General features: G+C 43.5%; 2 protein-coding genes across 4 annotated transcripts; both read left to right on the forward strand.

Moving 5' to 3' along the window:
* Positions 1-4,808: 4,808 nt before the first annotated feature.
* C4H5orf34 (chromosome 4 C5orf34 homolog) lies at positions 4,809-21,122 on the forward strand. Of its 2 annotated transcripts, none has more exons than XM_060236023.1 (12): positions 4,809-5,032; positions 5,594-5,683; positions 6,754-7,394; positions 8,463-8,564; positions 9,216-9,336; positions 10,958-11,049; positions 14,015-14,084; positions 15,111-15,281; positions 18,184-18,278; positions 18,759-18,851; positions 20,323-20,363; positions 20,848-21,122. In XM_060236023.1, the coding sequence occupies exons 1-12, from the start codon at positions 4,838-4,840 to the stop codon at positions 21,045-21,047; spliced, it is 1,911 nt and encodes a 636-aa protein (XP_060092006.1). In that variant the 5' UTR covers positions 4,809-4,837; the 3' UTR covers positions 21,048-21,122. The 2 variants fall into 2 exon arrangements, with proteins under 2 accessions (XP_060092006.1, XP_060092007.1); XM_060236024.1 differs by having other exon boundaries at positions 14,015-14,081.
* An 8,376-nt stretch (positions 21,123-29,498) lies between these two features.
* On the forward strand, positions 29,499-38,130 carry TMEM267 (transmembrane protein 267). Of its 2 annotated transcripts, none has more exons than XM_060236025.1 (3): positions 29,499-29,553; positions 31,967-32,354; positions 37,653-38,130. In XM_060236025.1, exons 2-3 carry the CDS (start codon positions 32,031-32,033, stop codon positions 37,986-37,988), a joined length of 660 nt encoding a protein of 219 aa, XP_060092008.1. In that variant the 5' UTR covers positions 29,499-29,553; positions 31,967-32,030; the 3' UTR covers positions 37,989-38,130. The 2 variants fall into 2 exon arrangements, with proteins under 2 accessions (XP_060092008.1, XP_060092009.1); XM_060236026.1 differs by lacking the exon at positions 29,499-29,553 and adding an exon at positions 29,743-29,801.
* Positions 38,131-71,625: the final 33,495 nt, after the last annotated feature.

Below are 71,625 nucleotides of genomic sequence, written 5' to 3' on the forward strand. Positions count from 1 at the left end.
ATAAATTATCATTAATTTTTAATCGGGATGATGGATTATGATATAGTAATTTAATCCATTTTATCAACGATTGAGGAAAATTCAAATGTGATAAAACCGAAAAAATAAAGTTCTTATGGATTGAATCGAACGCTTTTTCAGCATCCAAAGAGATTAGCGCTGAGTTTTCCATAGAATCTCTTTGCAGATCAATTATGTCTAATGCCAACCGGATATTGTCTTGCCCATTTCTGCCGTACATAAATCCTGTTTGGTCTTTGTGTATCAAAGATCCCGCTACTCTCTTAACCCGATTAGCCAAAATTATTGCTAAGATTTTTATATCAAGATTAATTAAAGAAATTGGTCTGTAACTAGTACATTCCAACCGATCTTTATTGGGTTTCGGGATCACGATTATCAAAGACTCATTCATTACTTCTGGTATAGAGTCATTTTGATACCAAGAGTTATATAACTGATGTAACTTAGGAATCAGCACATCCTGAAATTCAAGGTACCATTCAGATATAAAACCATCTGGGCCAGGGGCTGTACGGCGTTTTAAAGAATCAATTGCGACCTTAATCTCTAGACTAGTTATTTTTTGCGCAAGATCCACTTTTTGTTCACTATTTAATTTACTTAGTTCTACCCATTTCAGAAAGCTAGATATTTGTGACTCTTCTGCTATCTGTGGGATATTATATAATTGTTGATAGAACTCAAAGAAAGAGTTAACAATCTCCTGTGAATCTATGCAGATCTTATTCTGTCTATTTTTAATCGCAATGATTTTTTTATCAGCTTTTTCCCTTTTTAATTTATTTGATAATATTCTTCCTATTCTATCACCTGACTCCCAGTGCTGATGCCGAGATTTGTACATGATTTGCTCAAGTGTATGATATTTTAATAAATTAATTTGATAATTCAAATTTTGAATCAATTTATAGGATAGCACATTTGGGCTTTGATACATTATTGTCCAAGCCTGAGTTAACTCATTCTCCAGAGATACAAGCCGCTCTTCGCTTGTTCTTTTTTTATGTGCAGTATAGGCAATAACTTTCCCACGGATCACTGCTTTAAATGCTTCCCATTCTATAGATCTAGAAGATGACGAGCCTTCATTTATCTCAAAGAACTCATTGATTTCTCTTCGCATTTGTGATACAAATGTGTCATCCGCTAACAAAGTAGCATTAAAGCACCAAGCTGTTTTTGGTTTTTCTTGAAGAGCCAAGTGAATATCTAACAGGACCATATTGTGGTCAGAGATTGAGGTCGTGGGCACTCAATGAAATTAATGAGAAGTAGGCTTGGAACAGATTAAAGGAAGTACATCTTCATCCAAGGAGTAATTAACACGTGGAATTCACTGCCTCAGGAAGTGGTGGCAGCTACCATCATAGACAGCTTCAAGAGGGGATTGAATAAACATGGGGTGGAGGTCCATCAGTGGCTATTTGCCACAAGATATAGATGAAACACTATGTCTGGGGCAGTGGTGCCCTGTATTTTTTTGTGCTTGGGGGGGCCACAGTGGGATTCTTCTTGCTATGAGCACTTCCATATCAGAGGCTATCGCTTTTGATGCAACTGACTCTAACTGGAATTTGAACTGGGGGTGGATGCTTCATTGGTAGAAAAAAGGTGCTTTTTGCTCAAATGAGTAACAGTCTGGGCCTGTCTGTTATATCTGACTGTCTACCTGTGAATCCTGTCCTACTAAGACATGGTCTTGGATCTTGACGGTAACTTCTCCATTAAATGAATAAACTAAATATGATTTCACAACCATAGAGGTCATCATTGATGGAGATTGTGCAGTATTTGACATTCTGGAGTTCTGGCCCCACTGGTGGACCTCGTGATGGCACCTGGGTAACCTTTTCACCATTGTGTGACACAGCGTGTTGAACTGGAGGGCCACTGACCTGATCCAACATGGCTTCTTTTATGTTCTTATGCCAGTGAGTTCAGTTAAACAAACTAATTCATGCTTGCAACAACTTTCTGGGGAGCCAAGTACAACTTCTCCAGCATACCGAAGTGCTGGATTCTTCAAATACATTCCTTTTGCAAAAAGAAACAAATTGGATGTCACAATAACAATATATTTCCAATAATAAAACTAGTAATATTCAATTTACCTCCCCCCCCCAGCAATTAATACATAATTTTCAGTGATCTTATACAAGGTGATTACCCTGCTCCCCAGCTAGCAGACTTGGTTTTGCTGCTACCCTGGATTCATTGACTTGGTCCCTTCTGGAGAAAACCAAGTAACTCCTAGAAGTTACACTTGTGACTTGACCAAGTGCTCTTGCTCTTTAACTTGCAGGATTGCTGTGAAAATGATACACAGGAAAGGAATGATGTTCTGTGCTCCTTGTAGGAACAATATTTTTTTTCTAAAGTTACGGTCACTCCTAGCTTGCTTGATGTAGTGATGAATTCAAGAGGATCCTGAGTTCGCAAGCCAGATGAAACGGCACCCCCCAATCTTCCATGCCAATCTAAGTTCATCTTAATTCAGGTCTCATGTGAGTTTGGCTTCAATTTATTCACCTGCATTTGGTCTCCAGCCACAGGGAGACATGCCTTAAATACTGAGAATTGGCTCCAAAGACAGGAGCAGTTCTTTTCAACTGATCACGCTGTCCTGTATAATGTCACCTTGCTGCAGCGGTGTGTACTTTTCACACATCCCTGTGTTCCCTCCCTCCACCCCAGTTTCATAGCGAGACATGCAAGGAAGTGACAATTGCTATAAAACCCAAGAGCTCTCTGGATCTGAGTGAAGTGATGACAAGCAGTGGTCCCTTTGCTCAGTCCTCCTGTTCTATGTATGTGGAAAGATACCACATACATAGGGCACAATCACTGGGGAGAAACAATGCGTGGTTACCTCTTGCCATTACTTGTGGCTCTGCTGAGTCAAGGCTTGTGCTGGTGGAGAAAAGGCAGCGATTATGAAGCCGTATATGCAAAGTTTCTCTTAATGAGCAAACAAATGAGAGGGCGAATTGAGTTCTTAGGTGGCTATTCTAGCAGAACTGATTTGTTAACTGGGAGGGGTCAGAACTTAGCGGCACAGAACACATGCTTTATAAATTTACTTAATTTATACCCTTCCTTTCTCCCCAATCTTGACCCAAAGCAGCTTAAGCCAGTTTGGTGTAGTGGTTAAGTGTGCAGACTCTTATCTGGGAGAACCGGGTTTGATTCCCCACTCCTCCACTTGCACCTGCTAGCATGGCCTTGGTTCAGCCATAGCCCTGGCAGAGGTTGTCCTTGAAAGGGCAGCTGCTGTGAGAGTCCTCTCAGCCCCACCCACCTCACAGGGTGTCTGTTGTGGGGGAGGAAGGTAAAGGAGATTGTGAGCCGCTCTGAGACTCTTCGGAGTGGAGGGCGGGATATAAATCCAATATCATCTTCTTCTTCTTCTTAAATCACTCTCCTGTCTTCCATTTTATATGCACAGCAACCTTGTGACATAGGTTAGGCTGAAAGTATGTGAGTGGCCAAGGTCACCCAGCAAATTTCTTTGACAGAGTGAGGGGTTCAAACCTGGGTGTCCCAGATCCTGCTTCAGCTCTCTGACCATTACACCACACTGGCTTTGCATGCAGGTTCCATCTCTGGCATTTCCAGCTGAAAAATCTTGCTAGGCAATAGAATTCAGAGCACACTAAATGAAGTACTTCTTGCAAAGAATAATTAACATGTGGAATTCACTGGCATGCAGTGTAATGATGAACTTGGTTTGAGTTGGCTTCTAAAAGGGATTAGACAAACTGATGGAGGATAGATCCATCAGTGCCATCAGTGGCTGTTAGCCATGATGACTAAATGGAGCCTCCATGTTCAGCAGTAGTAATCCTCTGTATACCAGTGCTTTGAGAAACAAGAAGTAAACTTTGCCCCCTGGGCCATGCTTGTAGAAGAAGAAGAGATTGAATTTATATCCCATCATTCACTCAGAACAGCTTACAATCTCCTTCCCTTCCTCTCCCCACATCAGACATCCTGTGAGGTAGGTGGGGCTAAGAAAGGTCTGAGAGAACTGTGACTGACGCAGGGTCACCCAGCTGGCTTCATGTGGAGGAGGAGTGGGGAAGCAAACCTGGTTCTCCAGATTACAGTCCTCCGCTGTTAACCACTACACCAAACTGGCCTTCTGGGGGCATCTAGATGACTGCTGTGTGAAACAGGATGCTGGATTAGAAGGACCATTGGCCTGATGTAAGCTGTTATGTTCTTGTTTTGGGTAGCAGATGTTTAGACCTCTCCCTGGGCCCTGTAGAATTGCTGCCAATCAGAGTAGACAATACTGAGCTAAATGAGCCAATGATTTGAGTTGCTTCATATGTTTGCACAAGCAGCCTCTTTATCGAGCAGTCTCTTCAGTCTTCCCTCAAAACTTATTCCTTCTGCAAGCCTACACACATTTTTCTCTATTGTGTGTTTCCTACTCTCTATATGTTCAATTCATGCTTCACCTGTCCCTTTGCTATGCAGGCTTTTGTGATGGAGTGATATGAGTGCTGGTTTTCTATGTGTGGAGGGAAACAACTTTTAAGCCCTGTCTGGCTATGATGATTGCTTGGTGACCATAGGCCAGGGTCATTCCATTTCAGCCAAATCTTCCTCGTGGAGTTGTGAGGATCAGCTCTTTGGAGCAAAGATGCTGATCCTGCTAAGAAAAAAAGCACCTTGATAATTCCTTTGTGAATGATGCTAGTGATGCTAATTCAGGCATGGGTGGCTTGGTTATTTTGTCCAGAGAAACAAACACATTCTTCCTTTGTGGTTGTGTTCCAGGATCTCTTTGGATAGCTGTCTGTTGGCGATGGACACTGAAAGCCTGATGATCCTTTATGAGGACAATTCTGTGGAAGTGCACTATGTGGATGGATCCAGATTGCTCCTTTCTCCTTGCGGTTCTGAGTTTTTATTTGAGAAGGCCATCCCTCCTTCTGCTCATCCAATGCAGCCAGCTGAGAGAATTCACCAGCGGACACAGTTTGCCATTAGTCTCTACCGGGTACATGAGAACATCTTTTTAATATTAAAAATAAATAAATGGCATGGGGGAGGGGTAAAGAGATGATGAATTTTCACCAGCACAGCAAGAATATTCTATACATGTTTCTTTTGGAAGGTAACCCCACATACTAAATAAAATTATTTGGGTTAGCAGTTCTCAAGAACTCTATGGCTGTTTGCTTGGGTCATTTTGAACAATGTGTTTAGCAGGCGCTGATAGAGCTGAGGTACCTGTTCTCTGTTTATGGCATTCTGTTCTTGGTTTTGTGGCTCCTAGGTGGAAATGTACTACAGATGATGATGTTTTGTGATAACAGGATTTGACCAGTCCAGGGGATTGCAAAGTTTCTTCTTGCTGTAACCTGGTTATTTCAAGGGCCCCAACATACATTTGTGACACCTTAAAACCAAATATATAAAACAGTTTACAATAAATATAATTATAGTTAACAGAATTAATGGTAGGGTTTTAATTGCTATTCTTGTAAGAAAAGGGGGTGGAGTATTTAAATGCATATGCAAATCTGCACTTAATTTGGTTGGGTTTTTTTTTCTTTAGAAACAGCTTCTACGAGCAGTAGATTTCAGGAATCAATATTCTGATCGTCCTTATGTACCTTCAAATCTTCTACCTCCTGAAAGGAAAAATGTAAGCTTCTTGCAAAGATAAGAGCATTCTGACTAAAGTTCTGATTAACAATAGTGTTTTGTCTTGTCTATCAAATAAAAACATGTAAATTGAATTGGATCTGATTAAAGATTAAACTTTGCAGTATATCAAGTGTGTGCATATGGACAAAAAAAGAAATGTGCTGAAGTTTACCTAGCCAGGAATATTAATTTTTTTTAGGATACTGCAGCATAGAACAAATTGAAACGTGATAATCTTGTAGTAGTTTGACACCTTCATTCATTCAGAAGAGGAATAAGATGACATTGGATTTATATCCCGCCCTCCATTCTGAATCTCAGTGCGGCTAACAGTCTCCTTTATCTTCCTCCCCCACAACAGACACCCTGTGAGGTGGGTGGGGCTGAAAGGGCTCTCACAGCAGCTGCCCTTTCAAGGACAACCTCTGCCAGAGCTACGGCTGACCCAAGGCCATTCCAGCAGGTGCAAGTGGAGGAGTGGGGAATCAAACCCAGTTCTCCCAGATAAGAGTCCACACACTTAACCACTACACCAAACTGGACATGTGAAAACTCATGATAGCAAGCCAAGTTCTGATGGATGCTTGAGTTTCAAAGCCTTAGACTTGAAAGAAGCAAGACTGTCCAGTGGCAGCCAGGAATGTATCTACTCTTGCAAAATTGCTGTCTGTATTTACTATTAATTCTGTACTGGTAAACTTAAATTGAAAATATAAAGTCCAGGCTTAATATTGTCTACTCAAACTGGCAGCAGCTCCCCAGGGTCTCAGGCAGAGATCTTTCACATCACCTACTGCCAGATCTCTGTAGTGGAAATGCCGGGGATCCAACCTGGGACTTTGCATGTCAAGTAGATGCTGTACCATTGAACTTACTAAGCCCCCTATCAATGCATAGTGCAATGAGGATAATCTTGTGCTTGAGACTGACTCTCCTTGTTAGTCTATTTTGGTTTTAAATTATTTGTAATTTGTTTTGTATTTACTGTCTTGTTTTATCTTGAGCGTTCGACCATTGGTCAAAGAAGGTAACAAATAAAAGGACTCTCTGTACTTTCACATTTTACAGATTGTTTTTACGGATGTCTGTGAAGCCAAGTGGCCTCATCCTGATGCTGCTAGTGGGTTGATTTGTAGACACAATGGTGGAGTGAAAGTTTCTTCTTCTGATGGTCACGCGTGCCTCTTCTTGTCAGAGCTCCAGCAAGAATTTTCAGTGGAGTTCCTATGCAGAGTCAGCCAGCAGTTGTCAACACCATTGCCTCTGTTGGAGAACAGCTGTGAAACATCAACAAAGGACTGCTGTGCAAGATCCAGCCCAAATTCTGTCTCCCAGCAGTTACAAACGGAAGAGAAGGCCCACGAACGCTGCAGGAATGCTAAAAATCATACTCAAGGGAACAAAACGGAGAGTTGCTCAAGTACCACCCATGAAAAAGATGAGATTGATAAGCCTTTCCAGCACTGCTTGTATGAATATTGTAGGGTTACCCAACACTTGTCTGTGTCCTCCTACCCAAAAGAATGGAAATACCCTTTGTCACTGGCCTTTATGTTTTATCGTACATGCGCTAGTAATGAGCCTGATAAGGGAAGCAGAGACCACAGATTTGGAGGGTCTGAAGTTTCCCTGGAATGTGAAAACTCTAGGGCCATCATTTGCCTGCCTTTGGCATTACCGCTGAGCTGTGCAGCACCATACTTGCACAGGTAATAGAAGAATTTGAATGCTTTTAGGGCATCTACGGTATAAGAGTTTCTCAGATACAAACGTTGGCTTGGTGAGTAGTTTAGCATTTAAAAATACTTTTCCCAATTTGCCTTCATGTTTTGCAGGGTGAAGGGCCTTAGTGGATAATATTTTCCCCATGTGTATGATTCCCATGGTGATAGAGAGCCTGCTTTCCCACATGGAGGTGCTGAGCAGGAAACAGGTGCTGGGCATCCATTTCTCTTTGGTCAGCTGTCTGCTGTGTGTGCTTCATTTCTGGAGACCACCTCCACCACCCCAAACCCCCGAGGCTGTGTAATTTCCCACTCAGCTGCTCTGTGACTGAGTCCTTTCTGAAGTTTCCTCTGTTCCACAGTGGCTGCTGTGTTGAGCTGCCTTGCAAATAGCATGGGAGCACAAAGATGTCATAGCTAGTAGTTCTTTATTTCTTAGGAAATGGTTTTCATATTCCATGCCTTCTCCCCTGTCATTTCCCAACCTCATAGGCTGACTATAATGAATATACACACATTTCAAAGTGCTCCCTTGTAACTCAGGGACTTCCTTCCCCTAGAAAATGGGCAAAGCTCAGCAGTGAGAACAATGCAGTAGGTTTCTAGGACTTCTGTGTTTGATCTGGGTGACCTTGGGCCAGTCACAGTTCTCAGAACTCTATCACCTTCAACTACCTGACAAGGTGACTGTTGGTGGGATTAGGAAAGGAAGGCAATTGTAGTAAGCTGCTTTGAGAAAAGGGTATAAAAATCAACTTTTCTTTTTAATATACATCTGGATAAAGAGTTACAGCCTTCTAGGGCTATTGACTTTGGTGGAGTTAGAAGTGTTTAACTGCTTAAGATAGCATAGAAAGGCTTCCCATCCAACCTGGGAGTAAGTAGTTGACCTCATTAGGACTTATTTTTGACAAAATATGTATAAAGCTGGGCTGCTCTGTTTAACAGCAGTATCTGCATGTAGTGTGGCTCCTGGGTTTTTGCTTCAGCGTACAGTAAAGATTCCAGTTAGATGTTGACTGGTGAATTTTTCCTTTTGTTTTCTTCCAACAGCTGGAATTTCAGTCACTTATTCACTCGAAGGAAGGAAGATATTGGACGTTATTTACATTCCCAACCAATAAAAGTTGTTTGGAGCAAGGGTGTCCTTTACAAGTAAATATGCATGTGGTGTTCTGCTGAAAAATATTTCGTGGAAAGCATGCATTAAGTTTTGGTTGTGGAGCTATGTTAGCTAAGAGAACAATGGAAAATGTGATTGTGTCATTATACCTAAATTAACAAAAACGTAGGAATTGGTTCACAGAAAACAAATTCAGTTTTTTTATCAAGGAGATTTATGCATATATAACAGTTGAGATGTATGTTTAAAAAATCAAAAGCAGTACTCATAGTTCTGGAGCAAATTCCATCCACATTAATCCCATTGAGTATAATGGATATCAAGCAGGTGGAACCATGTATTGGACTGCAGCCAGCAGGTTAAATCCTAAGAATCACTAAACAGATCTTACTGGCTCTCCATTTTCCATAGTACCCCCCTTGCCCCACACTATCCAAGAATCTGCTCTGGAGGGTTAGGACCTTGGGAACCGTTTTAGATGAAGCATGAGGTTCGCAATCTGTGGAAATCGCTGCATCCCCTCCTCCCAGTGGAGTGTGCTCAGTCAGCTCCTGTGAGGGCACCTCTGGCTCCAACTTAATGTACTTCCATCAACACCAGTATTTTATCTGTAATGATTTCATGTTATCTTACCTAAGTTTGCAAAACACTGAATGACCCTAATGATGATTTCTTTCTTTTAGGTTTTTCCTTGGTTTTAAAAGTATAGAAATCTTCCCTGGGGATGGCTCAGTTTTCAAATCTGAAGGTTCGTTTTTGGGGAAATACTTCACTCGTTATTCTGTTCAGGGAGGAACAAAACAAGTAAGTGACATGCAGTGTCAGCATGAGAACATCTTCCTGGGAATAAACCCCATTGACTCGGCCTGAGTAGAACCATAGGCAACTGTTTTACATAATTATATTTCACTCTACTTCCTGCATTTCGTGATCCTTTAACCCTGCTGTTCTTTTTTTTCTTTTAAACCTATATAAAATGCAAAGTGAGGTCTTAAAGGTGCTTTATTTGTATTTCTCCCATGGAACTGAGGCAGCCAAGCAAAGCAATCTCTGACTCTTTCCCTCTTCCCCCTTCCTCTTCTCAAAGGGAGGAGGAGCCTTAGCTGATGGAGGAACTTGGCTCTGTAGCTCTGCTATGTGATTGAGAGAGCCTTGCACCCCCAGGCTGTTGCAATCGCACAGCAGAGCTACAGAGCCATGCTCCTCCATTGGCTGAGGCTCCTCCTCCCTCCTTGGGGAGGAGGGAGAGGGAAGAGTGAGAAACTGCTAGGCTGCATTGCACAGGAGAAATACAAAAAGCAATGGGACAGAGGAAGAAGGAAGCCGATGACAGCCACTTGCTCGCAGGCCACATACAAGCCCTGGGGGCCAAATCAGGACCGTGGGCTGCACATTTGACACCCCTGCTATAATGTGCTTAATGATAATACATTATTAAAGAGTGCAGAATTTTCAGTGCTATAACGTTTATCTTAATATACCAGCATACTGGCAGTTCTACCTAGTATAACTGAGTGTCCAATTGCTACGGTTTTGTTTAGTACCGAATCTGTTTCCTACCTTCAACTTTTTTTTCCGTCCTGCCTCTCAGGTGGCAAAAATTAAGGTAGATGTGCTATGGTAGCATAGTTTGCAGCTCTTTCTCAAGCGTTAAGTATATTTGCAATTTTTCTTATAGAAAATGCATTTATACTTTTATATTCCATAAATATGACAAATAGTACAATATTTTATATACTAAGTCATAATTGAAGCATTTTAATGTTGGTCTATCAAGAATAGAAGTTTAAGTTTGATAGAAAAGTCAGTATTGCATATATTCTATCCCCCCCCCCCCAAAAAATGTCCATGCATGGGGGAGAAACGGGTTTTTTTTTTCCTTTGACTTCAAATTATCTGGAAAAGTTACATCTCTAGTTATTCTTCAGTATGCCACAAAACTGTAAATGTTCACTACAGAGTACAGTTGTTCCTTCAGACAGATTTTTATGTGCACTATTCAGATCCATCTTGCTGTTCTTGTTCACCAGCTGGGGAAGTTATTAAATGCAAAGATTATGTCTTTCCCTTTATCTCCATTTTGGGATTCCCACCACTTCCAATAGCACCATCTATCTATCATGCAGTGCTTTTCAGAACGGCTGAGGCGTGTATGTGAGAGTCCCAGGTCTGCAATTGGTTTCCTCCCTTTGCAGATCAAGTCATTGGAGGAACTTCTTTCTTAATCAACAATTTGCTTAAATAAGCTTTTGCAATTTGGGAGTGGCATTTTTATCTCTCTACCCCCACCTTCTTTTTGAGAGTAAACTAAACAGTGAGAACTGTGTCACATAATTCCAGAAATTTACATGCAGTGGCTTAATCACTAAATTGGGACTCTTCACTGAACAGTCCTGCAAACAGATTTATTTCTTGTCTGTTCAAGAGAGAAGAAAAGATGTATTCTGTAAACAGTCTGCCACCTGATGTGCCAGGGAGTCTCTACTCAGTGTGTGGAATTATTAGTCAAGCAATAAGGTAAAATGTTTAGGGATTCTCTGTTATTTTATTTAGCTGTACTTCGCAGAAAGTACATACTAAGCATTACAGGGCACACATGAAGGGGGCGCAAGGGTGGGTGGAAAAGAGAGGTCTGGGCATTCTTGAACATCTGTCTAGAACCTAGATTAATACATCAGTATGAATGCAGCATTTTCTACCTTTGATTAGGAACTTTTTACAATGAGAACTGATGAACTGTTGCACTCATGAGTTTCTTGCCAACATTCCATTGAATGTGTATTGGTGTGTGACCTACATGCATGTTCATGAATTCTGGATAGGTTTGTTTGCATGTGACTTTGGTCTGCCAAAGCTCTCCAAAAACTCCATGCCCTTTGGTACCTTAATCATATACGAACACATGAAGCTGTTTTATAGTGAATCAGACCCTTGGTCCATCAAAGTCAGCATTGCCTACTCAGACCAGCAACCACTCACCAGGGTTTCAGGCAGTGGTCTTTCTCATCACTTCCTACTTGGTTGTTTTAGCTGGAGGTGCTGGGGATTGAACCTGGCATCTTCTGCATACAAAACAGATGTTCTACCACTGAGCCGCAGACTCTCTGCGGTCCTGAGCCCCAGTTTAAACTGGCATGTTTTACAACACTTCCCAGCTAGGAATATGATGAGTCCACAGCTGGAGGAAATCCCATAAATGAAAGGCAGCTGCCAAGAACACCTGTCCTTGTGCCCTTGCATGAGGCTGATTTGATTAGACTGTCTTATTTACAGTGTCTCCAGATTGATTATGTTAAGGCACAATCAGCATGTATTGTAACTGAAGCTTTTAAGCACCTTGAATTGTGCCCAGTCAAGGATTAAGAGCTTTAGAGCGCTGGTGTAATATGTAATACACTGTTGCTTGCTCTACAATTATTAACATCATGAATCATCCCAGCAATTTATCAGTATACATATGTTGGGTAACGGTGGCTTGCCTAAAGGCACCCAGCATATTTCACTCCTGAGCAGGAGCTGGAACCCAGATCTGAGCATTCTGTCCAGTGGGCCCTTCCTGGTTGCAGAAGAAGAGATCACTCCAATCCTGACCTCTGCGAAAGTGGTTTTCGTTCCAATGATGTGCAGTGAACAAGCAGCAACATTGCTTTGTTCTTCCTGTTGCTTCAAACTGTCTCCACGTGGGAGACGCTCAGACCATTTCTGCATCAGAAGCTTGCATATTTCCACCCTGACCTTGATAGGAGCAAGCCCAATCTCATCAGATCTCAGAAGCTAAGCAGGGCTGACTTTGACAAGTACTTGGAAGAGAGACCTCCCAGGAATACCAGGACACAGAGGCAGGCAGTGCAAGCCATCTCTCTGAAAAACATCCTAGCCCTACTAGAAGTCACCATAACTTCCAGGCACACAAGCAGAAACATACGCTCAGAAAATACTTTTTAAAAAAGGCTTGCATATTTCCTAGCCGAGGAGACATACACATTTAAGTAAGATTTCAAATTATTCTGTTGCTGTAATTCCCACTTTATGTACTGTGTCAATCTTTTGGTGTACTGTGAGAAATTATTCATTGACGCCTCCCTTGAGCCAAAACTATATACACACACAAAGAAGGCTGCTTGCTGTGTCTCTGCATGATTTACTACTATTACCAGGGTAGTGTAGTGGTTAAGAGCAGTGGACTCTGAACTGGAGACCCAGGTTGGATTCCTTGTCCATATGAAGCCTGCTGGGTGACCTTGGGCCAGTCATAGTTGTCTCTGAACTCTAAGCCCCACCTGCCTCACAAGGACCTGTTCTGGGGAGAGAAAGGAAAGGAGATTGTAAGCTGCTTTAAAACTCCTTTCAGCAGAGAGAAGTGGGGTATAAAAACCAACGTCTTCCTCTTTCCAGTAAGCTTCTCTGAGATGAGAAATTCTGTCCCATCTCAGCTTAGGATGTGATTTACTTCTCATTTAAAAAGAAATTAGAAGAATTACTTGTGCTGGAGGATGTTACCTGATGGATCTCTGTGTGAGTCACTTCTCTGGTTTTGATCACTTTGATTCAGGAGGCGCGTGAAGAACTCACACAGAAGCACAGAGGGCATGTTCCTTTGATGGTAGCCAGTGCTCACTCTCCTGGTATAAAAGTAAACCCTTGGGAGCTAAGGAAAACAAGCTGCTTCCAACTTTAATCCATTCAATAATCTGTCTTGGCTGTCAGTATTTTAAATGCTAGATTTGAGTCTATAGTCGCACCTTAAAGGCCAGTAAGATTTTCCAGGTATAAGCTTCTGAGAGTCCCATCCTCAAATCTGTATCTGACCAAGCAAGCTTAGACTTTTGAAAGCTTATACCCGTGAAAGTCTTGTTAGTCTCTAAGGGACTCAAATCTAGCTCTTTTATTGTAGGCCAACATGACTACACTCTTAAGGAAATTTAAGGAACACAGTCTTATTTCTTAATAATATCAACACTGCAGGCCATGCCCTGGGTGTTCTAGATCTTCAGGTTTAGTGGACTGTGTCAGCAACAGGGTTGCCTTTGCCATGAATGCCCTCCTTATCCATGTTCAACTTCCACCCTCCTAAATTTCTTTTAGATGTATTGCATTATGGTCTCAATTCCATCATTGCAACTGGGGCATATACGATCTGCAAAGGGTTTTTTGTTAAATCTCCCCTCTGTAACTGCTGAAGGGAGAGTATCTTATAAGGGTAAACGTTCTCCTTAAATCGTGATTTCCTAACCGAAAAATATAGATGTATTGGGTGAAAACTGTTCTTACTTACTCCAGGACTTTGGTGGCTTTTAATTTATGGATGCCTTTGGTTTGATTTGTGACAATGATTTTTTAAAATTACTATTGCAGTTTTTGTTTAAAGTTATGTTTTATACTGAGTTTTAAATTTTATATGCAACCTTGGATATTTAATAGAAAGAGGAAGATAGAGCTCTATTAAAAAACAACTAAACACTGCTTTTCTTTTTCTGCCTAGAGTTCTTCAACATGATCTTGAGACCCTGCTTTCTTTAACCCCCAGTAACAGCTTCTGCTGTTGGAAGGTAGTGCATAAATGTCAATGTGTATTGAAAGTCTGACAACTAAAATATTTTGCAAGTTTTTTTGCTGATGTGGATACATTTCACTTTCCAGAAAGTAAGAAACAGGCATGTTTATTTATGTCAACCTGGAGATTTGTGGCCGGTACCAGTATTTTAAAGATAAAGATCAGTGAAAATGAGATGAAACCTCAACATAGCTTGATTTACAAGAAGGATGCATAAGTCATCTACTGACCTAAGAAGGATATAACTTTGCTTACAATTGCAGTTAGTTGGAGCCCTTAACAGCTACCAGTTCCAAAGTATGCATCCCTGTTTGTAAATTTTTTAAAAAGTATACCACTAGACTCTAGTATAAACTGAACAGAAGAAAAATATAATTGATACACAAGACTAATATTTGCACACTTTGGGCATTTAGATTTTTTGTTGAGATATCCAAAGAGTTTTCCCTCCTGAATCTCTTCAAGAAAGGCAAACTATAAATAATTCCATGGCAGTGGGAAAGACTAGTGCAATCTGATGGAGAAGTGATGGACTAGAACTTGTAAACACTAAAAATATAGGCTTGAATCTGAAGAAGGGGCTGAGCACACTGGGAGCAAGCCATGTCCTTAACAGGTGCTTACTAAGTTGTTATTTTTACACAGCATTTCTGACCACTGACATGGCAGGTCAGCTCTGAACTCAGCAGCAGCTACCTTTCAGCAGTCAAAACTGCTGCAGGAAAAACAGCAAACAGAATTTCTGATTGTATATGCTGTTCTCTTTGACATGCATATGTCCCTATGTTTCCCTTAGGTCCAGAAATTAGCTTTTTCACAAGACCCTTAAGAATTTTGTGCAAGGCAATTGCCTGTTACATTTAGGAGATGCTTTTCTGAAGTCTTTAGCACAATCCAGGCTGTAGATTTCCCAAGAGCTTGATCGTAGGGAGGGAGGAAATTCCTTATGGTTCTCCAAGCACTACTAGTATGAAGATGTATAGCTCAACTAAATTTAATTTTGTTCCACTCTGTTTTGTAACAGTCCCTAGACACAGGTGGAAGAGAAATGCTACCAGTCCTTCTGGCTGAAAACATTATTCCTAACATTGGAAGATTCCTTGCATATTCAGATAATAAAGTACATGCTGTTTTTTATGATGGAATAGTCCTGAATACAGTTTGGGATTTCAGTTCTTACTATGGAAAATCCCAGGTGAGCACTAAGTCATTTGTTTCTAAGTCTGTGTTGGGGGAAACTTCTTTCTCATGTCTCGTACATACAAAATGTATGGTTGAAATGCTACATCCTGACTACTGCCCATTTTGCTTCAGTTTTCTCATGCAGGGATGGGTTCATAAGACCACTTTGTCGCATGACAACTGAAGAGACAAATGACTTTGTGGCAACTCTTCCTTCTTTATTTGTGGCTAATGTGTCACACAAGGAAAAACTAAAGAAGGGAAAGAAACCTAACCCAAAAACTGGAGTAAGAAACCTGAAAGGTTAATATGCAATTAAAGGGACAAACATTAAAAACAAAGTGTAAAATAAATCATAAACCAACATACATGTATTTATTGTAGAAAGCTAAAACCATTTAAGGGCCCATCATAAGCCTCTATCCTTTGTACAATCATGAAACCACAATGGGAACCCACTCAACTTGACCTGACGCGTTTTGACCTAGACTTGTCCTCTTTAGAGGTCAGAAAGGTAAGTACACATATTGGCTCATAATACAGAATAGATTAAAACACACAACTCTTGGCACATAGGCTCTGACCTTACACCTGTCTTGATCAATTCTGGCCCATGCGGAAACAATAAGACACTGGATGCAGTATGTATGTCCTTGAGAATAAGAGGTCTCAAGAATATTTCTAAGCTTTTGTCACTTCATTAAATTTCCTTGTGGTCCAGCATTGTTCTATTGTTTTATTCTATTCTGTATTATGAGCCAATATGTGTACTTACCTTTCTGACCTCTGAAGAGGACAAGTCTAGGTCGAAACGCGTCAGGTCAAGTTGAGTGGGTTCCCATTGTGGTTTCATGATTGTACAAAGGATAGAGGCTTATGATGGGCCCTTAAATGGTTTTAGCTTTCTACAATAAATACATGTATGTTGGTTTATGATTTATTTTACTTTGTTTATAATGTTTGTCCCTTTAATTGCATATTAACCTTTAATGTGTCACACAGCCATTTTGGAGCTGTTAGGCTCTAACAAGTATAGATAACTTTTTAATACAAAAGTAATAGAGAAAATTAAGGAGCATTGTTATTGTCTTTATAAAAATTGCTGAAAACAAGAAAAGTTGAATCGTCCACCTGGCTCAAAGTCTACCTCCCCCCCACCCCCACTCAAGTTTTGGCAAAATCTCAGTGTGCATTGTCTGTGCTAAGCCACTCATAGGCTTTTTGGTGCGACAGTTCTACCACCAGAACTTGTGCAGAAGACCTTTAGTAAATCCAGATGACACTTGTTCACCTAAGGAAAAAAGCTACAGCCAAAGGGGCAGGGAAAAAATGAAAGAAACACAAAAGGCAGATTGCCAGAGGCAGACTGTTACACCCTGGAAACAGTACCTACATAAAAGGCGGGCTCTCCCAGATTTTTTCCCCCTCTTGACATACTGGCTCCAGTGCAGAATAATCAACACTATATTTATTTAAGCTCTGTTTAGGACAGGAGATCATTTGTCTGTTGGTGAGTCTTGCTGCTAGAGTTTCCTTCAGAGAGGTAATCCTCCAAAGCAGTACTGAACCACTGTGTTTCTGAGCTTAAGGAATATCCAGTGATGCCCATGGCTTCTAACTAAAGGCAAGCACCAGTCGTTTCAGACTCTAGGGTGACTTTGCTTTCACAATGTTTTCATGGAAGACTTTTTACGGGGTGGTTTGCCATTTCCTTCCCCAGTCATTTACGCTTTACCCCCAGCAAGCTGGGTACTCATTTTACCGACTCAGAAGGTTGGAAGGCTGAGTTAACCATGAACCGGCTTACCTGAACCCAACTTCCGCCAGCATTGAATGCAGGTCGGGAGCAGAACGGACTGTAGTACGTAGCTTACTACTCTGCGCCACAAATTTCCAGAAATCTTGAAGGCATAGAAAAGAACCAGAGAGGATGGAAATTTGGGGGGAAATTGAAATATATGCACCACTTACTGCTATCAAACCTAAGCTAATTTTACTACTTTAACAAGATAAAATGCATCATTTATAACTTACTTAGCAGATAAAATTGCAATAGTTGACATACTTATGGAATTTAAAGATTATAAATGCCTTAGTTTTCTATAAGCAAAATTGCTTGGAAAAACTACATTCTGATACACCCTATGCTACCTTGCAACATTAAGCTATATGTTACCCTGTCTATGGGTATATTTGTCACAGTGAGGGAGAGGTGAAAAGATCAACCACAAGGGAACAGTCAGGTCAAAAGGACAACAGAAGGCACACAAAAATTGAGAAGCAATGAAAGCCCTGCATACCCCTCTCATGAACATTAGGTATCCTTCTAGGTACAGAAATGGATAGTGGATTTAGCAGGGGTGGCCAAACATGTTTAATGTAGGAGCCACATAGACTAAACGTCAGATGTTTGAGAGCCGCAAGACATGAACATCAGATGTTTGAGAGCTGGGAGAGAGGGAGAGGAGGAAAGAATCAACTTTAACTTTAAATGACTTCTGGACAGGGTCGTCGGGGTTTTGACGGCCACGCAATATGTGTGAAAGAGCCACATGTGACTCCCGAGCTGCAGTTTAGCCATCCCAGGTCTGCAGCATGCCCACAATGTCTTTAAAAGTTTTTAACTGATTCTAGAATATAAAATATTTCATAGGAGGGTTTTTTTTAAGAAGTACTCAAAATCTCCAATTTTTCCATCAGAAAAATCTAGGGGGAAGGGGTTTCTGAGTTTTCCCATTTTTTCCCCTCAGGCCTTCACATCTCTGCTTCTAAGCAGAAAGAGGAAACTAGAAGACCAGTCGCTAGCTAAATCCTATTATAGTGAGGGCAGATATTCATTAGTGGAGTGATAAAGAAGGGAACTTGTTTAAAAAATATATATATACATATATATATATATATTAATGTCTTCTAAGGGTCGTGAGGATGTTAACTCGGGGTGGTTTAAAGTGACTCTTCCTGAGGGAACACAGCAGCTTCTCCAGATAGATAATCCTGGGTTCTGCGAAAGGTAAATTATTTTGTACATTGAGAAGATTTCATACGTATGTAATGTGCATGTTTCAGATAAAATAAAGATAATTTAATTGATGTAAATCCTTTTCTAGCACTGTGAGTTTCTGTAAAGCCAACAATTGATTATCTGCCTTCTAATATTCTCAGCCCAGAAATGCGTGATTTGTCAGTCCACAAAGACCCCACTGTTGTTGAGACAGCTGACTTGCTTGGCTACCACAGAGTATGTCAGGGAATCCTTCAGTAAATGCTGGTTGGCTTTCCCCAGGATGTTCCCCATACTCCAAATTGCATTCTGCGCTGCCCAAGCAGATACAGGAGAATCTGTCCTCTGGATGTATGACAAGAATCATCTGCCACAGATGGTTATATATTTTTCTTTTGCCAGGGGCAGGGTGCTGACATTGCTTTGAGACCTGTGAGGGTGCCAACTGATCCCAGGACATATAACAAAACCTTCCTGTCTCTTACACAGGTACATCAGAACAGTGGTGGAATGGTGCAGAAGCCTGAACAAGGACAGAGCAGTCTGTACTGCTTCCCCACAGCCCCTTCTCAAAGAGCACTGGTACTTATCTCTGATAATTTGCTAGCTCTGATGGCATTTTTTGGGAGTTGGAAGGGATTTCGAGAGGAATGGATGGGGGAAAAAATCACTGTTCCTTGCAGGACAGTTGTATGCAAGCCTGTGAGAATTGCTGGATGCAGTAGGCAGTTTTCTGTAGTTTGTAGATCATCATTCTCTTCTCCCACCAGAATTTAAATGATAGGGCCAAAGATATCAGTGCTGTTTACAAAAATTACCTTTCACCGTAATTATTTATTCCAAAAACACAAGAATAGGACATGGCCAGTTGGTGGAGGAATTATAGAGGAGGAGGAAAAACTCAAGTCCTCTCACTTGCACTGGGGTTACATGAGCCTCAGACTTTCTGTCTTCTATGCTATTTAAGTTGTAAAATAGCTGACTGCTGTTCCTTGGTTCAGTTATCTCATAAGTCTTTGCTTTCTTTCTGGCAACCTAAGTGTAACAGTTAAGCATAAAAGTACCTTCTGCCTGAATTCCTAGTTTCATGGCCTTCATGTACCAGACTATACCCTAAACATCTCCAATAAGTACCTGAGGCATAATACTTTCTGTAGAACCTAGAGAGAGAAATTATCTAGGTAAAAAGGTCATTGCTGAGCTGCCAGATGGGGAGAGGGAGGAACGGGGTCTGGTTTTCTTCCATGAACATCCGATTTTGGATTGGCGTCTCACAGTAAGCCCTTTAGGTGAGCAGAAGGGTATAAGTGGATGGTCCTTTCTACCATTTGAGGCTGCTTCTCCAACACCTCTTTCTGAAGGGCTTGGTGAGCAGACAAGGAACGTTCCTTTATTTTATTTTTGGGGGGTTTTCTTCATACTCTATACTCTGTTTTTTTCCTTTGGACAATAAATACTATCTTGGCATGAAATATAGTTTTGACTGTTTTTCTCTCTGAACTGGCTTCAATCCTGGGGTTAGTTCCCTACTGACTCCATGAACCCAGGGGGATGCAAGGTGTAACCCCCAGTCTTCTCCAACACTCTCCTTCCCCCAGTCTCTGACTCCAGGATTCTCTAAGTTCACAGGTATTCATTCAGGCTGATCTCTCCCTCCCAAACACGCATACTTTTTTCCTTTTACTGATCCTTTGCTGCTCTCAACATGAAGCCCTTTCTGGAAACTTTTCAGCCTTTAAGGCTTTCCCCTCTCCACCACCCCTTTTTTTTTTGTTCTCTTGGTGAATTTACAAAACTTTTTTTTCTGGAATCCCTCAAGAATGTAGAGAGTTTGCTTTGGTTGGCCCATTATACACCTTTGGTCCATACAGGGACTGACTGGTGTTAGATGTAGTGATGAGTGAATTCTTTTCTACCCTTTTTTAAGGTTCATCTTAACTTTTGTTTGACATTGTGGTATGGTGTGGTTGGAGAAACATGTTTTCTTTGTTGAATAACTAGAACAGTATCTTTATACAACAAATGAGAAACATGACCTTTTGTTTTTACACAGGTCAGTTGCTGCTGAACTTGAAAAAATAAAAAGATTCAACTGTATCCTTTTTATATTGCAGTGTTCTGAGTCATAGAAAGCCATTTAAAATTTAGATTATGCTCTCCTGAAGGCCCAGGAAGACAACCAGTAATAAACCTTTTTAATGTGGTGCAGTTTGTCTTTCAACACCACAAAAATATCCGTGCAAATTACAGTGTCACCATCTTTGGTGTGATGGATCTTAATTAATATACATAAACTTGCTCTGTAGTATTGGTTTTAATTCCTTGGTGCTGTTTGACTGCATTTGTATACAGTTAGTGATACCTTGAAATAGCTGTTGGAAGCTTTTAACAGTGCAGTTCTATACAGTTATTCCAGTCTAAGCCCCTTTGAATCTATGGTCTTGGGTCAGATGGACTTCAATTGGAATAAGTCTGCACAGGATTGCACTCACTGTCAATCTATCTGCATGCAAAATAAGCTCTAAAATATATCCTGTTGTGCAGAGAAGTTGTTTCCTTAACAATAACTACACTACAGTTTTGGTAGAGAACACCAATATTCCAAGTAAGGTTTCAATCATGGGGAAAAGTCCATCCTCCAACACAGATGGGCAGAGCCACCCAGAAGAGAGCTTGTTACCTGAGAAGATCGATGAAAAGCACATAGTTGAGACTTTGGAAAAAACTTCAAAAGTGATCAATGATATTGACTGTCTTCTTGCTTTCTCGGCCAAATGAACCACAGTAAAGCACAAAAGTATTTGATGTTGTCCTTCATTTACCGTTTCATTTAATAAAGCAATAAAGCAAGTAGGCTCAGACCGCAGAGAATTGATTTTTCTGAGTCACTGGCATTACAGGAAGAATTCTCATGATCATAGTGAAACTCTATCACTAATTCCCCAAAGTACAACATGACTCAGAAGCCTCTGCTACCTAAGGCAGCAGTGGCCACCAGGAGGAAGAGAAAGTGGGAAAGGAAGAGAGAAAAATGGAGGAGATTTAAATTTCCCCTCCCTCCTTGAGTCCTGGTAAATCCCCCTCTTGTAGTTTATGTATCTAATATAGTGAGTTCTATGCATGGAGGAGTTGCCAGTTGAGTGATCATAAGCTCTTTAATAGACATGCTATAGGATAGGGCTACATTACAAGACCGGCCCAACTTATATACATCTCTGGATTCCTGTGCTAGCACATCATTGGGTCATTCAAACCGGTGGTGGCTTGTGATTGGTCTAGGGCTGCAGAGATTTGGATCCTGCAGCCCTTTGTTCCCAAGTCCCCAAGCTCAGTCTGTATGGCTCCAATGAGCCAGACAGGAACACCCAAAGTCTTCCCTTGAGTCCACATACATAACAATATATAAGTCAGATGATGGCAGATCATTTGTCTCAATGTTCTGTTGAAAAGCTGTGCTGAATTAAAATGTGGTACTTAATCTTAGTTTCCTATATGAATGAAAATATCACTTCACTTGTGCTTGCTTTGGCAGCATATAGACTAAAACTGCAATGATAAAGAGAAGAAAATATCACTTCACTGATTTTGAATTTCCAGCTGTATTACTGGTTATTTGCCATTTTGGCAAAGAGATTGATGAAACAAGCCTCACATGGCTACATACAATTAAAATATAATTTTTAAGAGTTTATATCTGCATTTTTAGTAGGGTGAATCCATTTTTAGTAGGTAAATCCATTAATTAAGGTCCTAATTTTATTAGACTGTCTTCTGTTTATTATAAACTTACATTATTTTTTTTACCTGTTGCAAAGGCAGCATAAAAATGTTTATTTATTTAATCAGATTTATATCCTGCCGTCCCCTGACAGGTTCAGAGCGGCTAACAATAAATAAAAACAACAAAATATTAAAAACAAAATATACAATAAAATCATTTCCATTATATAGTCATTAAAAGTCCTAGATGCACGTTGATGTTCTAGTTATTCTGATGTTTTTTGTTTCAGTTATGTTAGTTCAGTGAGATGGTCAGTGCTGTGGAATGGGGAGAGGATTTTTTCTATTTCCATACAGTCTTGGAATAACTACTATTGAAAGAGTTAGATCTTTCCTTATTCCCTCTGTAAAGAGTAAGAATCCAGTAGCACCTTAAAGACTCTCTCGGCTTGGCTTCGCGAACGAAGATTTAAGAAGGGTGCAATAGTCCACATTTGCTGCAGGCTCGCTGGTGGCTGACAAGACCAATGTGGGACAGGCAGGTCCGGCCACAGCGGCTGCAGGGAAAAGTCTGATTTAGGGTTGGTCCTGTAGCAGTGCGATTCTTCCTCAATCTCCTTTTGTCCTCAAGACCAGCTATGCGTGCGTTCTCAAAGGAAGAGACAGCCTGGTGGATGGTGTGCCTCCATGCTTTGCGATCTGAGGCTAGGTCAGACCACTGGTGATGGTTGATGTGACAGGTGCTAAGAGATTTCTTCAAGGAGTCCTTGTACCTCTTCTTTGGTGCCCCTCTATTTCGATGGCCGGTGGAGAGTTCGCCATACAGGGCAATCTTGGGAAGGCGGTGGTTTTCCATCCTAGAAATATGCCCTGCCCAGCGCAGCTGCGTCTTCAACAGCAGTGCCTCGATGCTGGTAACCTCTGCCCGCTTGAGGACTTCAGTGTTGGTCACAAAGTCACTCCAGTGGATGTTGAGGATGGTGCGAAGGCAGCGCTGATGAAAGCGCTCAAGGAGTCGCAGGTGATGACGGTATAAAACCCACGATTCGGAGCCATAGATGAGGGTTGTCATCACAACCGCTTTGTAAACATTGATCTTTGTGCCTTTTTTCAGATGCTTGTTGCTCCACACTCTTTTGTGCAGTCGGCCAAATGCACGGTTTGCCTTTGCCAGCCTGTTGTCAATCTCCTTGTCGATCTTGGCATCTGAGGAGATGATGCACCCCAGGTAGCTGAACTGCTGGACTGTCTTCAGAACTGATTCACCCACAGTGATGCAGGGAGGGTGATAATCTTCCTGGGGTGCAGGCTGGTGGAGAACTTCTGTCTTCTTCAGACTAACTTCTAGGCCGAATAGCTTGGCAGCCTCTGCAAAGCAGGACGTCATATGCTGCAGAGCTGATACCGAGTGGGAGACGAGTGCAGCATCATCAGCAAACAGTAGCTCTCGGATGAGTTTTTCCATTGTCTTGGAGTGTGCCTTTAGTCGCCTCAGGTTGAACAGGCTGCCATCGGTGCGATAGCGGATGTAGACACCATCGTCCTCATCTAGATCTACTGCGGCTCTTTGAAGCATCATGCTAAAGAAGATCGTAAAGAGAGTTGGCGCGAGAACGCAGCCTTGCTTTACACCTGTGCCTATTGGGAAGGGCTCCGAGAGGTCGTTGCAGTGTCTGACTTGGCCTCGCTGGTCTTCGTGTAGCTGGATGATCATGCTGAGGAACCTTGGGGGACATCCTAAACGTTCCAAGATTTGCCACAGGCCTTTCCTGCTAACGGTATCGAAAGCTTTGGTAAGGTCGACAAAAGTCACATACAGAGCCTTGTTCTGTTCCCTGCATTTCTCTTGGAGCTGCCTGAGAACAAATACCATGTCGGTGGTGCTCCTGTTAGCTCTGAAGCCGCACTGGCTCTCTGGGAGGAGTTCTTCTGCAATGGTGGGCACCAGTCTGTTCAGGAGTATTCTGGCAAGGATTTTGCCTGCGATGGAGAGCAGGGTTATCCCCCGGTAGTTGGAGCAGTCTGACTTTTCCCCTTTGTTCTTGTATAGGGTGATGATGATTGCATCGCGAAAGTCCTGTGGTAATTTGCCTTGTTCCCAGCAGGTGACAAGTACTTTGTGAAGTGAGCTATGTAGTACTGTGCCCCCATGCTTCCAGATCTCTGGTGGAATTCCATCAACTCCTGCTGCCTTGCCACTTTTCAGTTGCTTGATGGCTTTAACAGTCTCTTCTAGTGTGGGGATCTCATCCAACTCTGTTTTCACCGGTTGAAGTGGGGTGAGGTGGATTGCTGAATCTTGAACTACGCGGTTGGCACTGAAGAGAACCTGAAAATACTCCGACCACCGGTTCAATATGGATGCCTTGTCTGTGAGGAGCACTTGGCCGTCTGCACTATGCAAGGGACTCTGAGCCTGATATGATGGACCATATACTGCCTTCAGGGCTTCGTAGAACCCTCTTAAATCACCAGTGTCTGCACACAGCTGGGTTCTCTCTGCAAGCTTGGTCCACCACTCGTTCTGAATGTCTCGAAGCTTGCGCTGGAGGTTGCTACATGCAGCGCGAAAGGTTGCTTTTTTCCCAGGACAGGAGGGCTGAGCAAGATGTGCTTGGTAGGCAGATCTCTTTTTTGCCAGTAATTCTTGGATCTCTTGATTGTTCTCATCAAACCAGTCCTTGTTCTTCCTTGTGGAGAACCCGAGGACTTCTTCAGAGATCTGCAGGATGGTAGTTTTTAGGTGTTCCCAGAGTGCTTCTGGAGAAGGGTCTGTGGGGCAACTGAGGTCCTCAATTCTTGACTGGAGTTTTGCCTGGAAGGCAGCTTTAACTTCGGCTGACTGGAGGCTGCCAACCTGAAACTTCCTCCGAGGGATACCTCCTCTCCTGGGTGTGGGTTTAAAGTGAAGACGGAGATTGCAGCGTACAAGACGATGATCCGTATGACATTCTGCGCTGGGCATTACTCGGGTGTGTAAGACATCTCGAAGGTCTCTCTGGCGCACCAGAATGTAGTCGATAAGGTGCCAATGCTTGGACCGTGGGTGCATCCAGGTTGTCTTCAGACTGTTCTTCTGCTGGAAGATAGTGTTGGTGATGGTGAGCTGGTGCTCCATGCAGAATTCTAGCAGGAGGCGCCCGTTGTCATTGCAGTTGCCAATGCCGTGTTTGCCAAGTACTCCTTTCCAGGCTTCCGAGTCTTTACCTACTCTGGCATTGAAGTCGCCAAGGATGATCACCTTGTCCTCTGTAGGGGTCTTCCGTACGAGGTTGCGTAGATCAGCATAGAACTTGTTCTTTTCTGCAGGATCTGCTTGAAGGGTTGGGGCATACACACTGAAGAGTGTTGCATGCTGCTTGTTTTGAAGTGGGAGGCGCATGGACATGATGCGATCTGAGTGACCTGTTGGCAGGTTTTCGAGTTTGGAGGCAATGGAGTTCCTGACCATGAAGCCAATGCCAGAAAGGCGGCTCTCAGCCTTTGACTTACCCGACCAGTAGAGGGTATAGCCAGCACCGTGTTCTTGAAGACTACCTTCCTCAGGGAAACGGACCTCACTGAGAGCTGCTATGTCGATATTCAACCTGAGAAGTTCGTGGGCAACTAGAGCAGAGCGTCGTTCAGGGCGACCACTGCCTACTGTGTCAAGCATGGTTCTGATGTTCCAACACGCAAGCTTTAGTCTTTGCACACTTTGTGAGGCAGGTGCATGCCTTTTCTTTGTTGTTATTTTTCGACCGCAAGTAAGGATGCCCGTTGACCGCGGCTAGCCAACTGGGGTGGAGGAGACGAGCTTTGTTTAGGCCACCTTTTCTAGGCCCCTCTCCGTGTGGAGCAAGCAGTGCTGTCCCTAGATAAGGCTGCTTGGTCGTTCAGGGTGCTGCCGAAAGATGCTTTCATCTCCGGGTTAGCATCAGGCGACCAATATCCTGAACCGCCTACATGCAGGATCGGGACTGCGGCTTCCAGTGGCACCTTCCACCTGCCGTTTCGCCCCTTGCCTATCGCTGCAGGACTTGATGCGTTGTGGGTTGTGTGTGTGGATATGCCCTTCAGGCCTGCGCAGAGGAATTTTTTAGGTGAAGCGCAGTGTGCGCGGTACTGGCTCCACCCTTTCACCTGGGGGTCATCTGCCATGGCCCAGTAAGCCGGGACGCCGGCAGTGAGTCCTCCAGGTGGTAGGTGTTACATTAACGAGCTCAATCTGCCCGGGTTTGATGTTAGAGTTTTCCTTCTCTTAGGCTGACGAGGTTGGTGGGCCCAGCCTGCCCATCCGGTTATACCGCCGGACACTTCGGTCGCACCATGACGTAGCAAACTCTGTGAAAACGGGGGGGACCAGCGAGAAGGTGTTGCTACGGATGCAGTAATGCAGGAGAGGCCATTGCAGTGACCATCTGCCAGGCATAGCCAGACAGTGACCACGCGGCGTTCACTACACCGGGAGAGGAGAGGCTATGTATTGCGCATGCACTTTCCCTGGGGGGGTAGGATTCCCAGAGGGAGCCCACCCCCCACCCCCACCCCAACCTTAAAGACTAATCCTTAAAGAATTACCTTAAAGAATTAGTAATAGGCCACCCACAGCAATATTCTTATGGTCTAGCTTGGACAGTGTTAGGGCCAATCTCCATATGTCTGTGCTTGCTACTGAGTGCTGCTTCTAGTGCTACACCAACATAATTTCCAATAACAAGAAGCTTGAGAACATGTGACGGACTTGTAGGAAGGCAGATCACCGAGCTGTCTGTCTGCCTGTGGTCTCGGGCAAAGAAGTCTATTTACCTGGAGACACCAGAGATTGAACCTGGGCCCTTTTGCCTTCAAAGCATCCGCTCTAGGAGTCTCCCTGTTTGGTACTGTACTAAGCAATGAACCATCCACTACAACTGCTTCGTTTGGTCCAATATTTCTTGAAAGATAAGAAAACCCCACCACTCTTTCCATATAATGGTGCATTAAAGAAATTTCCGACTAGTGCATGCACAGGAGGGGACTACCTTTGCCTTTAAAGAAATTCCCAGCAGTAGCAAAACTTATTTCTGCATAAGTTTTTGTGAGAACTCCATCAGGTGTGTATATCCATGTACTGACACTTCATTTATCTCCTGTAGATGTACATGTGCATTTGATGAAGTGAGCCTTGGGAAGCTCATGCTGAAATAACATTTCATCATCCCTGAAGGCGCCACTGAATTTTTAAAATTATTTTGCTGCAACAGATTAATAGTGCAGTTCTAAGCAAGTGTCACACCCTTTGTACTCCACTAATTTCACTTCACTTAGAAGGTGTAACTCACTTCAGGACTGCAACTGATCTTCCCATTGAGAATTAAGTTCAGGGTGGTAGCAGCGTTAGTCTATAGCAGCACAAAATCTGAGCACAGTACCTTAAAAATCAACATTTCCCAGAGTATTTTTTTGTGAATCAAAACTTGCCATCAGATACAAATAGGAATTAAGAAAGGCCGTCTGGAGCCTGTAACACTCTTCCTGCCTTCTGTCCTGGCAATAAAAGGCTGAATAGGTCTCTGTACCGTTCAAGTCCAGTAGCACCTTAAAGACCAACAAGATTTTCCAGGTTATAAGCTTTCCAGAGTCAAAGCGACCTTATCATACAAATCTGAGAAAGTGAGCTTTGGCTTTCAGTAGCATGTACCTTGGAAATGTTGGTCTTTAAGGTACTACCTGACAACATGGCTACCCAACTGAAACTACTCATCCTCTAGGATTGTCAACCTCCAGGTGGAGCCTGGAAATATAGAATTACAATTCATTTTGATTATAGAAATTAGTTCTGAAGAAAATGACCACTTTGGAGAATGGACTCTTGCATTATACCTTGCTGAAGTCCCTTCTCTCCTGAGATTCCACCCCCCAAATCTCCAGGACTTTCCCAACTGACAGGCTTTTTTGAGTCAGTGAGGATGCATAAATCTGCAATCTGAAAAATTATTGCAATGAATTGTGGAGCAGAGCTAAACCTAGGCCTGCATACCAAGCTGCTCCATCCATTTCAGGGCAGTCAAAACCTTATATACCCTCGACATGTTGGTGCATGTATATATAAACTGGCTGTAACATTCATCATGATTTCATTGTGAGAGTCAGCTACACACTGCTAATACATTTTATCAAGTTGGCATCAGCTCATTGGCTACAAGCTGTGGTGCATCAAGAAATTTAATACACGTCTTGACCAGATAAATCTGGTTTTGGGTCTAAGAACCTCCTACTTCTATTGTTACTTAGAAACACGACAGAAATGCAGTAAGGCATAGTTAAAGCTTTATCTCTGTTATAGATAAGGCTGTGAGACTGCCTCATGTCTTTTTCAGCCTAGCAGTGTGTTAAGTCCCAAAGAGATGTTGCTTTTGCTGGCTTGTGGCCTTCCTTACTAAAGCTGTGACCCACAGCAGGGCCAGATTAACAAGTAGCCACTGGCCTATGGGCCCCCAACCCTTTAGGGGCCCTGGGCCGGCTTCTCTCCCCAGATTTCACCCTGCCCTCCCAGTCTGCATGCGCAGCCAGCAATTGAGCCGCTCTTTGTCTTTTTAAAGCACTTTGCCAAGCCAGCTGGTAACTTGGAGAATGCATTTAAAGTTGCTTTCTTTCCACCTCTTCTTCCCCATCCATTTGCCATTCTCCCTCCCTTCCTTCATGTCTTGTGGTTCTCAAACATCTGATGTTCATGTCTTGCAGCTCTTAAACATCTGATGTTTATTCTGTGTGGCTCTTATGTTGAGCAAGTTTGGCCATCCCGATCTAAAATTAGTTTTGAACTCCCTTTTGTGGAGGTTTGGAGCCCCTTCTATATGGAGAAGTTATGTAGAGGGGCGTGATTTTTTTTTAAGAACAAGTGTCATGCCTTGCATTTCCCCCTAGGCCACACTACCATAAATCATACAAGCAGCTAAGGTCGCTTATGTTTCACAACCAGGCAGCCGCAGGAAGCCCCCGTTATCACCTGGGAGTAGGGTTGCCAAGTCCAATTCAAGAAATATCTGGGAACTTTGGGGGTGGAGCCAGGATCAAGGCTGTGACAAGCATAACTGAACTCCAAAGGAAGTTCCGGCCATCACATTTAAAGGGACTGCACACCTTTTCAATTCCTTCCTTCCATAGGAAATAATGAAGGATAGGGGCACCTTCTTTTGGGGCTCATAGAATTGGGGGGTATTTTGGGGAGAGGCACTAGATGCTATACTGAAAATTTGGTGCTTCTACCCCAAAAAACAGCCCCCCCATAGCCCCAGATACCCGCGGATCAATTCTCCATGCTTTTCTATGGGAATAAATCTCCATAAGGAATAACAGAGTTCCCAGAAGACATTTCCCTCCCCTCCCCTCGCTTTCTGATGACCCTGAAGCCGGGGGAGGGCCTCCAAACCGGGGGATTCCCTGCCCCAACCTGGGGATTGGCAACCCTAACCGGGAGCCAAAGCGAGCAGAGGGTCGAACCCGCCTTCAGAAAAAAAAACACAAACCAGAATGCCTTGCGCGCGCCGGTGGGTGGGGCTGTAGCGCGAGCGCTTTCTTTGCCTCGGGCGGCGTTGCGGAGGTGAGAGGGGCCGTTGGGGAGGGGAAGGATGCTGAGCTGAGACCCGAAAGGGCGCGAAAGGTGGCGGAGGGAGAGGGGCTGAGAGCTGGCGGCGGCCCTAGAGGGGGGGTCTGAGGAGATGTGGGTCAGGTCGCCTTGGAGAGGGGCGGAGTGCGGCTCTGACTGTGGGGTAGGAGCAGCGTGGGAGAGATTTGGTATGGCGGCGGGAGTGGGATGCGGGCGGCAAGGTGACGGGGAAGCAGCGCGAGGTCAGCCATTGGCTGCCCGGTTCCTTCCCGTCGCCCTCCTTCCACCGCGTATGGAGGCTGTTCTCGTCCTCCTGCGGAATTCCTGTGTTTTTAAGCGGAGATCTCACAAGAATTCAACAGGGGGAGCTTTCTCCCCCCCCCCCTCTTTATTAGCAGAAAGGATACGTGGTTTAAGCAGTGGAAATAATGCCAGTAGAGTTTCCTGTTGCAGAAAAAATAAACAGCAGTCTGGTGCACTGTTCCCTCTAAGCTGAGTTAGTGTGAGCTAGCTCACAGATTTTTAGCTTCCAGCCAGCTCAGACATTTTTGTCTTAGCTCAGGAAAAATGACTCCAGAGCAAACTAAGTTATGCAGTACCTCACAACTTTAATGCCAGTAGCTCACAAAGTAGAATTTTTGCTCACAAGACTCTGCACCTTAGAGAAAACATTAGTCTGGTGGTACCTTGAAGACCTATTGAGTTTTAAGACTCAGCATAAGCTTTACTTTAGTGGACTCAGAATAACAGGTTTCATTGTTAAGATTTGATCCTCACAAGGCTCCTGCTTTTCTTTTCCCCCTGGACACTTGGTGACCGACCTCGTTGTTGTATGATGTGTGAATGCTCCCTAAGCAAATTGGTAAAATCTCATCAGGCTGGGATCAAGGAAGCGGTCAAAAAAACCCTTTCTGCATCTAGAAACCACAAGTCTGAGTGGCATCATAATGTGCAAGATGGGCAGTGTTGAGGCCCCAACAAATCAAAGCAGGCAAAACCGGCTTTAGCCTATTCTGGCTAGCACTCTCTCTTCCAACTAGACAGCTTTCCAAGGTTTTGAATACTGTGGGGTTTTTTGTCCAGTACAGCCCACACAGGTTTCTCTGATAGGGTTGCCAGCTCTGGAGATCTGGGAGAGTGATTAAAAAATGGAATTCATTGCCAGAGGATGTAGTGATGGCCACGTGCATAGACAGTTTTTAGGGGGGGGGGGGAGTTAGATAGATTGATGGAGGATAAATCTATCAATAATACTAGCCATGGTGATTGAGGGAAACCTCCACATATAAAGGTACTACACCTCTGAATCCCAGAGCCAGGAGGCAACATCAGGGGAAGGCCTTGGCCTCTATGCCCTATTGTTGGCCCTCCAGAGGAACTGGTTACCTACTGTGTGAGACAGGATGTTGGTCTAGATGGGCCACTGGTCTGATCCAGCAGGTTCTTTTGCTCTTATGGGGAGGGGGGAGCTTCAGCAGGGTGGATGTTTTCTCCAGCAGCACTGACCTGTAGATTAGTTTGTAATCCCAGAAGATCTCCAAGCCCCACTGGCAAACCCTATTCTTTGGGTTTTACTGGTTTATGTTAGCAAATGTAATATACCCCTTCAGCCTCTGTCATCTGTACATGCATCCCTGCATAGTCCTAATGTCTCTCTCTTATTGCTTCTGTTAGCAAGGTTTATGAAACTACAAAGCTATAATTCCTTCTCCTTCAACCCTCAGTCTTTAGACAGCATAACTCCAAAGTCGTATACCAGTGCCCCCGCCCCAACAGTTCCATTTCTTCCCTTGCTGCTTTCCTTTTTCTGACTTCAGCCTTTTATCCACTGAGAATACCATTTTTAGCTGCTCCCACTCCACTTTCCTTGCTGTTGCCGTTTATCTACTGTGACTACCATGTCCCCACTTCTTCACTCCAGAGCTTTGATTATGAAATTTATCCACATTGCCCACCAGTGTTCAAATACTCTCAAGTATCCATTTCTAGACACAGTGTTTTGGACTACATGATAGCTCTGAGTACAGTTTTTGAAGGTTTTCCTCTTGTTTTGTTTGGTACAATGTGGCTGCTGAAGTAAAATAAACTGGTTTAGAGATTGCTTGCTAATTAACAAACAAGATTAAATGTGCCTCAAATTTTTATTATCCTAGTGCAGAATGTTGTTCTCTGCTGCTAATATTACGAAATCAGATTGTTTTGATAATTTCATGTACTGATCTTATTGTCTTTGGAACAGCAAGAGCTACAGAGTGATATTTCTCTTTATCCATATACAGATTTTGCTTTTTATAGAGTGCTCATTTATTAGGACAAAAAAAATGAATTGTCATCACTTTTCTCTTTTAAATAGAGCTTTTTCATGCTGATAAACCCTGCCATTAAGTTTTCTCTATGCTAATTACAGAATGACTGAAGATTTAACAGATGATGGGCCATATGTACCCTGATGGCATTTTGTGCATAGAGACATGTTGCTTGCTATGGCATCTGAGACTGAAAAGGCCCATGCTCTTCTGCAGTCATTCAGCACGGCTTCTATTATTTCAAGCCTAGGATTGGGAATTTTCTGCTTTGCAGCAGATAGATTTCTACAGTTTTCTTTCATTCAGCAAAATGACTGGTTGCGGGCACTCTCTGATAACACCGTGCATGGTGTTGTGGGTTTGTGGTCTTGGGCAATAGTGATTGGACTCAAGAAGAAAAGCGACTTTTTGGAAGTAATTTTTGCTGGTTTCCTCTCCTCTGTGATTGATATGGATCACTTTATCCTAGCTGGCTCATTTTCATTAAAGGTAAGCAGAACCACAACTTCATAATCTATATGGCTCTGAATATTTGTGCAACACTGTTCACTCTAAAGACTAGTAGAAATGTTTGAAGTTTATTGTCGCATAGAGGTTTTTTTCCATGAGAGAGAGGGGAAGTCTATGGACAGTTTATTTTCCACCAAACGTTAAGACTATGAGCTTCATGTGAGTTAATACATTAAGAGACTCGCCCCATGCATGTCTACTCCAATTCCTACTCATATCTGCTCAGTGGGGCTTACTCCCAGGAAAGTGTTCTTAGGATTGCACTGTAAAGTTGCAATTCTAAGCACACTTACTAGGGCGTAAGTACCATTGACCTAAATTGAATTTACTTGGTTAGATTGCATTAACCTCTGTTGCAGATTAACATTTGCACTCTGGTTATGCCGTGAAAACGTGAAAGCAACGTCACCCCAGAGTCGGAAATGACTTTTTACTTTTACCTTTTTTATTTGGTAGGCCTGAGGCTTTCTTTTCTTTTCTTTATTTATAGCATTTTATGCCACCTTTCTAACTGAAGTAGGTTGAAGGGTGGATGTCCATTCAGACCATGTGCTAATTTCCTCCTATTTGTGCTGGATTTGATGAAAAAGAAACTGATGACCTAATTTAAGTTAGTATCCAAACTGAAGGTTATTTTGCATTTAATTTTATGATGAAACAGTTATGGGTCTCCTACTAGAAATAAGAATAAACAACTGATCCTGACAGGGCACAGCTGAAAATCAAGTAGTGTGTCTTTTAAATCTGGCTTCGCACAGTATGCTATTGCTGCTCCTGTTGTCACTGTAATAGCATATTTTATTCAGAAAGAAATAATTTGACTACTTACCATTGAAGGTTATGTGTGATTGGCCTTAGAGGCTGCTTGTCCTGTGAAGCCAGTTCCTCTATCCTCTTTCTTTTAACCCAAAGTCCTTTAAAGCCTAAAGGAGAAAACTTGTCCACAGGTTCAAAGATTCTGAGGTGTGGGAAACAGGGCCAGAAAGTACTAGGCTCAAGTTTATATTCACTGAGATAACTTCTTCAGTAATCACAAATTGGATCCCAGACTACGGCGACCTCCCACAACTCATGCAGGGTTCTTCCCAGTTCAGGCACAGGAGCCATAGTGGCAGTTGGCCTCAGGTGCCTGAAGAGAGCGTGTGCACAACCTTGTTCCCATGTGCCTTCAGTCCAGAAAAAAGGAAGTTCCATTCCCTGCTTTGTGTTTCGCCTGTTCTGAATCCACCATAGAGCTTGGGCCTGAGGTAGGCTGAAGGCAGCAGGAATGTGAAGATGAACCAGTTCACTTCTATTCCTTGCCCCACTCACCACTGTTAAGTTCCAGGTCAAAGAGAAGCTCTCTTCAGACCTAATAGCTGAGGGTTCACATACTCATACTACTATATTCTGCCAGTGTACAATGGTAACATAAGGATAGCATGCATACCTAGCCCTTTGGAGGCAGGATTCCTCCCAGAACGCAAGATTTTCTTGAATTACTTGATATACACAGACTCCCATAAGGGCCATTCCTGTCCTAATCCACTCTGCACACACATAATGCTCACTTTATTATTTGGGTTGTGACTGCATGAGATTCACCACCTCCTATAAGGGCCATTCCTGTCCTCATCTACTGTGCACACACAGCATGCTCACTTTAATAACTGGGTTGTAATGGCTTTTCCTTTAAACACTGAACTTTCAATTACTCTCAACAATTAAGAGGGATACTTCGACACATTAGTCTCTTACTTTGACATATTTATTGCTCTACTGTTTTTCCCCATAATTAAATCCAAATGTATTGTGACCTAGAAACTTAGCTTGTTATTGCTAACTAGTTTTTGCATATGTCAAAACATCTTCATTATGTTGTATGCTAATTTGCTGTTCACCTATGTAGAGGCATCTGCCTATATATATGAAACATTAACTTACACTTCTATGTATCTGAGGAAGTGTGTCATCAAGAGGTCCACCAGTGGGGCCACAACTCCAGAAGCCTTCCCACTGTGGCTCCCCGAGCACCAAGAACACAGAGCATCTCTGGCCCAGACATAGTGTTCCATCTATACCTTATGGCTAATAGCCTTCGATGGACCTCTACTCTGTATGTTTATCCAGTTTCCTCGAAGCTGTCTATGCTTGTAGCTGCTACCACTTCCTGCAGCAGTGAATTGCACTTGTTAATTTTGGGTGAAGAAGTACTTCTTTTAATCTGTTCTAAACCTACTGCTCATCAGTTTCATTGAGTGCCCACAAATTCTTGTATTGTGAGAAAGGGAGAAAAGTATTACTTTCTCTACCTTCTCTGCCCCATTTATATTTTTGTAAACCTGTCAGGTCACCCCTCAGTTGTCATTTCTCCAAGTTAAAGAGTCATAACCTCTTTAACTTTTCTGCATAGGGAAAGTGTTCCACCCCGTTAATCATTTTAGGTGCCCTTTTCTGCACCTTTTCCAATACTGTAATACCTTTTTTGAGATGCTGTGACCCGAATTGTACACAGTATTCCAAATGAAGCTGCACAATAAATTTATACAGGGGTATTATGATACTGACTGGTTTGTTTTCAATTCCCTCCTAATAATCCCCAACATAGCATTTCCCTTGTTTATTACAGTCACACACTGAGTCAACATCTTCAGTGAGTTATCAACTATGAGTTCAAGATCTTTCTCTTGGTCAGTTACTGCCAATTCAGACACCATCAACATGTATTTGTAGTTGGGGGTTTTGGCTCCCTTGTGCATTACTTTGTATTTGCCTATATAGAACCTCATTTGCCATGTTGACACCCACTTGTTCAGCCTTGACAAATCCCTCTGGAGTGTCTCAGTAGTTTTCACCACTCTGAGACTAGCTACACAGTATGACATTAACTCAGAGTTACCAGATGTTACTTTTCTGAGTTGGTCAGGCAGCAATCAATGTCCCTCTGTCCACATAGCAGTTTGTCAAGCAAGAGCCTGATTCATTCTGAGGTTAGCTCATCATACCTCATGATAGCTGAGGCTAGCTATGAACAGAGAACAAAAACTAACCCTTTTCAGGCCTAAGATCTGAGCAGGTTGGGGCCCTATAGCCCTGTCTAAAATCAGACAATTGAAGGTATGTTGATATGAGTCTGTTACTAGCAGATGACCCGGGCGGGGGGGCACTTTAGGCTGCAAGATGGTAAGAAGTCTGTGATCACCAAGTGAGCATTTTTGGTGAGTGGAAGTTTGACCCTAGATTTTCCCACTTTAATCCACTATATTTTGTCCAGCTTCACAATTTGTGCACATAATCGCATTATAAGGTATTTGCAAGACTGTTTTAAAGGTGTTGATTGCTTCACCCTGTCTAGTCATGCCTCCCTCATACTTGTTTGCTTGCTTGCTTCATCTCTCTCAACAATAGCCAAGGAGAGGGGGCAGTGGGAAGCCATTCAGCTGTTTCATCCCTTATGCACCGCTGGCAAGCCTATAGACCTAGTCATGTTAGTGCCATTGTCACCCCCCACCCCCATCACCTCTACCTCTCTGGGTGCTTTCACACTACACTAAATTACAACTAGATTTTTACTGTGTGAGGCTAGCAAAAATCCAGTTGCATTATGTAGTGTAGTGTGAACACACCCTCTGTCCCGTCATGAAGCCACCTGAAAGGAAATCACTGTCTACTGATTACTAGCAGAACATACACAGACACACTGTTTCCTTTTACTACAGTCTTATCAGTTTGCAAGACCTGAGCAAGGCTGTTAATGATAAGACATTTGGAGGTCATCAATACATAGTCAGCATAAGTCAGAAGTGATTTGACAGTACATAAATACACAGACTCTTGTCAGTTATGGAGAGGACTGACAGCCCTCAAATAGAAATTGGGTTGTCAACCCTGCAGGGCATCTGTGCTTTGGAAAGGTTCGTGAAAGCCTTATAGGTACAGCTAAATCCATCTCTGCATCTTTGTGCTGGGTACCGCATTTCTGTTGTGTTTCTGTTTTTTCCTAAGATGCAGAAATGTGGGATGAAAAACGATCCAGTTCTCACATATGAACTGACCATTTGCACTGGTCACTAATGCTGTTCTATGCTTTGGCTTGTGACACTGGGTGGAAGGCATCCTTGGCTTTGGTTGTGGTAATCTGCCTGTCTATGAAGAGTCAGGAGAAACATGGCAGTAGTGATAACTAATAAGCAACAGGTTAATGAAAAAATTGTGATCACGTTTAATTAACAGAAAGAGTGTCATAACCCTACTCATTCCAATGTGCTTGCTACTCATGGATTTCATAAACCAACAGAATTGTGTGTTCTGACAGCGTAAGGGGATTTGATTGCACTGCTATTCTTGGCCAGCCAGAATGCAATCAGACTGAGACAGTCAAATAGAATTGTTTCAAAACAGTTGGTTTAAGGATCACAGCTTTAATATGCTAGATCAGTATTGAGAAGGCCTATGGATATGGGATTTAGATGCCTCATTGTTATGAAGCCATAATTCATCCTCAGTGTTTGATTATGATGGATTTTCAATTAATAAAAATGTGACTGGATAAATTGATAAAGATAAAATTTACTTTTTAAAATTTCATCGTACTTTTAAAAAACCCTGTTTAATTGTTTTCTCCTTGGTAGGTAATTCTCCCCCCTTTTCAAAGAGTGTTTTTTTTTAAGCCAGATGACATGATACTGTTATGTCTCATCTATTGCCAGCAGATGGCACACTTCACAAGGAATGTAATTATATATAACCTTTGCCTAGAGTCCTTCATTTTCATATCTTCTCCCCCTCTTAATCCCAAATATGTATCTTGACTGACATGCTAAATTAATGTTTTGGATTTTTTATTTCAGTTGTTCTTGTGAAATGTGTGTATTTTCTCATTATTTAAACAATGATCTGATCAGCTGTAATTCCTTCTTCAGCTCTCAGTCTTTAGACGGCATAACTCAGACAGCATAGCTGTAGCTGGGGTTTCAAAGAGGCTGCCGTGTTAGTTTGTTGCTGCAGAAATGAACAGAAGTCATGGCATCTTAAAAATGAACTGAAATTGATTCCATAGATAAAAATCAATGGTTTTTTTTTTTTAAATTAAAAATAAAAATCAGATTTTTAACATTTAAATGAAGGGTTTTTTACATTTAAATCAGATTTAATAGAACACTGGTTGAGGAAAAATCTTTCTAAAGATAGTTTTATATTTAAGATAAAATATAGTCCAAAGGTTATTCAACATGAAATATGGATTAGTTTTAAATTATGTGTGGCTGTAATAAAGGGAAGTGTTTTTCTTTCCCTCAGGCTGCTCTGACACTTCCACGAAGACCATTTCTTCACTGTTCTACTGTGATTCCAGTTGTGTGTCTGATGCTGAAGTTTATTATGCATCTTTTCAAGCTGAAGGATTCGTGGTGTTTTCTACCCTGGATGCTGTTTATATCCTGGACTTCACATCACGTTCGAGATGGAATTCGTCATGGTTTGTGGATCTGTCCATTTGGAAAGACTGCGCCCTTGCCATACTCACTTTATGTGGCAATCACGGCATCTTTACCTCATTTCTGTTCCTTTATTATGTATTTAACAGGAACAAGGGAACTGATGTCTATAAAACATGGGATTCATATTGATGTCTAAGGATGTTGCAGATGGTTGTGTTTGCATCACTGAAATAATTCCCTCCGGTTTTCTTCAGTTAGGTCTAACCTGAAACCACATTGCTTATTATAGCTGCAACTCCCTGAAGACACAGCTGCACAAGATAGTGTTGTGGTTAATGTTCCATTTGGCATAGTCATTACAGTCCATAGACCATGTCTTTTGTTGATTCCCAAACAGATTTGAGTATTTTGTGAGAAAACAGTAGTAACTGCTAGATTTAAGTCCAGCAGCATCCCAGAGACCAGCAAGATTTTCAGGACATAAACTTTCATCAGACAAAGGGAGTTTTAACTCTCAAAAGGTAATACTCTGAAAATCTCGTTGTTTCTGTTAGGTGCTAACTAAACTTGAATCTAGCTTGCCTACTGCAGACAACATGATTAACCTCTGAAATTGCTGTTCCTATGAACATTCTTCTCTCTGCAGTCCACAGTGACTGAATCAACCCCAAGCCTTTCAGTTTTGGTTCCGCAAAACAGGTAGAAACCCCTTTTTCTGTTCTCGAACTCTAGCCTTGGAGGTTGGGTTGGTGGGCAGGTTCCTGGAAAAGAAAGGAAGTGGCCATCCTCTAATCCCAACAGAAATTTGTCTTATAAATTAAATACAAAGAGTGGAACAAATGGAAAGCATAATATACCCTTATTCTGTACCGCTTATGATGTTAGACATGTGTTATTGGTTTCTAGAGTTGTTCCTGCTCCAGTCTCCTCTGCAGTATAGATTCGACTCAGTCACATTTCACTGTTTATATTTCTCTCTTCTAAACTCCTTAGTTGTCATATTGAAGATGCGTTGCACCATTTAGGTTCCAAGGACAATACAAATTCAACATTGCATATTGTTGAGAAATACCCAGTCACAGATTTCTTGCTGTTTTACATTGTGATCAAACACTGGCTGTTCTAGGACCACTTCCTGAGCAGTGTCCAGTGGCCCCCTTTTAGGTCATATAATAACAAAAGAGGGGAGACAAAAAACTTTTCTGTGACATCAAAACAAGAATGTTTTGTTTGTCCAGTATAGAGCTAACATCTTTAGTATTTAAAAATTCTAACAAGATGTTTGATTTTTAAATTAACAGATTTCATTTTGCATACAGTGAAACAGATGGGAAAAATCAATTGTATTGGAATGTTATTTGTGGGTCAATAATAGCTTCTTTAAAGGTTTTAATTGGAATTGTAACTAAATTACAAAAATGTTGGGAAACTACAGGTTCACTATATTTTCAATTTACTGAACAGGGGTTTTTTTTACTATAGGAATTTTTATTTAATTTCTTATTCCTTCTAGTTCACAGAAGAATATATGAATGTACGTTTTTTTTACTATAGGAATTTTTATTTAATTTCTTATTCCTTCTAGTTCACAGAAGAATATATGAATGTATGGTTTTATTTCTTGGAGGGTTGTAGATGCAACCTATCAAGTCTTGCTGCTGTAAGATTCCAGTGAATTGCTTCACACATTACTTTAGTTGATAAAAAGCAACTTATAAATACAAAATCAAAATTTGAGATAATATAGTTAACTGGAGAGTTCTGTATTTCTTGTTGCTTTGCAAGTTTCCCCTCCCCGCAAAGCATTTTTGAGTTAAAAACAAACTTCTACTATTTTATTACTTAAAAACAAATGCCAATTAATTCCACTTGCAAGAGTTAGTTGTTGGGAGCGTCTTCTGTAGAGGTGACTGCCTTTGGAATAGTAATAAGCAAAGACAGCAACAAAGAGAAGCCTTTGTACATTTTGTGCATGTTATGGCTGATTTCCAAAAATAATTGCCTGAGCTAACCTTCCCCCAGAACTCATATATGGCAGATGTTTGCTTATCATGTCATGGAGTAGCTGTGGCCATGTTCTTATATACATAGAACACATGATCAGCTCACTATGGGATGCAGAATGGGCCTCATTTTCAGGCAGGAATAGGTTATGGGGTCCTGCAAGGATATATATGGAGTGCTGCTGCAAAAGACACCACAAAACATGGGTAAGCAAAAGGTCTGTATAATGATCAGAACCTGTTCCCAGCTTAACTTCAGCTCAGAGGGCTTTCTTGCTTGAAAACAGATGTGAAGTATTCTGTGCAGACACTACATGGCAGCAAATCCTCATTTTTGTGCCAAATGTATACTTCACAGAAAATTACTCTGAATCCTCACTCCCTCTGAGTGTATCTTCTCATTCATTTATTTCCAGATTTTTTCCCCCTCTATTCATATGTTGCACTTTAGGTATGCATTTAAAAATCTTAACTGCATACATTTTTGGATGTTCACCTAAACATGTCATAAGTGGATCATACTCAAACAGATCCATTCATAGAAGAGACGGATTTGTTGTTGTTTTTTAAGTCTGGATTCCTTTCATCTGCCAGTATGTTCCTGCATTAGAGTTGCCAGCAATACTCCCTCTAAACTGTGAAGTCTTGTGAGCAAAAATTCTAATTTGTGAGCTACTAGCATTAAAGTTGTGGACTACTGCATAAATTTGTTCGCTCTGGGGCCATTTTTCCTGACTTAAGACAAAAATGCATGAGTTGGATGCTAAAAAACAGAACTTGCTCACACCAACTCAGCTTAGAGGAAACACTGGTTGCCAGCTCTGGGTTGGGAAATGCCTGGAGATTTGAGGGGTGGAGCCTGAGGAGGGTGGGATTTGGGGAAAGGAGGGATTTCAGTGGGGTATAATACCATATAATTGACATTCCAAAGCAGCTATTTTCTCCAGGTGAACTAATCTCCATTATCTGGAGATCATTTGTAATCCCAGGAGATCTCCAGCCACCACCTGGAGGCTGGCAACCCTGTCATGTTTGCCTTAGTGTGAATTGCATGCCACTGTCATTGGTGGGAACAGTATGGTGTTGCACAGCATGTGGCTCCTTTAAGCAGTTTTGCTCAGAGAGAAGCCGTGCCGTTAAATAACTGTCAGTATTTTATATCATAACGAAGTATTTGAAGAGTTCAGCTTTCTGGTTCGCAAGGGTTTTCTTTAATAAGCTCTATTTGACATCACAGGATGCCAAGGGTTATTTATGATGCCATCTAGATATACTGACTTTGGCATTCACAACTGTTGATTTTCCTATCCCCATCACAGCTTCGATCTTAGCTGTGTGTTCCACTGCAGGTGAAGCTTAATCATTGCCACATGCAACATCTTCTGTAAAATCCAGTCCCAGAGAAGAAGCTGGAAACCTTGTAAGGGAGAACTGTGATCAAATTTAGTGTCTGTAAATATACTCCCTACTGCTGCTTATCTCTATGGTGTTGTTGCTTAATATGCAGAAGGAACTTTTAAAAAGGCTAATTAGATTCACTTGACTGGTTTGGTTAGTGAAAGAATTGAAACTCAAAGCAGTGGTGGCCACTAGGTAACTCACTAGCCCCTACCCCAAAGGGTTTGTGGCTATTTCTGGCACGTGAGTAGCTAAAGCTTCAATCTCTAGTCATTAAGTTTTCCTTCCCCAGGTATTCACAACCTTTTCTCGAGCACTACAGTAGGGAGTAGATAACCTACATGCTGCTATGGAACATTTTCTTCTTATCTGTAAATTTTTCTTCCTGCTGGTCATCTTCCTGTTCCATTACTCTCATTGTGCCCAGCAAGCTCTGAAGCAGAGCACACTTGTTTGTTTATTGTCTGCCTTTCTTGCTGAGACTCAAGGACTCTGTTGGTACAGGGAGTGGGACTGTGGCCATCGCTGCATGGCTTGCACTGGAATCTGTATTTGTCTTTTGTCTACACTACATAGACAATCAAACTTGGGCTGGAATTTAAGTTCATTGCCTTGAACAGCTAATCATATTGATATTAATACAGCTACTTCGAGCTAATATTCAGTTTCAGATACAGGAGAACTGTTACCGTTTCAGCCATCTTTTCTGTGTTGAGCAGTTTAAAGTTTTAGCACAATGCCCAAAAAAATTCCTGGTTTTTTTTTTAATGGAGAGACTTTATTTTCCTAAATAAAATATTTTGGAAATGTGCTGTTTTATCCTGTCTGGCACATTATCATCGTGTTGAGGAGAATAGTGTTCAGTTTAATGACTGAAGCTGTACAGAGAAATTTGGCACAAAGCAATTAATTAAAACAGGAAAACAGTTTTACTTTTCAGATGGCCTTACACAAAACAGTGAGCAGTGGCCATACACAAAAATAATACAGTGGATGTGTGCTGTTTATGTTAGAGTTAATATGCTGAGAACCTATACAAAAAGCTCTGCGTGCTGATATTTGGGTGCCTTAAAGTTTTGCAATACATAAACACAGTTTATTGATCATTACTAGGGTCAGAGCTGTTTGTTTACTTGGAGCAAAATTATTATATAAAGGAATTCTTCAAACAGTGGTTAATTATTTTAGAATGACACATCTCTGGATAAATGCAGGAGTGTAAAACTGGGGTGAGTGTGCTTAATCACCATAGGCTAGGTAATTGTCCACCAGGGTTTGGTTCTCTGGGGTAATGGCTCCTAACGATTTAGTGCCCATAAATGCACTGTCTTGCTGGAGAGGAAAACATTGATTGATCATCTTCGTGGTCTCTGTGCATCACACCGATGGGGAGTAGGCGCCTGCGCCGATCACGATCGGTAAACTTCAAAGCTGCGGATTCCCGCGCCTCCCGCCGCAGTGCGCATGCCCAGTCCCCCTACTGCGCATGCCCACCGAGGCGGGGAGCGGACATCCCGCCAGTTCTCTTCTGACCGCCGCGCTGATCAGTCGATCTCTCCTGCTATGGTCGGTGAACTTCGTTCTTTATTGTTAGCTGTTGTTAGTTAGTGTAGTTATAGTTAGTTCATAGTTAGAGTTAGATAGTCTAGTTAGGTATTTTGTACTGCGAGGTGGGATTTTTCCCTCTTCGGGAGTTTTTCCCCCCTCGCGGCCCCTTTTCCCGCCTTGTCTTTCGTGGCGTATGGAAAGACGGTGGGGTTTTTTTCGCCGGTGTGCGAAGTGCGGCAGTAAAATTGCACCACCCGACGGGCACTCCCTCTGTTTGCTGTGCCTTGGGGAAGGACATAAGCCGGATTCCTGTGGGCACTGCGCAAAATTTTCTAAGCAGACCAGGAAGAACCGGGCGGCGAGGTTAGCAGCGGCGCTCATGGAGCAAGCCCTCTCCCCCCGCAAGATGGCCACCGAACAGGCCGATCCCGAGGAGCCGTCGACATCAAAACCGGTCGACACCGACCGGTCCTCCGTCGACGACAATCGCCCCCGTAAGCGTGCGGGCTCGGCAGCTGCCGCTGAGTCCCCGGTGCCAGTTAAGAGGCACAAGGACGATAAGACGACTTCGGGCGAGAAGGTCAAAAAGCCTAAGAAAGTTGAGAGGGCTAGACCTCTGCTATCGGCACCGCTGGCTTCTCCCGAATCTCCTCCGGAACCGGTTGGCGACGCGCCCCCCTTGAAGCTTCTCGCCACACGTCGAGACAGCCCGCTACTCGCCTCGGCATCGACGCAGCTTGTGATCACTGATTCAGACTCCGAGATCGAATCGGCCCAGCGTACAGGCAGAAGCCTGGACTGCCGCTCGTCATCGGGCCGAGAAACTCCTCGATCCCGAAGCCCGGTTCTCCATCGATCTGATCGGGACTGATCTAAGGGCCATTCACCGCAGGATGTCGGGGCTGATCGCACTCCGCATCGATCGGCGCAACAAGTGCCGTGGGACCAGCACCAATGGCAATATCTTTACGGCGCTTATCCGTTACAACCTCCATTCCCTTGGTTCGCCCCGAAACAGACGGAATGGGACCAGTGTTCAGCCACTTCCTATCAGTCCCGCATGTCCTACCGCCCTCCGAAGCACTCATCAGCATCGGCGGCGGTGGGGTCGGCATCCGCAGCGGCGCCGGTAGTGAAACCTCCCGAGACCGAACATCGCACCCGGCGCGACCCGGCTCCTCGGACGACAGCAACAGAGCAGGTGTCTCCGATTGAACATAACCCGTCTGAAAGGTCGGAGTCGGCAGAGGCATCCCCCAGATCTTTGGATTCATCACCTGACGAGCTGGAAGACCCCTCCCCCGGGGAACCTTCCCCTCCTCAGAAGATGTCCGATGAGCAGCCCATTTCCCCATCAGAGGACCTCAAGTCTTATGGGGACCTGTTTCGAAGAATGGCCCAGACACTGTCCTTGTCGACAGAACAACCGCAACCGGTCATAACGGACAGTGTCTTCGACATTGTTCAGAGGGACACCTCAACGGCAGTGGCGTTACCACTCACTAACGTGATGCTCCAAACAGTAAAGTCGTCTTGGGACAAGCCCGCCTCTACCCCGATGTCTTCGCGGCGCCTGGATCATATGTATCGGATCCAGGAGAGTACTGCTGAATTCCTCTACACACACCTTAGACCGAATTCGGTGGTCGTGTCCTCTTCGTCCAGAGCGAAGAAGACACACTTCACGCCGCCCGATAAGGAAGGCAGGAAATTGGACTCCATGGGTTGTCGGCTGTATTCTGCAGGCTCCCTCGGGGTGAAGATAGCCAATTACTCGGCGTGTATGGGAAGGTACCAGTACGCCCTATGGGAGCAGGTCTCCTCCATCCTGGGTACCCTTCCAGAGCAGAGCAGAGGCACCCTTAAGCGGCTACAGAAGGAAGGTATGCTGCTAGCCAAACAGCAGTTAAACTTGGCCAAACACTCGGGAGACGCATACGCCAAGGCACTGACAACGGCCATCTCCCTTCGATGCCACTCTTGGCTGAGGTCCACGGCACTGCAACCGGACACTTAGATATACGTGGAGGATCTTCCTTTCGATGGTTCCGGTTTGTTCAGCTCCACAACAGACTCTGTCCTCCAGGAGCTGGACAAAAGCATAAAAACGTCACGTAATCTAGGTGTTTCGGCTCCTTGTCCACAAGCAAAGCGGCAGTGGACGAAACCGTGGCAGAAGAAGCAGTATACGAAGTCGCCGGAACGCTCTTGGAGACCTAAACCTTCCATATCCTTCCAGCGCCAACAGTACTCTACCAAACAAGTACTCTCCCCCTGCTACCCAGCCTCGACAGAAAGGGTCCAAGCAGGGCAAGCAGAGCCTTTGACTTCCTTCCTCCATCCATAGTCGTGGACTCTATTCGCCTCTCCTGCCACCTGCCGGCGTGGTCCCGTGTTACATCGGACCTGTGGGTGTTATCCATCATCTGACGGGGATACGCAATAGAGTTTTTGCGCTACCCACCGACTCCCAAGTTTGTTCATACCCCTCCATCCCCATCCCTCCAAGAGGAGGTGGACTCCCTCCTCCTCAAACGTGCTATCGAAGCGGTTCCGGTGGACCAACGGGGTTGTGGATTCTATTCCCGTTATTTCACCGTCCCAAAGAAAGACGGCGGCCTCCGTCCAATCATGGACCTTCGGGCTTTGAACTTGTTCGTTTGCTGCGACAAGTTCCGGATGGTCTCACTGCAACACATCCTTCCCCTGTTGTCTCCGGGCGACTACATGGCCACGCTGGATTTGAAGGATGCGTACTTTCATATCTCCATCCTTCCTGCCCACCGGAGGTTCCTGCGCTTCGCTATCGGAGAAGCCCATTTCTAATACAGGGCCCTCCCCTTTGGACTTTGCACGGCTCCGAGGGTCTTTACCAAGACCATGGTCGTAGTGGCCGCCCACCTGCGGCTGCAGGGGGTGACGGTCTTTCCCTATATCGACGACTGGTTGATAGTAGCAAGCTCAAAGGAGCTTCTGGAAAGACACATCGACCTGACCCTCGATCTGCTCACACAGTTGGAACTGCAAGTCAACTGGGCGAAGTCTCACCTCCTCCCATCTCGAAAGGTGCAGTTCATTGGTGCGATCTTGGACACAGAGGCGTGCAGAGCGTTTCTTCCTCCCAGCAGAGCGGATGTACTCATCCAGACGGTTCGCTCTTTTCGCGAGAACCCGGTAGTTCCAGCTCGGCAGGTGCAGAGACTGTTGGGACTTATGGCGGCTATGACTTCAGTCATCGGCATGGCGAGGCTTCGCATGCGGCCGCTACAACTCTGGTTCCTCAGGGTCTTCCGATGCAACGTTGACTCCCTCTCTCACAGGTTGACGGTTCCGGCGGAGGTCCTCGCGTCCCTCAGCTGGTGGGAAGCTCGTTGCCACCTGACGGAAGGCATGCCCTTTCAGCGCCCACCCCCTTCGGTGACTGTGACGACGGATGCATCCCTCTGGGGATGGGGAGCGCATGCATTGGGACTTTGTGTGGGCGCTCCGTGGCCCAGTCGCCATTTACAATGCCATATCAACTTCCTGGAGCTTCTGGCGGTGTATCATGCTCTGCAGTCTTTCCAGACCATCCTTCAGAACAGAGCGGTGCTTGTTATGACGGACAACACCACGACAATGGCATACATCAACCGGCAGGGGGGCACGGCGTCTCGACGGCTTTGTCTTCTCGCAATGACTATCTGGGATCTCTGCGAGTCCCTGGGGGTGTCGCTGTCGGCGACTCATCTTCCGGGGGAGCAGAATGCCTGGGCAGACTTCCTGAGCCGCGGCGGAGCGTCGCTCCACGAGTGGGAGCTCAATTGGGACTACCTGAGCTCAGTCTTTCAGCTGTGGGGGGCTCCCGATCTGGACGTTTTTGCAACCAGGGAGAACAGGAAGTGCAGGCTGTTTTGCAGCAGAGGGGGCCAAGGCCGGGGGTCCCTGGGAGATGGACTTCTCGTTCCTTGGAGCCATCACAAGGTGTACCTCTTTCCTCCAATCCCACTCATGACCAGAGTGGTGCAGAAAATCCTGTGCGACAGGCCGGTGGGGATCCTTGTCACTCCCTGGTGGCCCCGGCAGCAGTGGTTCCCAGTGGTCTCCCGCCTGGCCAATGGGAACTTCCATCACTTCCCGCGGGCCCCGGATCTTCTTCTTTACCATCGGGGCCAGGTTCTCCATCACGACATTCCCCACTTGAAGCTTACCGCCTGGCATCTGGACGGTCTCGGTTATCCGAGCGGGCGCAGTTTGTGATGCTGAACTGTAGGAAGGAGTCCACCAGGAAGTCGTATACCTACAAGTGGGCTAAGTTTGTTAAGTTCGCAATGGACAGAGGGGCTCCTCCCTGTGAAGCGGGCTTACCAGTCGTTTTTGACTTTATTTTGTCCTTGCTTGACAGGGGGTTGACGGTGCCTTCCGTGCGGGTCTATTTGGCAGCCATATCCTCGGAACATTCCAGGGTGGATGGTCACTCAGTCTTCACTCACCTGGACTCTAGGAAGTTCCTGAAAGGGAGTACCAGGTTATACCCGGCCATCAAGGTACCCGCCCCCGCGTGGGACCTAGCCCTGGTCCTCAAAACTTTGACGGGAAAGCTGTTTGAGCCCATGGCCACTTGTGCGCCGCATCTTCTGGCCTGGAAGACGGCGTTCCTGGTGGCCATCACTTCGGCTAGGCGGGTCGGCGAGCTGGCCGCGCTCCGTAGTGACGGTCCCTACCTGCGCTTTACCCCGGAAGGTGTCTCGCTCCGGCCGGACGTCACCTTCCTACCTAAGGTTGTCTCTTCATTCCATCTCAATGCGGAGATTCACTTGCCATCTTACTTTCCGGCCCCGGCCACCGAGGTCGAGCGCCAGCTGCACGCGCTGGATGTGAAGCGGGCACTGTCCTTCTACCTGCATCGGACAAAGGCGTTCTGGAAGGATCCTCGGTTGTTTGTGTCATATGCCACAGCGTCACGGGGCAAGAGGATATCTTCTCAGCGATTGTCGAAATGGATTATCGAGACCATTCGCCTTTGCTACCTCCTTTGCAAGACGCCGCTCCCCGGGCCGGTGCGGGCCCATTCCACGAGAGCCGTGGCAGTATCGGCAGCCTTCATGAAAGGTGTTCCTCTTCAGGACATCTGTAGGGCTGCGACCTGGGCTTCTGCGCACACCTTCGTGTCCCACTACGCATTGGACCTGAGACGGTGCCAAGATGCCTCAGTGGGCCGTGCTGTTCTGCAGTCTCTGTCTTCATGATGGACCGTTGTGCCCTCCTCCAGGTAAGACCTTGGCTTGCTACTCTCCCATCGGTGTGATGCACAGAGACCACAAAGAAGATAAACAGGTTTCCTACCTGTAACTGATGATCTTCGAGTGGTCATCTGTGCAGTCACACTACCCGCCCTCCTTCCCCTCCGCTGCTGGTCCATCTGCTTGGGCTTTTGCAGCGGTCAGAAGGAACTGGCGGGATGTCCGCTCCCCGCCTCGGTGGGCATGCGCACTGCGGCGGGAGGCGCGGAAATCCGCAGCTTTGAAGTTTACCGATCGTGATCGGCGCAGGCGCCTACTCCCCATCGGTGTGACTGCACAGATGACCACTCGAAGATCATCAGTTACAGGTAGGAAACCTGTTTTTCTGTTGCTGTGTAATGCCTATACTACGGCAACTCATAAAATATTGTTTATTTAGATACCCAACCACAAAAGCACAATTTGGCCACAGTTACCTGTATTCTAATCCCATCCATGTTTGACCTCCTTAGTGCACTCTATATGGGGCTGTCTTTGAATATAGTACTGCAACCTCTTTCCACCTGTAGTTGCAAAACAGTCGTTGTGAGCTATTGGGTGTAGTGCCAAGGAAAAAATTAACTGGCCTGCATTTGGTTTCATAGTACAATTTGAAGTGCTGAGCTACAGTGGACTAAGGAGTCTGGGGCCAGGATATTTGATGGACCCCCTGCTGCCATATGCATGTGCCCAACAGTCAAGATCTTTTACAAGGTCCTGTTCTGTGCACTTTCAGTTCCAGTTTCAGAAGTAAGACAAGATCGCTACAAGAGTCAGGGCCTTTTCTGTTGTGGTGCCTCAACTTCAGAACTTCATGCAGCAATTTGCCTGCCACCAAGTTTAGTGTGAATTGAACTCCAGAAGAAAAAAAAATCTTTTATTTCCCCAGCCATTGTTGATTGGCTTCTAAGCACCACCACCATTCTGGTCCCCACTCCTGTTATTTCATTACACTACCAATGTTACTGTCAATCTTACTGGTTAATCACTGTATCTGAAGAAGTGTGCAGGCACATGAAAACTTATAGCCAGAATAAAACTTTGTTCTGGTTTATCATTGGACATCGGGCTTTTTTGTGGGGCTGTAGTTAACATTTGGATGCTGCTGTTTGGTTGTTGATTTTTATTGCAGCTTTTTATTGATGCTTTGAAGCCATCTCAGGAACCTGTGTGCTGAGAGCATGCAGTAGAAATGTTTTAGATACATAAGGTTAATAGCTAATGAAAGGCCCAAGAATGGACAGGAGTATCTTATCAAACTGTTTCATCTGCATTCATTGCGTGTTTTCCAAATGCTGTAACTAGTAATGGTAACAGTCACAAACTGTTATACGTTAGATTGATGTCTGATATCTCAGCCGAGATGGGTACAAACATGGCAGTCTGTTCCAGCTCCAGGCAAGAGAGTCAAGTCGTGTTATAATAATCCCACATGGTTGCAGGTATCACGTGACAGCTTGGCTGCTGCGGGCATTTCCAAGATAGATGGACAGATTGACTCCAGTAATTATAACTTGAAATGGCCCTGGCTTGGCTTCCTGAGCTTGCCAGTAGACCAGCTCTTGAGGTAAAACAACCATATATGAATAAACCAGTCAGAATAAGAAAGTCATGAAAGACTACATGTTTTGCAATCAAGATGCTTGAGTTTCCACAAAATAAGTACAGAGAATAGAGTCCAGTTCTCACTAACCTTTTTCTTGTGTAAATGTTGTATATCTAAAAAGCCAAATTTGAAACTACAGTGGGATTCAGTATCTTTAAACTGGGTCATCGATGCATGCTCAGAACTTGCACTGAAGCAAATAGAAGTTTTAAGAGATGGTGTCCTGAAATAAATTGAATTTGCTGTTTTTAATGTTATTGCACAATGCTTTCTGTCTTTCTCTAGCTTCATGGCATCTGCAGAATTACGACCAAGCTCTTTTTCAAAGAGAAAGGAGCCTAGGATTTTCCTTTTAATACCATGGTACATGTTCTGTCTTCATATTTTCTGCTGTTTGTGAACAAAATTGTGAATACTGAACTGACTGTATTGTTTTCTCAGTAACACTGAAGTGGCATTAAAAATGTTCAACAACAAATAGTTTGCTTTGTACCTCTACCATAATATGGCTTATTCTTTTTACCTCTGAAGCAGTGTGGTGCAGCGGTTGGAGCAGGTTCTGAGAGATCCATATGCAAATCCCCACTGCCTTGAAGCTTTCTGGGTAACTTTGAGCCAAACACTATATCTCAGCCTAACCTACTTCACAAGGTGGTTGTGAAGAGGAGAGCTCTTTGGAGAAAGGATGGGATACAACATACCAAACATATATATGAATATGCCTATTCTTTATTGACTTCCATAAATGTGTTAACAAGTAAAGTTGGCAACATTAGAGGCAGTGTGGTGGATAGTTCTCAGCTGGGATTGGGAAGTTCAAATGTCCATCCACAAAGTTAACTGCATTACTCCCTTTCAACTTAGCCTATCTCATACAGTTGTTGTGAGGATAAAATGGACGAGGGGAAAGCAATGGTGCCCCTTAAGTTCCTTGGAGGAAGGGTAGAATAAAAATGCGTGTGAGAGCATCAAGTAAGTGACACACCCTTATGAAGAGAGCTGGTGTATTTCTGTAGTTCAGTTTGCCAGATCATAGAAGGGACCTCCATGGTTGTCTAGTCCAACCCCTAGCACAATGCAGGAAATTCACAAGTACCTCCCCGCTGCATACAGACCCCTGCTCCAAGATGTTTAGCAGCTTAGTAATTTAAACCATATGTTTTTTTAAAAAAAATAATACCTTTGTCTGCAAGACACGATTTTTAGAAAGAAGAATTGCTGGACTGCACAAAAAAAGTATATAGTCCAGAATTTCTCTAACGGTGACCAGCTGTAAAATCTTTCAGACAACCAAGGGTTCTTCTGCCTGTACTTTCCAGCCTAGTATTTGAGATCTGCCTCACAAGCCCTGCTCTCTATGTGTCCTCACTTGCTAAGATGGGACAGGCAATGGTCAGAGACTTTGTTTTTTCAGTGGTGGCACCTTGCCTGTGAAACATCCTTCCTCTTGAGGCTCACCCGATTTCTGTTCTGTTTTCTCTTAGGCACAAAGCCAATAACTTTTTATTCAGGCTTTTATTGAAGAAGGTGCTTGATCTTTTAAATATTTTGCATGCTCTGCTTTTAGCTTGAGGGCTGCTTTATGAGGTTCATCTTAGGCTGCTAAATCCACTGGCGGAGTTTTTAATGGCTAATTGTAATTATTTTAATGCTGTTCTGTGATCTTAGCACGTTTACTTGGCGAGTTGCCTCAAACAAGTTCTCTAGGGGGAGGCAGCATATAAATTTAATAAGCCATAATGGAAAGAACCATTTATTATTTTACTGGAGGGCTTTGGCAGATTAGTAAGATGTTTATCAATAATATTTTATACAGTTGGAAAATGTACAATGAGATAAATCTATTATCATACTTGTTGAAAAAAAATCTTCACTAGTAAATAATATACGTCTTTTTGCTGACTTTCAGTTTGTAAAAAGTTACTAGAAGTTGCAAGCTTCACAGATTATTCTGATTGCCATTACAGTATCAGGAAAAAGAAGTATAAAGAAGTCTAAATCGATTACCGTGATTTTCTACCGACAAATTTTGAAGGACACTTTTAAATTGTTATCCCGCCTGTGAAGAAAGATTTCTAGATGGCGTCCATCGACTGCAGTTTTACACCTAACCCCCAGCACAAGTTTCATAGTTAATTGTAGCAATAGAACACCCACTTGGTGCAAGTTAATGGGTTTCTCAAATGGCTTTTGAAGCTAGAGAAAGTTATTTGCCTCTTGGTAACCCCCAGCCACAGAGCATTTGGAAGTTAAAAAGAATCTTGCCATACCTGAATTGTATTTAGACAGCACCTATCTGGTTGCATATTGATTTTTTTTTTTACAAAGTGTTTCCCTTTGTGTACTTTGTACTTCTCTGTCGTGCGTCAAAAGGTCTTACACAATAATAAAATCCAAGAAATCTACTTGTAGGCAATTTGCTAAGTGCACAGTTGTAATAGGCAGTGAAATCTTGTAGAAATGTGCATCTTCTGACTGGCAATCTCTCCATACTTTGCTGTACAAACAAGCATGACCTGTATGCTAAAAGGGGATTTTTAGCATACAGCCATCACCACCCCACTGTGGCTGACTTCCACTTTTCCTAGGTGGCAGCTTTGGTGGTTGAAGGCTCTCTTCTCTGTAGCCAGTTTGGTGTCCTCCAAGCAGCTGCCCAGATGCTGGGATGAGAGCACAGAGGCTCCAAAGAAAGGTGGGGATTGTTAGAGAAGGCACGCTCTTTAATTCCAACTGGCACAATGGAGGTTCACAGCTGTTTCAAGGTAGAAACCACCAGCCATCCACAAGACCCAGTGAGACCCCTCTTTTCTGAAACGTGGGATTGGTGCCACATTGGGAAGCAGTGCTCACAAGAGCCAAGGGGCAATTCAGAAAGCCACACATGAGTGAGTATCACTGATCTAGACAGTGGTTGGAAAGCAAAATTCAAGAAATGCTTTGAGTTTGTGAAAAAGAGGGTTTTGAGGAAGCCTAGAAAAAGACAATAGTCCATTTTTTGGAACATCATTTAAAACTCTGTACAAACTATGCTAAGGATTGAGGCATATGAAACACCTGCTAGTTTAGTATGAAGGTTCAATAAGCTATGTATATCTTAAAATGTTTCAGGAGTCAGGAAAACAGTTCTAGTTAGATCCTCTGGAGTCATGGTAATAAATAGATTTATTAGGCTGCTAATAAATTTCTAGGTCCCTCAGTCTCTCCTCACAGGTCTTGGTCTCCAGGCCCCCGATCATCATCTACGCTCTCCTTTGCACCCACTCCATTCTGTCCACATCCTTTTTAGACCTTTTAGGAAGTGCACACTGCAGAGGAGGCTGTCCAGTGTATGGAACTCAGTCACAGGAACAAAGCCAAGGGAAACGATATGTTCACTAAAAACCTGGGAACTGTGTATGAATGGAGAAACCATATGAAATTTAAAAAGTGTGAGTGGTAGTAAAGGAGGGGCTTAATATTTGATGCCACACTTAATCCTACACTTGAAACTTCCATCAAGGATTTAAAAAGTGAGGGGCTTTTGTTTGGTTACATACCACTTCTCCAGATTGAGTTCTACAGAGTTTATAAACCCAATGTATAAAACACATAAACCATATTAGCAATATAACTACATAAGAACATAAGAGAAGCCATGTTGGATCAGGCCAATGGCCAATCCAGTCCAACACTCTATCACACAGTGGCCAAAAATTTATATATACACACACACACACTGTGTCTAATAGCCACTGATGGACCTCTGCTCCATATTTTTATCTAACCCCTTCTTGAAGCTGGCTATGCTTGTAGCTGCCACCACCTCCTGTGGCAGTGAATTCCACATGTTAATTACCCTTTGGGTGAAGAAGTACCTTCTTTTATCCGTTCTAACCCAACTGCTCAGCAATTTCATTGAATGCCCACAAGTTCTTGTATTGTGAGAAAGGGAGAAAAGTACTTCTTTCTCTACCTTCTCCATCCCATGCATAATCTTGTAAACCTCTATAATAATAATAATAATAATTTTTTATTTGTATCCCGCCCTCCCCACACAAGCAGGCTCAGGGCGGCTCACAACATATAATCATGTCACCCCGCAGTCGATGTTTCTCCAAGCTAAAGAGCCACAAGCATTTTAACCTTTCTTCATAGGGAAAGTGTTCCAAACCTGTAATCATTCTAGTTGCCCTTTCCTGCACTTTTTCCAGTGCTATAATATCCTTTTTGAGGTGCGGTGACCAGAATTGCACACAGTATTCCAAATGAGACCGCACCATCGATTTATACAGGGGCATTATGATACTGGCTGATTTGTTTTCAATTCCCTTCCTAATAATTCCCAGCATCGCGTTGGCCTTTTTTATTGCAATCGCACACTGTCTTGACATTTTCAGTGAGTTATCTACCACGACCCCAAGATCTCTCTCTTGGTCAGTCTCTGCCAGTTCACACCCCATCAACTTGCATTTGCAGCTGGGATTCTTGGCCCCAATGTGCATTACTTTGCACTTGGCCACATTGAACCTCATCTGCCATGTTGACGCCCACTCACCCAGCCTCAACAGATCCCTTTGGAGTTCCTCACAATCCTCTCTGGTTCTTAGCACCCTGAACAATTTAGTGTCATCCACAAACTTGGCCACTTCACTACTTACTCTCAACTCCAAATCATTTATGCACAAGTTAAAGAGCATGGGACCCAGTACTGAGCCCTGCGGCACTCCACTGCTTACCGTCCTCCACTGCGAAGACTGCCCATTTATACTCACTCTCTGCTTCCTATTAATTAGCCAATTTTTGATCCACAAGAGGACCTGTCCTTTTACTCCATGACTCTCAAGCTTACTAAGGAGCCTTTGATGAGGAACTTTATCAAAAGCTTTCTGGAAGTCAAGGTAAACAATATCGTGTCTCCTTTGTCTACATGTTTGTTCACCCCCTCAAAGAAATGTAACAGGTTAGTGAGGCAAGATCTTCCCTTACAGAACCCATGCTGAGTCTTCCTCAATAACTCGTGTTCATCAATGTGCCTACTCATTCTGTCCTTGATAATGGTTTCTACCAACTTTCCTGGTATTGAAGTCAGATTGACCGGCCTGTAGTTACCCGGATCTCCTCTGGAACCCTTTTTAAAGATGGGGGTGACATTTGCTACCTTCCAGTCCTCAGGAATGGAGGCAGATGTCAATGAAATAGACAGATGTAACTAATAGTGCAGTAGAGGCAATGTAAGATTCAGACTGTATAAAATAACTTAAAAAGGCAGAATCAGAATTGAAGCCAATATGGGGGAAAGCTCACTTTAGACAGATGTAAGTTTAGGGATTGGGAGTTGGATCTAGTGGTGCTCTTCCCTTAGTGGAACAAGGCTTCTGTTGGTGGATGAAGAAAGGCAATGCTTGTCAATTTCTCCTTCCAGCTTTGGACTAGACACTTCACTCTTTCTCTGCTTTTGTGAGGATCCCATGACCCCCTCTCTTGAAGAGTTTAAAGAAATGCCAAGTATTGGAACTGGAGATGGGAGGCAGAAAAGGCTCATTCCACAGGACTCACTCTGGTCACAGTTCTTTGGATTCTGCCCTTGAGATTTACTGCATATTGTTAGTAAACAAGCAATCTGTAAGTTTAACAAAGATCTGGGGAAATAGGAAGCAGCTTCACCCATTAGCTAGAGAAATAGTGGCCTTGGGATTAGGGAGGGCATTTCACAAATTAACCACTGGAACAGCACCCATCCTTGCCTTAATAGCTGCTCAACTTGACTTGTGAGGGCAAAGGCCCATGGAAGAGGTGGGCCTCAGATGATTATCTCAGAACTCAGATGGCCACCTGTAGGATTAGAGGATCCTTTAAATGCCATCTCCCCAGTTGGGTTTGGGCTTTCAGGATTAAGGACACTTAGAAAGAGAACCAATTATGGATTTTATGGACAACAGCAATAGCCTAAAGACTAGTTCTGCAGTCTTGGAAATCCAGTTCTACACTACATATTGAGTTGAGATGTTGGACTTAGCAATAAAATAGCATTTGCCTGGAAAGACATGTACAAGAAACATCAGGACATTCTGTCAGACTTCTTGCATGGATTAATTAGTGTAATTTTTTTTTTGCTTGAATTGGGTTTTTTAATTGTATTTTTATAGTGTATTTTTATGGCTTGGATTGATTAGTGTGTTTTTTTTTTGGGGGGGGGGAGTTGCTGCAGGCCCTTCTTCTAAATTGTGCAGTGAGATATTAGTTGGGAATTGGATATTCCAATGTTGGAAGCCTTTTGTTATTGGGAAATTCAAATACTTTTACCCTGAGCTGGGAAGATCACACTTAATCAGTTTCTAATGCCAGCACACCCTTCCTCTTTTGTGGGACTTTCCAATGCCATGGCTGTACCCAGGTGTCTTTATAAGACTTCCTAAGTAAAAGATCCCCTTGGAACTTATGCTGTAAAAGGGGTGCCTATTAAAACAATTAAGTCCAAAATTAGAGAGGGACCCCACTAACCAAGGGAGGGTCCTCACAGTGCCTGGAGGAGGGGGCAGGGTCCTCATAGTGGTCTGTGGTATCTTAACATTCTCCTCCAACACCACATTTCAAAGGAATCTACTTCTTGTCAGCTTTCTTCATTGTCCAACTTTCACACCCATACATAGCAACAGGGACTATTATGGTTTGAGGGGAGGGGGTTAAGTTTGTCTTTCCTTTATTTTTTTAATCCTTTATTTCTGTATTTTCTGATGCTTGTCATCTTAATTTTTTCTAAATTCCCTTCCTTACATTTTTTTTAAAAAAATAAAATGTATTGAAAGTAAACAACTTAAATTCTTGCCATACCCCAGAGGTGTCTGCTCCTCTTTCTCAATCAAGAAGGGCACTAAAGTCATTAACTCCACCTGTTTCAGGAGCTATCTTGACTCCCCCTAATGTTTGTGTCCATGAAGATCCGGCTCACTTCATTCAACCTAATTTAAGTATATTAATCATGTTGCCTTACCCAGGCTCTTTGTGTCTAGGGAGATTTGGCTTACAACAGCCTAATCAAAATATTTTCCCCATTTTTTCCTGCCATTGTTGGACAACAGCTAACTTTAAACCAGTCATGAGATTCAAACTGTTTATCTTCTTGACCCAATACAAAGCCCGGATGCTCCAAATCTTACCCTAGGAATCTTCATAAAACAAGGACTCCGTGCCATAGCAAATGGTTCCTCAGATTCCCTGGTCCAGATCTCTGCTGATTAGAACTCTGGCTTCCTGCTAAGAACCCCTGATGCACTTTGCAGGCATTTTCTCCTTGCTTCGCCAGTTCCTCACTCTGCCCCTTGGATCTCAGTTCTATTTGCCCTTGGACCTCTCTAGGCATCAAGCTCAGGACTAAAAATGACTAAACTGATGCTATCATACCATGGTCACATTATGAGAAGACGGGAGTCACTTGGATAATAAAGCTTGGAAGAAGGCAACAGAAAAAGAGGGAGATGCAGCATGAGATGGATTGGCTCAATCAAGGAAGCCATGGCCCTCAGTTTGTAAGACCTGAGCAAGACTGTTAACAATGGAACATTTGGGAGGTCATCAGTTCACAGAATTGCCATAAATTGGAAGTGATTTAACTGTACTTTACACACACAACTCCCTCCCGCCATATTATTAAAAAGTGCAACAGAACCAGAAATATCTCATTATGTTTATGGTCATTTACGGTAATCATTTAAAAACCAAATTTAAGAAGAAGAAGAAGAAGAGATTGGATTTATATCCCGCCCTCCACTCCGAAGAGTCTCAGAGCGGCTCACAATCTCCTTTACCTTCCTCCCCCACAACAGACATCCTGTGAGGTGGGTGGGGCTGGAGAGGGCTCTCACAGCAGCTGCCCTTTCAAGGACAACCTCTGCCAGAGCTATGGCTGACCCAAGGCCATGCTAGCAGGTGCAAGTGGAGGAGTGGGGAATCAAACCTGGTTCTCCCAGATAAGAGTTCGCACACTTAACCACTACACCAAACTGGCTCTCCAATTCGTTATTTAAACGAATAACAACTTTGGAACAGTATGGTCATGACTTCTATTCAAATAAGACAAAATTAAACAGTCTTTGGAACATTGGCAGCAACGTTCCCTCTAAGCGGCAGAGTCTTGTGAGCAAAAATTCTACTTTTGAGCTCCTGGCATTAAAGTTGTGAGCTACTGCATACATTATTGTGCTCTGGGGTCATCCTTCCTGAGCTAAGACAAAAAATGTGTGAGCTGGAGGCTAAAAATCTGTGAGCTAGCTCACAACTCAGCTTAGGGGGAATACTGCTTGGCAGCAGGGCTTTTTTTGAGCAGGAACACAGTTCCGGCTGGCTTGCTATCAAGGGGTGTGGCAAATGAGTTCCTACTGGGCTTTTTCTACAAAAAGCCCCATGTGGAACAATGTTGACATCAGGGTGTGTGGCCTAATATGCAAATGAGTTCCCGCTGGGCTTTTTCTACAAAAAAAAGTCCTGCTTGGCAGCATTGTTGAATCATCTTGAAGTAGCTCAGGACAAAATATAAACACAGCTGTGGTTTTTAATGTGTGTGTGAATTTTTTTTTTAAAAAATTGCTGAGATAGGTTTCTCCTCCCCCCACCCCATCCCCCGCGTTCCCAATGTGGCTAGGCTGCAACTGATATTCTAAGCAGGTCTCTAACCTATGTTTTGTTTAGCCATTCTAAACTGTTTTGTAAGGATTTGTATCAGAGCGAGATGATTGGTTTAGTTTTCTGTGGCAGAGAATTGTGTTAAAAACCAGCTAAAAATATGTTATGTGTATCACTAAAGCTGCGGGAGCAGCTCACACTGAAGTTTCATCTCCATCACTTTCATAAACACTGAGTCAAAGGAACAGAAAAGAGAAAGCAGCAGCTTATGGGACCCAGATTTATTGCACAAATTATAAATTACATATTTCCACCCTCCAAAGACCACTGCAAAGAATATGTGACTGATACCCTCTTTTATCCTTCATCTGAGTGCATTTCCTTCTGATGTTTCAGAGGGTTCCGTGTGCAGTCTAGAATCCTAATTACTTAAGATATTTATCCGTCTTCACAGGGAAAAATCATCTGTGTTCTTTCAGCCTGCCAATACCCTCATTAAACTGTACTCACTGAAAGAAGGAGAAGGAGAAAAGTCTCCAATCGAAAACATTACTGGAAAGCTCCTGGGTAGCAATGATAGATTGACGATTTCAAGCTGCAATCTTATTGTGTTCAACAGAACTTGGGGGCAACCAAAACCTGGCAACAGCAGACCTGGGAGTCAAAACTGGGTTGCTATCAAATCTTTTAAAAGCAAGTGGTTAGTTTAGGCAGCTTTGCTTGTTCAGCCTTCCTCCTATCTGCATCCCACCTTCACCCCTTCTTTCCTTGGCTATATTTCTGTCAGAGAGCTCCAAAAGAAAAACATCTGAGGAGAGGCAGTTGAGGATGAGACTGTGATGGTGCTGTCCAGGCACAAACATATCTCCCCCGCTTCAGGGGTCTGAATTATGTGGTCTTCATGGCTATTGTGGCCTTCAGCCGCAAAATAGGGTTGCATTGATTGTGAGGGGGATTTTCTAAATCGGCAAACTTTGAGGGACCACAGTGCAGAAGAAGAGTTGATTATTATACCTTGCTGTTCTCTACCTTAAAGAGTCTCAAAGTGGCTTACAATCACCTTTCTTTCCTCTCCCCACAATGTCACCTTGTGAGGTTGGTGGGGCTGAAAGAGTTCTGAGAGAACTGGGACTGGCCCAAGGTCACCCAGCAGGCTTCATGGGGAGGAGTCAGGAATCAATCCAAATTAGAGTCATTGCTCTTAACAACTACAGCTCACTAGCTCTCCACTATAACGCATTAGGACAACAATTTAAGGTACCAGTTCTGCTTTGTAGCAAATAAAAGCATTATTTCCAATGGTTGGTTTTGTGTACTCATGAACACTTTTCTTCCTGCTGAACTTCTCTATCTGGGGTTCAAGGCAAAGTCCATTATGTTTGTAACCTTTTCGTAATTCCTTTTACAGCAGAGATTTTTTTTTTTTTTTTTTAAACTTGTTTTCAAGGAAGCTAATAAACGTAGAAGAAGGAGCCCCGCGGCGCAGAGTGGTAAAGCAGCAGTACTGGAGTCCAAACTTTGCTCACGACCTGAGTTTGATCCCAGTGGAAGCTAGGTTCAGGTAGCTGGCTCAAGGTTGACTCAGCCTTCCATCCTTCCGAGGTCGGTAAAATGAGTACCCAGCTTGCTGGGGGGGAAGTGTAGATGACTGAGGAAGACAACGGCAAACCAACTCGTAAAAAAGTCTGCCATGAAAACATTGCGATGCGACATCACCCCAGAGTCAGCAACAACTGGTGCTTACCTTTTTAATAAACATAGAAGTTAATGTTGTGAATATTCGTTTTTGCCCAAGTTCCAAGTGGAAACAGAGCACACAGCTGGGTACTTGATCATCAGTTGGGCACCAGTAAACATTAGATTTCTCTCAATCATATCTTGTCTGCTAAGTTCTTGTTGAGTCTGGTTTAGGATGGCTGGATTAGTCAGGCAGCCTTCCTTACCTTCACTTTGCAGAGTGCTCTTTCTGAGCTTCAGCAGAGCAGTGTGGCCTAGCCTAATGGTTACCACACTATCTCACAAATTGCACAGAAAGCATATAAGTGTAGTGGAGAGAAAGAGTGACTATTCTAGTTTACTATGGATGGCTTTGGATTAATAGTAGGCCATCTGCTTAGTTTAGATTAGAAGGAGAGACACCATGCTGCTCTTTCTGATGCATGCAGGGAAGAAGAAAGAAGAGGAGGAGAACAAAGAGGAATGAGGTTCCCTGAGATGATGTTCTATTGGTTAGAGAGGGTGGGAGAAAGCAGAGCAGACAAGAAGGAGACTGATATTGTTCTAGCTGTCTAGCTTGCTCTGTGGTGTTTGTAGTCTTGGAAGACTGAGCAAGAGACTTCACCAATCTGTTCTTCTAACAGGTCTAGCAATGCATAACCTGTGATGTGACGTTCTCAAGAAGCGGTAGTGAGTTTTCCCACCCTCACAAGTGACAGCCAGTGAAGTGACACATGGGCCAGAAAACTTGAAGCATGTTGATCATGGGAGTAGATGTTGGGGGCAGGGAGAAATAACAGTGTGGGGCCTATAGGGTTCATGCAGGAAAAGCATAAAAGGGGCCCTGTATCTCTCTGTGTGCAAAATAAAGTGTTAAGAGAATTGGTTTTGGAAAAACAGTGGGGTAAGCAAGAGGTACCATTTAGGAAGAGAGCAAGGAGATTTACCCTTCTGAGGGATAAGTGCATCTTGGTCTGACATAGTAGTGGAGCATATATGTTTTTGCATGCAGGAGAGAGGATCACATGTAGCAAAGTTTGGGAAGATCTCTGCCTCAGAGTATCGAAGTTCCCCTCCCCTTTTCGGCCATCAAGACTTAACAAGGACCCCATAGGGTTTTCAAGGCATGAGACGTTCAGATGTGGTTTGCCGTTGCTTACCTCTGCTTAGCTACCCTGGTATTCCTTGGTGGTCTCCCATCCACATACTGACCAGGATCTGACAAGGTCAAGCTAGCCTGGGCTACCCAGGACAGAGCAGAAGCCTATCACTAGACTGCTTTACCAGAGATCCCATAGAAAAAAGACCTCTGCATTGCACTTCCCTGTACATGGATGGGCTTGCCAGATGGCAGCTAAGGGACTGGCCTGACTTGGCTTGGGGGGTAGAAGACAGGAATGGTGGGGGTGCTTTGAATTACCTGGGTTTTCTAAAAAGAGATTAATCCGTTCTGTAGGCCCTTGAAATACTATGACTGAAAACTGGGAGAATGAATAGGGTACTATTTTGGAGGAGCTACTGATTAGAGTCATCCCTGGTAAGGGAAGCAAAACCGCAGAAAGAGTAGATGTCCGTATGACAGAATCAGCAAAGGTTAAGCAGATGACTGCCAAGTGAATATGGTCCCCAGTGCGTCAACAAAGATGGCACCTGGGGCATGTGCCATGCCTCCCTGCACTACCACCTTTATCTCCTGGTGGGACTCAAAAAACATTTATTTGATCTTCAGACTTCAGTGTCCCAGCTGTTGCAGCAATCCAACCTAGTCAACATTATGCAATCTTTGTGCTTGTATCATAGTTGTGTCTCAAAGTATAACATTTCTACCATTTTATTGCAAAGCGTATGTAACTTAGCTTGGGTTTTGGCCAAGGTACACAGCAAAGGAGCTGTTGCTGTTTTTTAAGAAAAACCATTGCACAACGACAGTAGTGTTCCTGTTTCTGAACAAACATAATTTGTTCTGACAATACAAAACACTTTTACCAGTGCTGTTTCCTGCCAGCTTTATACCTTATCTCTTGCTTTTTATCTGTAAGCAGAAAAACATGTGCTATGGAAGGTGATGACTTACTTTTTTATCTCACCTGGGTTTAGGGGATCCCATACTCTTCCCCTACCTGTGCAAGAAGGATTTGAGCCTTGTGTCTTTGAGGAAGGGGCTGTGGTAGAGCATCTGTTTGGCTTGCAAGAAGGTTCCAGGTTCAGTCCTTGGTATCTTCAGTTAAAAGATGTGGTTGCAGGGAATGCAGAAGACCTCTGCCTGAGACCTGGGACAGCCACTGCAAGTCTGAGTAGACAGTACTGACTTTGATGGACTGATTCAGACTTTGAGGGGTCTGATTCAGTATAAGGCAGTTTCTTGTGTTCATAGTTATTTCTTGGGCCAAGAAACAAATTATGCCTTTTATTTTAAAATGTCCACTTTATCTCCAATAATGAAGCCACAGTCAAATGTTGAAATGCCAGGTTAAAAAGCAGAAAGGAAACAAGTTTACACATTACTTCAGTGGGCCTCTGCAATACGCAATGCACAGACCGGCATGTATAGTTACTGATAGAGAGCCAGTTTGGTGTAGTGGTTAAGAGCAGAGACTCTAATCAGGGAGAACTGGGTTTGATTCCCCACTCTTCCACATGCAGCTGTTGGTATGACCTTTGGTCGGCCACTGTCAGAGCTGTTTTCTCAAGAGCAGTTCTCTGAGAGTTCTCTCAGCACCACCTACCTCACAGGGCACCTATTTTGGGGAGAGGAAGAGAAAGGAGATTGTAAGCCACTCTGAGACTCCAAGTGAAGGCTGGGGTATAAATCCGATTTCTTCTTCTTCTGATCTCAAGTGCTCTCCAGATAGAAGCATCTCTGCTCTTTATAAACCATCCGGAAGTAACAAAGATAAATATGGTCAAGGATAATCCAGTGCGTGCTGGCTGGCAGTGAAGACAGAGCTGGCACCTGACAGCTATATTAATTCCCTCCCCTCCCATTTCAAGTCCCATGTGCCACTTGTCAATGGCATACAGGGAAGTGGATTTGGCTGTATGGCTACAATGATCCCTGCATAATCCCTGCTTATTAAAGGATAAGCCATTTTCTAGGGCGGTAGCCTTCCTGATGGAGTTTTGGTAGTTCCACAGCATCCTGACATTTATGACTGATGTGATTCCAATCCTTTTCCCACGAGTTCAAGGTTACTTGATGCCTCTCCCCATTCCTAACAACCCTGTGACATAGTTTAGTTGGAAAGAGAGCTCAACAGGCTTCTTGTTTTGTGATGGAGCAGGATTTGAACCCCGGTTTTTCTCCATCATGCAATTTCCTACTACACCATATTGGTCAAGCTGGCTCATTCCTCTCTATCTCCACTTCAAAAGGATCTTGGGTTGGCACAGCTGGAAAGAAGTCTGAGACCTTGGACAGCTGTTGGCTGGTGGTCTGACTCAAAATATGGCACTTTCATCTCGCAACCACTGACTTGTCCCATTCTTTGAAAGCTTTTAGGAAGACAGTTAAGACTTCCCCTTTTCTAGCCCAACAGGCACTTACATTGGCTGCTGGGACATTATTCTATAAAAGGACCAAAAACACTCCCAGAAATTCAGCAACAGAATGATCTATATTGAAGGAGAAAGTCTAAACATATAGCAAAAGTTCCATAAAGTAAAATATAACACCAACAATCTACCACGTCAGTAGTAGCTAGGGACCCCCTATCATCATCAAAGTGACAGCTGCTCCGCCCACACATGCACGCCCCGCCCACACAAAAAACGAACGTTGTATGTTTCCTTATGGGGGAGTGACACAACAGTCCCCGAGGGGGCTGCTAGGGATCTGCCCCCCCAAGGAATGCCAGCTGTTTCCTAAGGGGGGGAAGGAGGGGGGCAGCCACTGGTGTAGCAGGCCTCATATTGTTTGAGGAAAAGCGTCTTTTGCAACACAGACGTTATTTAGAGAATTGTGGAGATGCAACAGTTCTAAGCGACCATAGTTTGGAGAGGAGACATACCCAACGGATAAAATGATGGCCTTAAAACTGAGCACGGCTAACCTAATACGTGTAACACGTCCATTTAACATCAGGTTGCATCAAGTTGCGTGTCGATACAACTCATGCTCTTTAACTTGTTCATTAATGATCCAGAGTCAGGAGTAAGCAGCAAAGTGGCCAGGTTTGCAGATGACACTAAATTGTTCAGAGTGGTGAGAACCAGAGAAGATTGCGAGGCCCTCCAAAGGGGTCTGTTGAGGCTGGGTGAGTGGGGCAACAATGTGGCAGATGAGGTTCAATGTGACCAAGTGCAAAATAATGCACATTGGGGCTAAGAATCCCTGCTACAAATACAAGTTGATGGGGGTGTGAACCGGTAGAGACTGACCAAGAGAGAGAGATCTAGGGGTTGTGGTAGATAACTCACTGAAAAAATGTCAAGACAGTGTGCGATTGCAATAAAAAAGGCCAACGCCACGCTGGGAATTATTAGGAAGGGGATTGAAAACAAAGCAGCCGGTATCATAATGCCCCCCCCCCTGTATAAATCGATGGTGCGGACTCATCTGGAATACTGTGTGCAGTTCTGGTCACCGCACCTCAAAAAGGGTATTATAGCATTGGGAAAAAAGTGTAGAAAAGGGCAACTAGAACAATTAAAGGTTTGGAACACTTTCCCTATGAAGAAAGGTTAAAACGCTTGGGGCTCTTTAGCTCGGAGAAACGTTGACTACGGGGTGACACGATAGAAGTTTACAAGATAATGCATGGGATGGAGAAAACAAAGAAAGAGGTACTTTTCTCCCTTTCTCACAATACAAGAACTCGTGGGCATTCAATGAAATTGCTGATCAGTCAGGTTAAAACAAATAAAAGGAAGTACTTATTCACCCAAAGGGTGATTAACATGTGGAATTCACCGCCGCAGGAGGTGGTGGAGGCTACAAGCATAGCCAGCTTCAAGAGGGGATTGGATAAAAATATGGAGCAGAGGTCCATCAGCGGCTATTAGCCACAGCATTTTATTGGAACAGTCTGGGGCAGTGATGCTCTGTATTCTTGGTGCTTGGGGGGGGGGTGGCAAAGTGGAAGGCCTTCTAGCACTACTTGTGAACCTTCTGATGGAACATGGGTTTTGTTTTGTTTTGTTTTGCCACTGTGTGATACAGAGTGTTGGCCTGATCCAACAAGGCTTCTCTCATGTTCTTATTATGATCTGGAACTTGTGTTTCACAACTTGGTGCACGCTTAAAGTCACTGTTACTTACTTGATCCCTTTTTAAGATTGGCAATGTGTGGTGATTGGCAATGTGTGATGGAATTCACTGCTGCAGGAGGTGGTGGCAGCTACAAGCATAGCCTGCTTTAAGAGAGGATTGGATGAAAATATGGAGCAGAGGCTATTAGCCACAATGTACGTGTGTGTGTATATATATATATTGGCCACTGTGTGACACAGAGTGTTGGATTGGATGGGCCATAGGCCTGATCCAGCATGGCTTCTCTTATGCTCTTATGTTCTCAGTGTGTTTTACGGGGGGAAACTGTTGCAAAGACATTCATGACTAGTTCTGCAACGCATTCTAATAACACTGCTTCATTAATTATTAATTGCAAACACCTACAGTTTCTTATTAACATTAAAACCTATCTTTCTAGCAGCTTCATCAATCTGTTCTCAGACGATCATGAAAACTGCCTCTGTTCTCTGCAAGCACAGGGAGCTTGCCAGTCTCTAGGCTGGAGAATCTAGCTCTGGCTGTCAAAACAAAACGCACAACCTTGCAAATGAGTTCTCACAGAACCATGTCTGGGGAAAGTGAATTCCAAAGTATCGTTTCCCACCTTCTAAGTCAATCGATCTTATATATTGCTAATTGTGAGACAAAAGTATTTAACCCCACAAACTGTCGTAAAAGGTCAACTGTCCTAAAAGGGCAGTGATTTTATGGTGAGAACTGTAGAAAAATATATATATATCAGCTTTCTAATCTGATCGATCTTATATATTGCTAATTGTGAGACAAAAGTATTTAACCCCACAAACTGTCGTAAAAGGTCAACTGTCCTAAAAGGGCAGTGATTTTATGGTGAGAACTGAAGAAAAATATATATATATCAGCTTTCTAATCTGATCGATCTTATATATTGCTAATTGTGAGACAAAAGTATTTGACCCCTCAAACTATCCTAAAAGGTCAAGTGCTTAGACCGGTCAAGATAAACAGAGAGAGAAGCCAGGAAATTAGGTTCTCATGCAATATATTTTCAGAGTCAAGTTGCCACATATTTTCTGAGCCCCCCCCACCCAAACAGATATAATCAGAAGCCCAAAACTAACAGAATCTTGGCAAATTACAAAAAGATTTCTGTACATTGCCCTAAACAGGAAAGCCTTATAATTCTTATTAAGGATCTCCAAATATATCCAGCTCAGAGAAATCCACTGGCAGAATTTCTAGAGTCAGCGTGCCATAGCGGTTAAAATGTTAGACTGGAATCTAGAAGACCAAATTTGAAACCCCCACTCTGCTAAGAAACCCTGCTAGGTGGTAATTTTGTTTTTTATTTATTAACTTACTCTGGCTTTATATCCCACCCTCTTCACAAATGGACTTAGGGCGTAACCTGGGGCTAATCACTCTCTCTTTCAGCCTAACCTCACAGGGTTGTTATGAGGAGAAAATAGAGGAGGGAAATTTTTTATAAGTGCAGTTGGCTGCCCCGGTTTGTATACCCTGGCCTTCACTTGGAGTCTCAGAGTGGCTTACAATCTCCTTTCTCTTCCTCTCCCCACAATAGGTGCCCTGTGAGGTAGGTGGTGCTCAGAGAACTGCTCTTGAGAGAACAGCTCTGACAGAACTTGTGGCCGACCAAAGGTCATACCAACAGCTGCATGTGGAAGAGTGGGGAATCAAACCCAGTTCTCCCTGATTAGAGTCTCTGCTCTTAACCACTACACCAAACTGGCTCTCTATTAGTAGTTGTTTCATGAACAGAAGTATGACTTGTCCTTGGATGGTAGATGTACGATTTTGGATAATGCGAGCTTGTGTCAAGACTAGTAGAGTAGGCAGAAGAAGGGCTAGCAGGATCAGAGGGATTCCAAGTGTTTGTGGGCTTGTAAATTGGCTAAATAAGTCTAAGAATAAATAAATAAATAAACTTTTATTTATACCCCGCCCTCCCTGCCTAGGCAGGCTCAGGGCAGTTAACAAGACATGGTAAAACCATGATACAATAAAACAGTATATAATATAATTAATAATTTAACAATAAAACAGTATGACATTATAGTACAATCAAATTATGTATAAGATGGCTCGGTGTTATTGATATTATCAGGAGATTATAATGTCATGTTCAGGCTGCCCCCCTCCTCGTTTTTTTTGTGTGGGCGGGGCGTGCATGTGTGGGCGGAGCAGCTGTCACTTTGATGATAGGGGGTCCCTAGCTACTACTGACATCCAATAAACAAAATCTTCTGAAACAAAGCTGACATAAATGACTTCTGCAACATGCAAGGAATTCCAACAATTTATCTTCCACAGTCAGTTCAGTATATGAAGATATCCAAAATCAATAAAGACTGATTCCAAAGCAAAACATTTATGATAATTTATTCCATCTCCTGTGTAAATCTCTTTCTCTCATTCTAATCTGCTGGCATTTAATTCTGCTCCTCTTTTGAACATGCATGAAACTATATTCATCTTGCATTAAAGAATATTTCAACTGAAATCTTTGTAAACTAATTTGGAAGCCAAGTTTCAAAGCTGAATGGCAGGCTTGAATGTGATCTGACAGAACAGATGCTTCCAAAAGGATTGTAGCATAAGAGTAAGCCACACAAAGGTGCAGAAGTGTACTGCCTCTTTTTTTGTTGTTTTGGTTGTTGTTAAAAAAAAGCAGATTTATGGCAGGTACAGAAAGCCTAACATGCTGCACCACAATAGCAATATTGCATTTCCCTTGCTCTGACAATGGTATGCCCAGGGGTCGTTTCGTAGAAAAATAGGTGGTGGAGCTTATTAGCATAACTCATTAGCATATGCTCACCCCAGCCAAAAGCAACCCAGTGCAAGAAAAGGAGAGCCCCAGGTGAGCGAGGCCTGCTTGGGCTGGCTAGAGATCCATGTGTGGGTCAAAAGGTCAGCAAGCCACCCGCCGCCGAAAATCACATAAGAAGTGGAGAAAGGGTGGTGTGGGTTTCTCCAGGGGTTAATGAGGGCTGCTGGGGGCATGGCAAAGCCCCTGGTAGCTGGCTGGTTGCCCCCTCTCCTAATTCAGGGATTGTTATACAGCTGCACCACCTACTATTCAATGGACAAGATAGATGAGGAGGAAGAGGGGGAACCATGAGAAAGGTTCAGGAGCTGTGCTCCTGTGAGCTCCTGCTGAATCTGAGGCCTGGGTATGCCATTAACAGCACATGTTCAGGGCAGAGGGCAATCAGAGTCAATTGGATGCAAGAGGAGGGAAGGCAGAGATAAGATGAACATAAGGGATGAGAGGCTGATGAGATGGGCAAGAGAGAACCGGTATGCATCCGGAATGGAGGGAGGAGAATGAGCCACACACACACACTGCTGTTTGGTTAGCTGGGTGACAGAGGCCAGCAGGACAGAATCCAGGCCTTTATAGCACGGTCGCTGAAGATTGTGTGTGTAGTAGAATCTGATCAAGTCATACAGCCGGTTTCCATGTGATGTTTGGGTCGGATCTGCTGACAGTGATGGAGTTCTGTGCCACAGTTACATATCTACAAAATAAAGCAGACATTGAATTCAACAAAATAAAAACAACAGCCACAAACCCAGCTAGGAGGCTGCATCCAGCCAATGAGAAGGAGTAAGTGTGTTCAGCAACTGGATGCAAAAGGGTACATACAAGAAGAAGATGAAGATATTGGATTTATATCCTGCCCTCCACTCCGAAGAGTCTCAGAGCGGCTCACAATCTCCTTTACCTTCCTCCCCCACAACAGACACCCTGTGAGGTGGGTGGGGCTGGAGAGGGCTCTCACAGCAGCTGCCTTTTCAAGGACAACCTCTACCAGAGCTATGGCTGACCCAAGGCCATTCCAGCAGGTTCAAGTGGAGGAGTGGGGAATCAAACCCGGTTCTCCCAGATAAGAGTCCGCACACTTAACCACTACACCAATACTGGTTCAATATAACAGCACAATATAACAGCAAGATGCCAAAATGCTTACAGCAGTATTCAGCTCTTCAGCAGCAAGAGAAATATATATCCAAAGCAACTCTCTGAAGTTCCATTAAACAGTATTCCCATGTCTCTTCAATATTGATCTGTAATAAATAAAAGCAAAAGGACAACAGGGTTTTAAAAGAATCAGGCAATATTCTTTGGAGCAGTTCATCTTTTTAAGATAGCTGTAGCTACACATCGCAGTAGCAGAACATCATATTCAATTATTCCAATAAATGGCTAGCCAAATCCCTTTATTGTTTGTCCCTGACATTAGGCATTCAGAGGTATAATGCCTGTGAACATGGAGGTTCTGTGTGGTTCTTGTGGCAGGATTTCTATTGGGTTGGCCCTCTTTATGAAATTGGCTACAAGAGCTCTTTATGAAAATTGGCCATCAAGGGTCCAAGCATTCATATTGCCGGCAGCTTGGGCTGAGAATCTAGGTCAGTGGGTGAAAGTTGAAAGCTGGCTCAGCACAGGAATAGCCTTATATGGTATGAGCTGGAAGCAAGATACTGGCCATCTGCAAGATGCAGCTGGAGATTGTTGACATATATGATAAGATGACCATGAAATGGAGATAAGTGATAAAGTTTTCCAGGGGTAATGCTTTTGGGCTTTTGAGCAGAAGTTGCTGACTGCATGAGAGACATGGGGTCTCTCTGCCAGTCAGGCCAAGAAATTAACAAGCCTTTGTTGATTTCAAGCTGATCTGACTAGAGACAGGAGACTGTCTCTATGCTGGTCATGCCAAACAAATGGGACTTTGGACTTACACTTGTCATAGACTACTAGACTAGAAAAGAAACCTGGAGTCTAATAAAGTTTATCTGTAAGGTCTTGAAACTTATTAGTGTGTATATATTAGCCTTCTGATAACTGGAGGTTGTTTGGGTCACTTAAGGTACAGTGAGGTGTACAAAAGTAATCCTGCAACAGTTCTCAAGGCTACTTCTGAATTCAGTTGGAAGCCCTTTTCCTGGGAATTATTCCAAGTATCCATATGTGCAATGGACAACTCTGCAGAAGAGTCTTAGCCAACCAGCTGCCTTTATGAATCTCCATTTGCCAGCACAGTAATTCTGCTCATTCAAGTGAGCTTCAGTGGAAACCCCAAGGAAATCTAGCATCACATGTGAACACCTTTCAGGGAGCAGGAGTTAAAATGAAAACCCAAGTAATGGTAGCAAGTCTCCTGGATTCTCAGCATCAGGTAAACATTTGTGTTTGCTGTATATACTATGCCTGCTTCCATAGAGGAGCTTCCCCCTGCATGAAATACCAGAAGCCCCTGGATTTTTCAGAGATGCCCACACAATGTCAGGCTTGTTCTGAATTCTTATTCTGGCATTCTTGTGGCTTTCCACTTCAATGCAGAGGAAAAATACAAATACAAAGGTAAGGTTGTGGTGCAGCAGAAAATTTTTTATTGCACTAAGGCTCAAAAAAAAATACTGAGATCACCCTGACCTGGATAGCCCAAGCAAGCCTGATCTTGCCATATCTCAGAGGCTAAGCAGAGTTGACTCTGGCAAGTACCTTGGATGAGAGACCTCTTTAGAATACTAGCAATCAGGAGGAGAGGGACCAGCTTTATTCAATCACCTCTCTAAATATCCTCCAGGCCCCCAGTAGAAATCAGGTACCAGAGGACACCATGACTTCCAGGCACACACACATGTACATATTAAAAAAATTAAAAAATGCCCCCCCAAAATTTTGGGATGTGCAGTTTCTTAGATGAGATCTGCACTTTCAATCCATTTTCAATGCACTTTGCAACTGCATTGTACTGTGTGAAACAGCAAAATCCACTTGCAGTCATTGAAATAGATTGAAACTGCATTATTTAGGATTTGTGAAAGCGCCCCTAGCCTTCAGACTACAGAGGTCACTTCCCCTGGACAAAATGGTCTTTGTGTGTGTGTGTGCGTGCACATTCCTTGCTAAGTTCCTCCACTCCCCAAACCTGGCCCTCCCCAAGCTCCACACCCAAATCTCCAGAAATTTCCCATCCTGGAGGTGGCAACCCTGTTCACATGTGTAAGACAAAGCAAGAGCCATCTAGTTACTTCAGCTTGCAAGTCTAAGCAGAGAGGTCTGAGACAGGTCAGAGAACACCAGATAATACACATGACTGATGGGTGTAATTTGAGGCAGCTTTGACTGCTGCTGTTCTCCCTGCAGGTTCCTTCTTTACCCTGAGCTGGATCATGACCCAGAGGCTAATATTTCCCTGACAGCCCTTCAGTTCCTAGTTCAGGTTTTATATGGGCTGGGTCCTGTGCACCTCCAGTTGCCAATTCAAGAGCTGGGTCCAAGCCACAGCTTCTAGAGCCCCCCATAACAGCACAGCTGTCTTTGTCTTCTATGGATGCATTTCAGCCGAAAGGACACTAGATGCCCATACTGGTGGCCTCAGTGTGCCACCTAATGTGCTGCTCACAAGGGATGGGTTAAGGGCAATGCACATAGTTCTCTCTGATCTGAGAGTTTGTTC

The sequence above is a fragment of the Heteronotia binoei genome, chromosome 4 (genome assembly GCF_032191835.1).
Source record: "Heteronotia binoei isolate CCM8104 ecotype False Entrance Well chromosome 4, APGP_CSIRO_Hbin_v1, whole genome shotgun sequence".
Taxonomy (NCBI): domain Eukaryota; kingdom Metazoa; phylum Chordata; class Lepidosauria; order Squamata; family Gekkonidae; genus Heteronotia; species Heteronotia binoei.

Coding starts and splice junctions, on each gene's coding strand:
- TMEM267 (XM_060236025.1), top strand. CDS start 32,031: ATGTTGCTTGCTATGGCATCTGAGACTGAAAAGGCCCATGCTCTTCTG. Junction 32,355..37,652: donor CTGGCTCATTTTCATTAAAG/GTAAGCAGAACC, acceptor TCTTTCCCTCAG/GCTGCTCTGACACTTCCACG.
- C4H5orf34 (XM_060236023.1), top strand. CDS start 4,838: ATGGACACTGAAAGCCTGATGATCCTTTATGAGGACAATTCTGTGGAA. Junction 5,033..5,593: donor TTGCCATTAGTCTCTACCGG/GTACATGAGAAC, acceptor TTTTTTCTTTAG/AAACAGCTTCTACGAGCAGT. Junction 20,364..20,847: donor AAAAATAAAAAGATTCAACT/GTATCCTTTTTA, acceptor ACTACACTACAG/TTTTGGTAGAGAACACCAAT.